The sequence below is a fragment of the Berghia stephanieae genome, chromosome 7, assembly GCF_034508935.2.
Source record: "Berghia stephanieae isolate SIO BIC M18660-M18661 chromosome 7, UCSD_Bste_1.3, whole genome shotgun sequence".
Classification (NCBI taxonomy): Eukaryota; Metazoa; Mollusca; class Gastropoda; order Nudibranchia; family Aeolidiidae; genus Berghia; species Berghia stephanieae.
The window spans coordinates 52631262-52703350 of record NC_088366.1 but is presented as its reverse complement, the minus strand read 5'-3'; the positions used below and the strand labels follow the sequence as shown (position 1 = coordinate 52703350).

The 72089-nt window shown below is 36.8% G+C and overlaps 2 protein-coding genes across 4 annotated transcripts in view; both read left to right on the top strand.

The window, feature by feature from the left end:
* Window positions 1-6305, top strand: part of LOC144976259 (b(0,+)-type amino acid transporter 1-like) — a 36898-nt gene extending 30593 nt beyond the window's left edge. The window contains exons 11-13 of the mRNA XM_078920445.1: window positions 147-296; window positions 2818-2986; window positions 5664-6305. Coding sequence (XP_078776571.1) covers window positions 147-296; window positions 2818-2986; window positions 5664-5752 — 408 coding nt within the window. The 3' untranslated portion in view covers window positions 5753-6305. The remainder of the gene's footprint in view (window positions 1-146; window positions 297-2817; window positions 2987-5663) is intronic.
* An 8333-nt stretch (window positions 6306-14638) lies between these two features.
* LOC144977474 (uncharacterized) lies at window positions 14639-37471 on the top strand. 3 transcript variants are annotated; one of them, XM_078922725.1, is made up of 6 exons: window positions 14639-14702; window positions 25003-25099; window positions 26920-27000; window positions 28331-28468; window positions 31944-33098; window positions 35290-37471. In XM_078922725.1, the coding sequence occupies exons 1-6, from the start codon at window positions 14700-14702 to the stop codon at window positions 37323-37325; spliced, it is 3510 nt and encodes a 1169-aa protein (XP_078778851.1). In that variant the 5' UTR covers window positions 14639-14699; the 3' UTR covers window positions 37326-37471. The 3 variants fall into 3 exon arrangements, with proteins under 3 accessions (XP_078778851.1, XP_078778852.1, XP_078778853.1); XM_078922726.1 differs by having other exon boundaries at window positions 14672-14757; XM_078922727.1 differs by lacking the exons at window positions 14639-14702; window positions 25003-25099 and adding an exon at window positions 26066-26146.
* The last annotated feature ends 34618 nt before the right edge of the window (window positions 37472-72089 follow it).

Below are 72089 nucleotides of genomic sequence, written 5' to 3'. Positions count from 1 at the left end.
ATATATATATATATATATATATATATATTGAGTGGAATGATAAATACAGTTTCAAAAAATGCAACTATGTGGTATTGTGCCACTAGACCCATAGCCGCACTAGTTCCAAACTGGTTTTTTTCCATTTTCCATGTTCTCCTCCTCAGATGGTATTCGGTATTATCTTCATATGGCTTGGAAACGTCTCGAGTCTGATAGACTTTGTCAGCTTCGTCTCCTGGGTGTTTTACGGAATGACTTTCGGAAGCATCATCATATTCCGATTCAAATACAAGGATGCTCCAAGACCCTACAAGGTATGTGCGTCGGCTATGTGGTCCAGTGATGCCAGTGTATGGCATTCGCTTTTGGATCGGAAGGTCATGGATTCGAGCCTCGCTCTTCGCATGGTTGGAAATGATTCTTCACTCACGTATCCCATTCTTTCATCCCTACTCAGGTGTAAATTGAGTGCCTGGCCTTTAACAGCCTTATCTCTGTAGGCAAAAAAATTATATGCAATATTGCCTAATATGTCATTGTCATGTCCCAAGTGTTAAGTGTTGTTGTTGGCTAGGGACCCCTTGAAAAGCTCTTTGAGCACGTTTAGTGGATGTTTCGCTATATGAAAGTCCAAACCCATGTATTTTATGTTGGACGTTTTAAATCCCCTCCTTACCCACTGTAGGAAAATTGCGCATTCGTTAAGATACAAACAGCATTTTTCTTGTTCAGATTTTTTAAATAACAAAATTTTAAGAAAGGTCTTTGTTAGATTTACAAGAACTTAATGCTGTTTTCAAAAGCTTGTTTTGTTCATCAAAATTAGATAAAGCGTGTAGTTCAAAATCTCAATTCTAAGTCACACAAAATGTTTCAATCATCCCTCCTTTTCTTTCCTTCTCAAACTAACACACTCTCATTCAACTTCAAGCCATTCGACCACACGCCATTTTGAACAGAAAATACTAAATACTAAGAGACGGGAGAGCGCTTTTACTACTGCGAATAGCGATTCCGCCACGAAAGCACTTTTCGCAGGGCTACTGCGAAAAAGCACTTCGTTTAGTTTTTGCCACTTGTAAAAATGTTATTAGTTATTTTAGAGAGAAAGAGTGTTTGTTTGTGTGTATGTGTTTGTGTGTGTGTGTGTGTGTTATTTTAGAGAGAAAGAGTGTTTGTTTGTGTGTATGTGTTTGTGTGTGTGAGTGTGTGTTATTTTAGAGAGAAAGAATGTTTGTGTTTGTGTTATTTTAGAGAGAAAGAGTGTTTGTTTGTGTGTATGTGTTTGTGTGTGTGAGTGTGTGTGTTATTTAAGAGAGAAAGAGTGTTTGTTTGTGTGTATGTGTTTGTGTGTGTGAGTGTGTGTGTGTGTTATTTTAGAGAGAAAGGGTGTTTTTTTATGTGTTTGTGTTATTTTAGAGAGAAAGAATGTTTGTTTGTATGTGTGTGTGTGTGTGTTATTTTAAAGAGAAAGAATATTTGTTTGTGTGTGTTTGCGTGAGTGTGTGTGTTAAGGGAGATAGTTTGTGTGTGTGTGTGTGTGTGTGTGTGTGTGTGTGTTAAGGAGAGAATTTGTGTGCGTGTGTGTTTAGGGGAGAAAATTTGAGTGTTTATGTTCGTGTTTTGGGGAGAGAATCTGTGTGTAAGTGTATGTGTGTGACTGTATACAAGTAACGCAGTAAGAGAGAGAGAGAGAGAGAGAGAGAGAGAGAGAGAGAGAGAGAGAGAAAGAGAGAGAAAGAGAGAGGGAGACAGATGAGAGAAGGAGAGATAGATAAGTTGAAAAGGGAAAAATAAAGATGATAGATGCAGAGAGAAAAGGAGTGCGAACGTAACAAAAGAAACAAAAATAAAAAATATAAAGAGAGAGAGAGAGAGAGAGAGAGAGAGAGAGAGAGAGAGAGAGAGAGAATGTGTGTGTGTGTGTATGTGAGGGGGTGTGTGATCTATATATGTGTGTGTGGGAGAGAGTGAGAGAAAGAAAGAGAGAGAGAGAGAGAGAGAGAGAGAGAGAGAGAGAGTAGAGAAAGAGAAAAGATAGAAATAAAGAAAGAGGGAGAGAGAGAATGAGAAAGAAAGTTTGTTTATTGTTTTGTTTTTAAGGGTTTTACGGTGCTTGCAACATATTAAGGTCATATCAGCGCCATTAAAAAGGAAGAAAATGGGATTGTAAAAAGTTCTAGAATTACAATTAAAGTACCCAAGAAAAGGGACGACAAAAGGGGAATTTGTTCAAACAGGAAACAGATGTAGATTCCAAGAGCACATTGTCAAAGAACTTAGTTTGAGATCACCTAAAAGTCTCATCCATACACAAGCTCAGGTCCCCACCAAAAGGAATACACTCAAATGTTTACAAATCATATATAATAAGTAAAGAAAACATAATACAGTGCATAACAGAGAGATGATTTACAAAGAAAAAAAAATATCATCTCCCAAAACTAACTATTCATTTGACTGTTTCCCCCTCAGCAAGGGTATCTGGCCAGGACCAGGACAAAACCAAGAAATCTCATTCCAAGACGATAACAGAAAGCATGTTGGAAAACAGATATAGGAGGATAGAAGACACTGTATGTACCTCCCTGACCACTATGGAAGGTCAGGAACCCCACCCAGAGAAAGAAAGAGAGAGAGGGAGAGAGAAAGAAAGAAAGAAAGAAAGAGAGAGAGAGCGAGAGAGAGAGAGAGAGAGAGAGAGAGAGAGAGAGAGAGAGAGAGAGAGAGAGAGAGGGGGGGGGGGAGACCTGTTTTAAATATTAGATACAGATTGTTACTTCCATTCTAATCACTCATAAGAAATAAAGTTACACAACTCTTTCTCCCATTCAGGTACCGATAATCATTCCAATCATCATGGTTCTGATTTCAATTTACTTGGTTATCGCCCCTATAGTCGATGCACCTGCCATTGAATACTTGTACGGACTGATATTTGCCTTGAGCGCATCGGTTCTTTATGTGCCTTTCGTTCACTTTAAAATCAAAGTCCCATTTGCTGGTAAGTGAATAAAATTATAGAAAAATAAAGAAATTGAGCTTTAAAAATTGAACTTTTATATAGCGCAATATCCACTAAACGTGCTCAAAGCGCTGTACAAGGAGTCCCTGGCCAACAGCAACATTTAACATTTAGGACGGGACATGACGCGTGTTAGGCGATATTGCCATTTTTTTTTTCGATCAGAGACAACGCTGTTAACGGCCAGGTACTAATTTTACCCTTGAGTACGGTGAGAGAATGTGAGTAAAGAGCCTTTTACAAGGACTCAACTATGCGCCGAGCGAGGCTCGAACCCAGGACGTTCCGGTCCGAAAGCGGGTGTCATACCACAAGATCACATAGCCGCAGCAAAGACAAATAAATAATGTGGAAATGAAAGCAGATATAGGCGAGAGAAAACACACAACAAAAGTTACCTCTCTTTACACCATAGCAATTTGATCTTTAGGCATGACACTCGCTTTCCGATCGGAGGGTCCAGGGTTCGAGCCTCGCTCGGCTCATAGTTGAGCCCTTGGAAAAGGCGCTTTACACTTTACTCACATTCTTTCACTGTACCCAGGTGTAAAATGAGTACCTGGCCGTTAACAGTGTTGTCTCAGTCGAAAACAAAGATATTGTAACATCGCCTAATTAATGCGTCATGTCTTATTCTACATTTAAAAAAAAAAAAATTAAATTGAGATTTTATAGAGCGCAATATCTACTAAATGTGCTCAAAGCGCTTTACAAGGGGGTCCATTTTCAACTGCAACATTTAGAATGTGTAACGGGACATGACGCCTGTTAGGCGATATTACAAGTCTTCGGACAAAGACAAAGCTGAGTACCGTGAGAGAATGTGAGTAGAGAGCCTTTTCCAAGGACTCAACTATGGGCCGATCCGAAAGCGAGTGTCGTACCACAAGACCGCATAGCCGCACATGTTTCGTGTTGCTGTTGGTCAGCGGCCCTTTGAAAAGCACTCTGAGCACATTTCGTGACATTGCGCTATATAAAAGCTCAAGTTAAAAGACCAATCCAGAAATAAATACTGAAGAACGCATCAGGCATTTCGATGCATTTAGATGCATATGGAAATGCAACCCACTCAGCAACAACATTTTCTTTACTTTGATTAATTTTGCGAACTTTCCATGTTTTAACTGATAACGCGATAATATATTGATGTATGACCTTAATCGATATAGAAGAGCTGAAAAATGTGATTTCAGTTTAAAGTATTGTAATGATAGAGAATATGTGACCCTCCGCCTCGAAATGATATTAAGTTGGATTCTTCAATTTTGGCTTTTTGGTACCCAATCATAGCTTATTTTATGCTTTAAAATTTGATACCAAATTGATAAAATTCTGATCATTCATTGCCGAGATATGACCGTTTGAAGTAGGGAATGTGTAAAAACCAAGTTTTGAGAAAATCGACTTTGAAGTGATCACCGTTTTCATACACAGTCAAATCAATGGGGAAAGATAATTGCTTAGATGCGAGCATTGGAAATTTGACGAGAATAGTAAAACTTGCAGAGACGCTAATTTTCAATTTGACTCACAGAAATTTCAGACACCACTTGGAGGAATTTCAATGCCAAAAGAGGAATTTCCGCACACACCAAAAAGGGAATTGGGATGGTATTTGGTATTGTGTTTAAACATTGTATAGATCTTAATAGATAACTGATTAGAACTATATTATGATATATAAACACATTGCCAAATACAACACCAAAGTTTCCTTATTTCAAATGAAGTAAATGCACAAACACACATATATGTAACAAATGCATGCTGACGTCATGACACATTGCCCGGGCATTTTAATGGCCAACAGGCGCATGTGATGAGCGTTGACCAATCAGAATCGTTCATTTGTAAGGTTGTCAGGGAAAAACTTAGACTTGTTTAAAGTTTTTAAAGTTCATTATTGGCTGAACCATGAAATTGTGGAAACAGTCATGCTTTCTCTGAGATAGATAAAGACACGCCCTTTGCTGTGGTATCTTACATGGTATTGGTGGAGGAAAATGCTTAATATTACTAAGTCTTGGGAATGGTGTCTCTCTGAGAGAAAGTCAACTCTCCTTTTGAATGTGTCACTGATAGTTGCATTTTTAAATTTTAGATTTATATAACTTATCCTCAATATTTATGTTGAATTATTATGTTTTCATGGAGAAAAGTGATTGTAGTTTCTGAAACAACCAAAAACTGAAATTTGATCATTTTGACCATTTCCACTTTAAAACTGGTGTTCTTCGTTTTCCAAATCCCGACTTAATACCGCTTCTTCAAGGCGTAGCGTCATATATTAGACATTATTGTAACGATAAAGAATATTAGACAGTATTGTAATGATAGAGAATATTAGACAGTATTGTAATAATAGAGAATATTAGACATTATTGTAATGATAGAGAATATTAGACGGTATTGTAATGATTGAGAATATTAGACAGTATTGTAATGATTGAGAATATTAGACATTATTGTAATGATTGGGAATATTAGACATTATTGTAATGATAGAGAATATTAAACATTATTGTAATGATTGAGAATATTAGACATTATTATAATGATTGAGAATATTAGACAGAGTTGAAATGATTGAGAATATTAAACTTTATTTCAATATAATTTTGAATAACATCATATTTCATATTCTTTTCAACAGATACAGTGACAACCTATCTCCAACTTTTCCTTGAGATTGCACCACCGACAAACACACACGAGATTTCATCACCGACAAAAACAGACTAAAGGATAAAAATCAGAATTATTTTCAAATTTTTGAAACTTCACCACCAGCAAAAGCAAGGAGATAAAATCCGACTTATCTCCAAATAGTATTCAATAGTCTGATGTCACGTCCGCCCAGTAACCAGCAGCTTGGTTATAAACAAAGAAAATCGCTACTTTCTATTCGTCATGCTGTCTAGAACTTTTTCATATTATGTCATGTGATCAGAATGTATAAAAGTAAAAACATGATCAGATTTATAACGTTTTTCTCCTCTGGATACACTTCTATGCTCGTTCATAAGGGCGTCCGCCATTCTGCCGATAGTTTAGAACCAGTTACTAAGTTACTATGCGTCATTACGAGGAAGTGATGTCACGACTGTTGAAGCCTATTATCCGTGAGATATCACACACTAACGAAAACCAACGACTGAGAGACGAAGAGTATAGACCAGTTTTTTTAAAAAAAGAGATTTAACCTTGTGAAGAAACAAAATCAAGTTTGGAATGAGAATGTGTTAGAGCAGCTACGTGCTTGTTTTGAAATCACTTCATAATAATAATAATAATAATAATAATAATAATAATAATAATAATAATAATAATAATAATAATAATAATAATATAATAATAATAATAATAATAATAATAATAATAATGATGATAATAATAATAATAATAACATAATAATAATAATAATAATAATAATAATAATAATAATAATCATAATAATAATAATCATAAATAATAATAATAATAATAATAATAATAATAATAATAATAATAATAATAATAATAATAATAATAATAATAATAATAATAATAATACCATATTTCAACAGCGCCTAAGCATCCACTTAGAAATGCTCTGCAGCGCTTTACAATTAACTCAAATGCACAATTACCCACTCACACACACACACACACACACACAAACACCCACACATGCGTGTCTGCATATATACTATATACATACACACACACACACACACACACACACAATATATATATATATATATATATATATATATATATATATATATATATATATATGTATATACACACACAGATACAACTTGCATAAATCGTCCTTCAGAAACATACAAAAACGACATTCTACTACACTAAGCGAACACCTTTGGAACCTCAAAGAAAAAAAACATACAACACAGTTTCACATGGAAAATCATCTCCAGAGCACAGTCGTTCTCCCCCTCTTCTAAGATTTGCAGGCTCTGCTTAGAAGAAAAATTATTCATCATCACAGAAACGAACTAATATCCTTTTGCAGACATAGAAACAAACACCTTTTATGTAATACGAACTTCCATAAACACGAATCTAGAAAAATACGAAAAACACAACAATCTACTTTCACTTCCACTTCCATATAATATATATATATATATATATATATATATATATATATATATATATATATATATATATATATATATATAATTTTGATATTTACCACAATGTTGGATTCAGTCTACATCGATGTTTCAGGCCTTTTCAGCCATCGTCAGGACTGTGTGTTACATGAGTTTGGTATATTGTCTGTTATTGCTTGTTGAAGTGGTTTCGTAGGTTTGAAGTTGATTAGTAAGTACTTCCGTCGATGTGGACAAGTATTGTACATCTCATTTTTCGTGTTGAGTGTGGCTTCATGAGGGTGTTTGATTATAGTATATTTCTCTTCCAGGCATAAGATTACATTGTTTTAATGTTGGTGTGTATCCTGTTGCTTTAGATATAATTTTTCATGAAATGTTGTGGTCTAGTTTGTTGTCTTTTAATTTCTAAATATGTTCGTTGAGTTTTGTGGTTGTTTTTTTTTTTGTTAGTGTTTCTAAATGTTGAGGCGTGGAGGTTGTATCTTGGTTTTAAATTATTTTCCGTTAGTCCTACATATTTTTCTTGCTTGTTTGTTTTAGTTTCGGTGACTGTGGCTTGGTAAATTAAACTTGATTCTAAACATTGTTTGTTTCGCGGGCAATGTTCCTAATTTCGGCAGTTACATTTTCTGGTGGGTGGGTTTTGCTCTTGTCGGTGGTTAATAAATATTTTTTTGTTGTGGCTTGAAATTATTTGTTCTTTGTTGCGCAGACACGAGTAGCTTATTTTTATGGTATTCCTGTTGGTAATTTTATGTAGCTTGTGGTTTTTTGGAAAGTGTGTATCAATTAACTTCAGGAACTGCTGTCCAATGTTTGTGCTGACGTTTTTGTCGAAATTCGCTCCATTGCTACATGTCGAGCACTTTCGTACCATATTTGTATCCAACACGATTCAATATATATATATATATATATATATATATATATATATATATATATATATATATATCCCTCTCTCTCTCTCTTAATCTCTTCAACACACACACACAGATACATATTTCTCCCCGCCCCCTCTCTTTCTTTCTCTCTCTCTCTCTCTCTCTCTCTCTCTCTCTCTCTCTCTCTCTCTCTATATATATATATATATATATATATATATATATATATATATCCCTCTCTAGCTCTCTATCTTCCTCTCTTAATCTCTTCAACACACACAAATACATACACTCTTTCTCCCCTCCCCCCCCCCTCTCTCTCTCTCTCTCTCTCTCTCTCTCTCTCTCTCACCCTCTCTTTGTATTTTAGCTTTATATTATATCATATCGCTTTCCCACATGATTGAATGACTGATTGATTTGGTTGATTAAAAGAGTCTAGGTTTTGGTTATTGTTAATGACATTAATACGTAAAAGAAAAACCGTGTAAGTAAAATTAAAACGAAAGGAAGTTACACCATGAAACTTGGAACAAACTTATAAGTAAAAAGGTAGAAGAAGATGGATTGGCAATGAAAGATGAAGAAGGGGAGGGGGTGGGGGGGGGGTGAGGAAAACATAGAAGACTAAGAGATAAATCCGTCCTTAAAAAATATAGCCTTATGGAGAATATTGTGCCATTTGAGTCAATAAAACAATTACACGGCGCACAACTACTGAAAGATTTGAAAATTAGAAATGTATTTTTTACAAATAGATAAACAGATAACTTGATTTCCTTTTATAATGTAAAGTCAGTTTAAAAGTTCGTTGAGTCAAACAGATATAAAAAATGTACCGACGGCACTAACACTCTCAAAAACAATCAATTTCGACACTATAAAAAGTTGTCAGTTTGGCGTTTTTATTCAAATCGTTGCATTCGAAATAATGTATTCCCTTAATTACTTTAAGGATTTCAGATCTACACTAAGTTTTCAACAGTTTTCATCTATTTATGACAACAAGTATTATTATTGCCCCTTTGATGCTTTCAATGTGATGGTTTTGGGTGGATAATACCCAGGTTTAACTTCTTTGGTAATAAATTTTTAAAAATAATAATAATCTATAAAATCGAAATTTTAAACCAGAAGACAGAAGCTGCATTGAAGGTAAAATGAGGTTTTAGAGAGACCTTATTAAATGTTATGAACAGTCAGGGGACTCCGTAGCTCCGTGGATAAGCTGTCAGACTCTAACCTTGAAAGTACTGGGTTCGATCCCATTGTGGGCATTTTAAAAAAAGTTTACTTTATTGAGAAAGAAATCATTTTTTGTTATAGTTACTGGACATATATTTAAAACCTTAAATTAATCTATTATTATTATTATTATTATTATTATTATTATTATTATCATCATTATTATTATATTATTATTATTATTATTAATTGTTATTGTATTATTATTATTATTATTATTATTATTATTATTATTATTATTATTATTATTATTATCATTATTATTATTATTGTTGTTATTATCATTATTATTATTATTATTTATCTATTAGTAGTAAAAGGCCCGCAATTTCGCGGGGAAAGAACTATTTTCATTCGATATTGCCTGAATCATTTTATTGATTAGCTTGATTACGATTAGATGCATATTTTAATCCATGTGCGTGTCGTCGTTGCCATGCATGATTCAGCATGATTTTAGTTTATCAGTCAGTAGATATCAATATCCATAAGTCGCAAGTCTTTACCACGCTTTACTTGGAAGGCCTTCCGAAAGCTCCTACAAAGGAAAACAACTTAAATAATATTCCCTCAACTAACCCCAAGAAAAAGTAAAACCTAGTGCCTGTATCTAACCCTAATAGGAAAATAAACACCCTAGCACCTTTACTAAGACTTATGACTAACCCTAATAGGAAAAAACCTCGGACTGCTTTGCACTTCCTTCAATACTTCACAAATTAAAATGGCGGCCGAGAATCAAAACAGTGGTCAAATTAGGAAATTTTAAACTTTCACAAATCTATCAAGGTTTGTTCTAGAGTTTCTTAAATGCTTCTATATGATGACAACTTGAATAAATAAATGCCTGACAAAAGATCAACGGTGAAAAAATACTGGGGATGTAGGAGCTTTCGGAATGTCTCCCCTTTACTTAACTTATGTGAGGTCAAATGAAAATCTGAAGCAGACGCGAAAAATATCATGTCCCTGAATCTGTCTACTTTTGGTTTGTTCGGGCTAGAAGCTAGATAGAACCAATTGACAGTTTGCCGACAACGTTTAGCTAAATCGGACTTCACCCAGAGTCGAATTTGCGTATGAAGCGAGTGCTCTACCAACTGAGCTATGGTGACCCCGAAATCAATCTTTGGGACCTGCCTAGAATTTCAAACTGCGGTCTACATACCAAATTGAACTAAAGATTTGGGTTAGTCTTTTTACAGCAAATGAAAGATACCCATCGGTTTTGAAAGGAACACTCGTAAACTACCAGCTAATAGGTTGATGTTTGAGTTCTAGGCTAAGTATGTATTGATAAACCTCTGGATACATTTAAAAAGAAATAACAACAAGGGGGGGGGGGGGTGAGCAGTAAGAGGAAGAAGGAAACGACTACGAGGAGGAAGATAAAGATGAGGTGGATAGGCGGTGGGAAAGGAGGGGAGTAGGAGGAGTAGGAAGATGGAGAGGAGGAGGAGGAGGAGGAGGAGGAGGAGGAGGAGGAGGAGGAGGAGGAGGAGGATGAGGGGGAGGAGGAGAAGAAGGAAGATGAATAGACGGATGAGGAAGAGAAGGAGGAGGGGGAGCAAGAGAAAGAAGAGTAGTAGGAGACAGAAGATGAAGAGGAGGAAGAGGAAAAGGAGGAAGAAGAGGAAGAGTATTATGAAGAGGAGAAGGAGGAGGAGGGGAAGAGGAGGAACAATGATCCTTCTTTTAAACTGGAGTTTATTTCGATTTTCTATAGCGTGAAATGGACAATAGCAATTTCTTGCTATCATTTGGATAGGACGGTGGTCTATCGCTAGGTACCTACTTTACGCCAGATCTTCACTGGTGTCCACTTGCCCGAATCCCCCACTGCTGTTCCCTTCAAATAAGTTTAGAGGGTTTCGGTAGGTTTCGGAAACACGAAGGTGCCCTTTTGGGTTCACTCCGCACTGTCGTCCAAATCCCATATTCCCGGCTGCACATTATACTGATATCCTCTCCTAGTCCCAGGTTAATTACCCAGTGGTGCCCCCTCCTATAGTCTCGGGTTCATTATCCTCTGGTACCCAGCTCTCATAGTCCGGCCTCAATTTGATTCAATAGTATGATGTCACGTCTCCAAGCAACGACGGCCATCGTGGTTCTAAACCAAGAAAATCGGTACTTTTTGTTCTTCACGCTGACTAGAACATTTCATATGTCTTGTGATCAGTATGTGTAAAAGTCAAAACATGATCTGATTTATAATGTTTTTCCCTCTGGATACGCTTTATGCTCGTCGGAGAAATTTTTCATAAGGGCGTCCGCCATTGTTCCGATATTTTAGAGCCAGTTACTAAGTTATCATGCGTCATTACGAGGGAAGTGACGTTACGACTGTTGAAGCGTATTCCCACTGACCATGGTCCCATGTTTAATTTCTATCTGATTACTGATACCCTCTTCCCATAGTCCCTGGTTCACTCCCCACTGCTGTTCACTTCCCATGACCACTATCGGTTTTGGCGGGTTTCAGCGGGTTTCGTAAAAAAGAAACACACTCCCCTCCCCTAGTCCCAGGATTACTCCCCTACACTTCCCTGAGTACCTGGTTTACTCCCCCCACTGCTGCCCACTTCGCAAAACTTTATCGGGTTTTGACGAGTTTTGTCGGGTTTCGTAAAATAAGAAATAGCCTCCTCCTTCCACAGTCCCAGGTTCACTCCCCACTGGTGTACACTTCCCATATCTTTTTTCGGTTTCGTAAAAAAGAAACACCAATAAATAGGCTTTGATATGTGGTGGAATTTCATATTTGCATCATACCAAGGCCAAGTTAACTCGTCCCGAACGATCACGTGATCAAATTCTCTTTTCCGTTCTCTCGTTACCGGAACGAAGATGGAGCTTGCCTTTCACGATAGAAGATGAAAACGGTGTAAGGCTTTGATTTTTATAAATTTGCTACAAAAAATAAAATATGTTGCAGAAATTGCGATTTGATCCTTATTTATTTGCGGGTGCAAATAGTTGACATTGCACTTTGCTAACTAGGCTAACAAAATTGAATAATTTATAACTCTATTTATTTGTGGCGCGATTTTGTCATTCGTGGTATTACTTTTATTGTAAGAGAGATAGGAATTTCCTAGATATTTTTGCTGATGTGAAATTATTACTTTGTTTTATTTAACACCAAGAAAAATTGTTGGTAAATAAAAATGGGGTTGGAACTGTGTTTGTCAGTCCTCCAGTGGACTGAATACACAGCTGTGTTTTCAGTCCACCGGAAGAGATTATAATTATACAGACTGAATTGTTGACTGAGCGCGAGAAGGCGAGGTGAACGGCTGATTTAGCACAGCGTAACTGTAACCGGGGTAGGGTGGGCTAGGTGTTCAAGATCCTTTCTAGGCATAATATTTTCTTTCTGTCTTTTTTTCATTTCTCTTTTTTTTTTTTGTACTCCCTTGGCAAACAGATTCTTAATTTTCACCTCAACACGTTGACACTATTCCTTGTGACTTGAGAAATTTGAACGATATTTTACATTTTTTATATTTTATATTTATTTACTTTTACTCACTTTTAATATTATTATTTTTATGTAGAACACAGTGAGACGTCAAAATTTATTGCCTTGTGCATTCCTTGTACGTAACAATACGAGTCGGGAGAAAAACGAAGCAAAAACAAACAATCAAAATAAAAGAAAAAGAAAAAAAAAGAAAAGAAAGAAAACAAAACCAAAAAAAAAAAATGTTAAGAGAACATTTTTATAGTTATAGGGTCTTGGCTATGTTTGAGGGATCATCAGAGAGAGAGAGAGAGAGAGAGAGAGAGAGAGAGAGAGAGAGAGAGAGAGAGAGAGAGAGAGAGAGAGAGAGAGAGAGAGAGTGGGGGATGGGTCCTAAAAATCTGATCTCCTTGGAAAACTCATCGGTTTTGATAATCACAAAAATTCTAACGGACTAGGGAAAACTAAAAATAGATATAAATGTTAAGGAAGATGACTCTACATTCTTTTAAGGACTCTTTTGTTTTTAAAGGTTTGATAGCGCTTGTAAAACATTGAGGTCATTTTAGGGCTAGTAGAATGGAAGAAATGGGATACCAGTAAAAAAAAATCTAATTTTACAAGACTTGATAGACAATGAACAATAGACTCGTCCTACAAGACGAAGGACCAGGGATGATTTTGAAAGAAAAGGATGTTGGAAGAATCAAAGTCAAGACTGTTCGATGCGGTGGCCAAATAGAACCTTACTTGGGCAAACAATACCAAAACTCTGATCTCCTTGGAAAAAATCATCGGTTTTGATAATCACAAAAATTCTAACGGACTAGGAAAAATAGATATATATGGTAATTTTAAATTAATTATAGAAATATTATTCGCTGTGTGGCCAATTTATGCCAAATCGGTCAGGCCAATGGTTATCTAGCAGCCACGGTAAGAATCTCGGGCTCCCGATTTCGAGCAACTCATCAAGACTTTCCGAGAGTAAATAAAACGCTGGAAATGATATTATTAAGCCGTCAAATTGCCATAAATTATATGCCTGTCCATTTCTGATTATGCCTAACCTATAATAGGCTTAGTATCAATGTGGCCAATATTGATTAAAGTAAGTATCGACGATATTTGGTCCTTTTAAAATATTTTTATTTCCGGTGGACTGAATAAACAGCTGTGTTTTCGGTCCACTGGTGGACTGAAAACACAGTTCCCTTTATTTTACTGGGGGGAGACAGGGTTGCCAGTTTGGCATTTTAAATGCCAGATTTAAAAAATCTGGCATTTTTGAAAACCGTTTGGCATTAGAAAAATCATTTGGCATTTGGCATTTTCATTTGGCATTTTCTTTTCTTGTATATTATACTTCAAATGACACCTTTTCTTAATTATTTCTAAACGCTTAAAAACAAATCTCTTCACATCGGAAAACTTTGCTATTAAAACTGCGATGGATATTGTTTCTATTTTTTTTTTTTTTTTTGGAATTTTCTCTATAACTTCTTTGGACTCTGCACTTGAACCAGATTCAACAAAAAACATCATAAGAAACACGAAACAGTAAGTTTTCTTAATTGTCAATAATTATTCAACTGTTTACGTATTCACCGTTCATGTTAATGTATTTCTTTTTCATTCTTAAAATCCAACCGTGGTGTAGTGGTTTAGCACTTCACTTAGTAGTCAGTAGGTAAAAAATTACCCCAGCAGGAAATTTAGTGTAATTCAAAAAAAAAAAAAAAAAGAAAAGAAAACACGCAAGCCACCAGGATATGATAGTAAATTAATTGTCTATCAAAAGTGAGTAGTTTTCTTAGTGGGGGTGGGAGTCATCAGACTTTGGCATTTTTTTGAGTGTTTTGGCATTTTTTGAGTCTTCCCCTGGCATTTTGTTGAAAAATAATCTGGCAACCCTGGGGGGAGAGTAAATTCAATAGCTACGTCACAAAGCAAAATGGCGGCGCAAAGCCAAAACAATGGTAATATTAGATAGTATTAGGAAAGTTTATTAAAACTTTCACTCATCTATCACGGGTTTGTTCTAGAGTTATTAAAATACTAGATAGATACTTTATGTTGACAAATTGAATAAATAAACGCATGACAATCACGGTCAAAATTGAAAGAAATAGAGAGGTGGGCCTTTGGCCTACCAACCTCCGCTGCACGTCCAACTCGCCTTGAGCATGCATTCACGTAAAATATAAAGATTTTTTTTAAAAACCTACCTCTGTTTCAAAAACTAGCATCTTTCACCTTTCTAAGAAACATTTTGATTTTTCAGAACTTTAGTTCGTTAAAAAATACCGGAAGGCCTCCCCATTGAAATTGAACCTAAGGATATCTAGATAGAAGTAGAAGATTGATAGAGAGCCTCGCCTTTGGCCGACCAACCTCCGCTGCACGTCCAACTCGCCTTGAGCATGCATTCACGTAAAATATAAAGATTTTTTTTAAAAACCTACCTCTGTTTCAAAAACTAGCATCTTTCACCTTTCTAAGAAACATTTTGATTTTTCAGAACTTTAGTTCGTTAAAAAATACCGGCCAATCTGACCCGTTGAGTCGAATGAAAACGAAATTTTGTTGTTTACACGGTTCAAAGGAAATTCCGTAAATAAGCTTTCATGGACTTCCTGTGTTGTTTTTACAGCGTCACGTGACCGTTTTGAGAAATTTGTCGTCTGCTACAAATAATTAGACCGGTAGGGGGTAGATATTTTCGTTGGAGCAGAGAAAAAGTATTATTTCTTGGACTTGTAGAGAGGCCTAGGGTCCACCAGCAGTCAAGTTTATTGAATAAAAGAAAAAAAGGCCTTTTTACTGCACTAATGCACCAAATTGCATACCTATCTATGGACACTTTGTTCCGTATCTTTTTCCCAATAAACTTTTTTAAAAACCTGGGGCCAGGGTTGCTAGTTTGGCCTCCTGGTGGCCAAATTTGAGAAATTTGGCCTTTTCCCAAGCCATTTGGCCTCCCAAAATTTGGTTTGGCCACTTGGCCTCCTGTAACCAACTTTTTGGCTTCCTCTGACTTTCCCTGTTATATCGTTTTACTCTGGTACCGGTAAAACTTATTTTATTTGGCAATCTAAATATCTAAATGCAACACGTGCTAACGCCACAGATTGCATTTGCTAATGCTTCTATATATACGAATTTTCCTTATCCTATCTAAATTGTTTAACAAATCTAAAGAGTTTTCGCGAGGCTAAGGTGGGTTTGGTGGTATTTGGGCTCCTGCCGAGGAATCTGGCTTCTTGCTATAGCTAGTTTGGTCTCTTACTCAAAAATGATCTGGCAACCCTGCCTGGCTAGGCGGAACCTTGATAACAGAAACGGGGCCCACACGATTTCGCGAGGAATTAATCATGAAAACAATTAGGATATAATTTCAACACAACTTTTGAAATTCATCAAGGATTGTCCATTACCGAATGTTTTTTGATAGAAAACAAATGCATCTTCAAATCTAAACTGCTTTTGACGGTAAGCGGTAAGTTTTTATTTATTTTTCTGTCCAAACGAATGATTTGTCCTGGTTATAGAAGCTAAGTATTGGTAACACCGGCTCAGCTCTCTAGTACTTCTATTAGGGTTAGTCATAAGTCCTTAAGGCCTAGCAAAGGCAAAGGTGCTAGGGTGTTTGTTTTTCCTATTACTATTATTAGGTTTAGTTAAAGGTTATTTATTTTTCTCGGGGGTTAGTTGAGGGAATATTATTTGAGTTGTTTCCCTTTGTATGAGCTTTCGGTAGGCCTTACCACAAGAATGCATCCACACAGACACTCTGGCTCTGGCAAATAACAAAACTAATAAATCTTGAGAACGTAAACCGTTCGGAGAAGTAGAGATCAAGTTTATTTTCCCGAGCATTCTCATTCAGAGAAATAGTCACTTTGTTTAGAAAACGGTCCTTTTGGTGTATGACATGACCACGTCATAGTAGACGATATCGTCTACTATGACGTGGTCATGTCATACACCAAAAGGACCGCGGAGAATCGAAACAATGGTCAAAATAGGAAACTTTAAACTTTCACAAATCTATCAAGGTTTGTTCTAGAGTTATTAAAATGCTTCTATTCTATATGAGGACAAATTGAATAAATAAACACATGAATAAAGATCAATGGTGAAAATACAAATTGAAAGAAGACTGGAGATGTAGGAGCCTTCGGTAGGCCTCCCCAGAGCAACTAAAATCTAAAAATAATTTACGATAATTTCAAACTCTAAGGATTATATAATTTTTAAAAATATCTTTGATTTGAAGGCCAGCATTCCCATATGGAGCCTTAAGTAGTCTAGTAAGCCTCGCAATCCGAATGACGCTTGCTGAGAACTGTGTGATTCAGTCATAGTCGATGAGTATAGCTTCTCTTTCCATCCATGTTGTTAATTGTTTCCATTGGTCAAGGTCCTGGGCCAGAGTTTTGAGGCTGTCAAGATCTTGTTGTGACTTTAGTACGGAGGGAACTGCAATGTTTCTTAGTTCTTCAGGGATTATTTCGGCCTCGTGTGAATCCAGACATTTCTGATGTAGAGAGATCCTCGTTCAGGGTAGTTACTATTGATGTTGGTGGTCTCCCTACATATTTGTTGCCATTAAGGAAATATTCTGTCATTGCAGTTTGGGCTGTGATGTTCTTGTTATCTTCTCGATGTAAGATGTGACCAAATAGCCTCCATCGCTGTTCTTTTATTTTTGTCTCAGGTGGTACCGGGTTCTTTCATATTCATAGAGATCAGTAGTTGTAATTGTCGATTTTACGCGATGTAATTGTTTGCAGTGGTATGAATTGAGACTTTCTAAGTTTAAGTTCTTTTTTGTGAGGCCCCAATTATAAGCCAATATCAGAATAATCAATTGCTCGTAAATCTGTATAAGACCACCAAAAGTCCAGCATTCCTAAATCTTGTTTTTGTGATTTTTAGAGTTTTTAAATATGGAAACTGAAGAAGACATATTTGTACTTCAATTATCTCAATGAACTTGACTTTGTCAGAAAAGGAGGGGTGGTATTTACATGTTAAAATTTTTTTCCACTTTGTATCCTTTATGCTTTCTCACAGAGGCAGCTTCTTCCTGGTGTCTCATTTTCATCACTAACCATGCTCTTTTGTTTTAAATTGCCTGGAGAGGACACATGTTCATGTGATGTTCCCGACATCAAGGGTCCACAGCCCACAGCGACTATAACTCGAACTTTTAGTTTGAGCCAGCGCTCCACCGGTGGGAGGGTAATTAATCAAGTTGTGACAGGTCGATGACTCATCATGCTACCAGCATCAGCATTTTCGCTACCTGTATTTTTTCTCTTCGATTCTGCATTTTATTGATATTTTCAAATAATCGTTGCTCAATAATCCATTGACGTAACTTTTTTTTATTCATATATTCTTGTTCTTCATAATGTAAAGAATATTGTCATACCATTTGTATGGCTATGAACCGAATGGTTTTACAACGCCACTCTCCATGAGTTGTACTATAATTCAATGCAAGATCATAACTATAATTGGTAAGAAACATGTGAATAAATAGCATAAGTCACCGTCATCATCATCATTGCCTTTTTCACCCTGGGTCAGGGTATAGGCCACAGACAAACAGTTTCCATCCTTCTCTATCCTGAGCCAACTTTTTTATCTCATTCCAGGTCTTACCACTTCTCTGTATATCAGCTTCTTTAATTCTTCTCCATGTTCCTCGTGGCCTTCCCCTTGATCTTCTGCCCTGAGGGTTCCAGTCCAATACTTTCTTTGTTATAGTTGAGTCATTCTTTCTAAGCGTGTGTCCAATCCATCTCCATCGTCTTCTTCCTATATCCTCTCCACTGGTTTCTGTTGTGTTCTTTTCCATACTTCTTCATTTTTTATTCTATCCATCCATTTTATTCTGAGTAGCTTACGCATGCACCTGTTTACGAAAATCTGTACCCTCCTTATACATGCCTGTGATGCGTTCCAAGTTTCACATCCATACAGTAGGACAGACTTCACGTTTGAGTTGAAAAGTCTTAGCTTTAGTTGAAGGGAGATATCTTTAGTTCTCCAAACTCTGTTCAAAGATGTGAATGCAGCCTGTGCCTTTCCTATTCGTGCTTTCACCTCTGCTTCCGTGCCTCCATCCTTGTCAATTATACTTCCGAGATAGCAGAAGTGTCTATATCTTCGAGTTCCTGATCTTTAACTTTGATCTGCTCCCTTTGACGCGTACCTATCCTCAAGACCTTTGACTTTGCAGGGTGAATTCTTAGACCAATTGATTCCGACAGGCTGTTTATAATTGTGGTTTTTTCTTGCATCTGGTCCTGGGTGTGGGACAAAAGAGCCAGATCATCTGCAAAATCCAGATCATCCAACTGTGTCCAGGGGGTCCACTGTATCCCATTTCTTCTCCCTTTGGAGGTTTCCTTCATTAGCCAATCAATGGCAAGGATGAACAGGAATGGAGAGAGCAAGCATCCCTGCTTGACACCAGTCTTAATTTCAAAGCTGTCAGTAAGCTGATCTTCATGTACAACCCTGCAACTTGATCCTTCATACATTTCCTTAATGAGGTTTACTATCTTTTCAGGGAGTCCATAATGTGCCAGAATTTTCCACAATGTTGCTCTGTCAATACTGTCGAAAGCCTTCTCGTAATCCAGAAAGTTGACAATAAGAGGAGAGTTCCATTCTATAGACTGTTCCACTATGACTCGCAGAGAGGCAATCTGGTCGGTGGTTGAACGGTTTTTTCGAAAACCTGCCTGTTCGTCCCGCAGTTTAGCATCTGTTGCATTCTTAATTCTCTCTAAAATAATACGGTTGAAAACCTTTCCTGGGATAGAAAGAAGAGTGATGCCTCGATAATTATTACAATTACTGAGGTCCCCTTTCTTTGGAAGCTTGATAAGATGTCCTTCCTTCCAATCCTTTGGGAATATCCCGTCATTCCAGATTCTCTCAAATAGTGGGTGCAGGGCCTCAGCATTTCTTTCCGCATCAACTTTTAGAGCCTCCGGTGGAATCTGGTCTGGTCCAGCAGCTTTCCCCCTTTTCATCTTGTTAATGGCACCCACAATCTCTGCTATCGATGGTGGATCACAGCTAATTGGTAGCTCATTCCTTGCAGGCAAAATTTCTGGCTGGTTGTCTGGTGGTGGTCTGTTCAGAAGGCAGTTGAAATGTTCCCTCCATCGTTCAGATTGAGCCTCTTTTCCAAAAATAGTTTTCCCATCTTTGTCTTTGACTGGTACCTCTGGTTTCCCATATTTTCCAGCAAGTGTCTTGGTAGTTTGATAAAGGATCCTCATGTGTCCTCCAGTCGCTGCTGCTTCTGCTTTCTCTGCAAGTCTGTTCATGAATGCTTCCTTGTCTTTCTTCACAGATCTTTTGACTTCCTTAGCTATGGCTCGATACTGCTCTTGTGCATCCAGTCTTGAAGCCCTTGTTCGGCTTGCATTCACTTGTTCCTTCCTTGTTCTCCTCTTTTCAATAAGGTCCAAGGTGGTTGGACTTATCCATTCTTTATGTTCTGATTTCTTTACCCCCAATACCTCGTGGCAAGTTGTTATGTAGACTTCCTTGATCTTTGCCCAATGTGACTCTACATCTATGTCCTCCTCGAGCTCAGTAAGAGGTTGGAATCTATTACTCAATTGTAGTTTGAATTCCTCATTCTTTTCCCCATCAAGTGCATTCAACTCGAATTTTCTTCTTGTATGTGATCTGGCCCCGTGTTTTCTGAGTCGGAGCTTAAGCTTTGCCAATAGCAGGTGGTGGTCTGATCCAACATCTGCCCCTCTCCGTACTGTCACATCTTCCAATGAACGTCTGAATCTACGAGAGATACAAAAATGATCAATCTGATTCTCTGTCATACCATCTGGTGAGACCCAAGTTGCTTTGTGGATCCTCTTATGGGGGAACACTGATCCTCCAATCACCAAACTGTTGAATGCACAGAAATTTGCAAATCTCTCACCATTATCATTCATTTCTCCCATGCCATGACGTCCCATGATACCTTCATAGCCTACGTTATCCTGTCCCACTTTTGCATTAGCATCTCCCATCAATATGTTGATGTCTTTCCTTGGCAACTTGTCAATGACTTGTTGTAGCAGACCATAAAATGTATCTTTGTCCTCATCTGTTGCATCATTTGTTGGGGCATAGATCTGTACAATGTTCATGCTGATCTTCTTACTCCGTGTTGTAAAGGACGCCATGATGATCCTTTCTCCGCATTGTTCCCATCCTCTCAGTGACTTCTGGGCAAACTTGCTTAGAATTATTCCTACTCCCTGTATATGAATCCCGTCCCCTCTCCCTGAATATAAAATCTTCTCCCCAGACTTGAGGTGTTTCTGTCCGGATTGTATCCAGTGGGTTTCGCTTACTCCAAGTATATGCAGCCTGTATCTTCTCATCTCAGTCACAACTTGAGAGCTTTTTCCTGCTTCATACATGGTGCGAACGTTCCACGACGCAATTCGAAGCTGCTTGTTTGGCGAAGACGTCATCGGGTCAGCAGAGTCCTTTCGGCTTTGTCTGTTGTCCTTCATAAATTCTGATATTCCAGAAACTCTTCGGTCGCCCAAGCTAAAAAAAGGATTTGGTTTGTCTGTCTGTGTTTCTGTAACGGTTAGAGTTTAACGGAAAGGGGTGTTAACCCTTTGCCAACCCCCAACCTGGAGGACCAGGTGACTCAAAGATGGAGGAATCACACACCATTAGTCGCCTTTTACGACACGCTGGCTTGGCGTTGGGCTATTCTTGACCCTCTCAGTTGAGGGACCCCGGACACCACACGGGGAATAAGTCACCGTACAGGCAAATAATTTTGGGATAATCAGAAGCAGAAGAGAATGAGGAAAAAGTGTATGTAAGTTTTATGGCCTGTTCAGACCTGGCAGTCCTGTGAGAGGTCTTTATATTGTGGTAACTCCTTATCAAATCCACCAGTATCCTGTCCACAAATTTGCCAGTCACAGTGATGACTGGAAGGTACGTGTTAGTGTGTGTCTTATAAAATTGATATCCAATCATTCCTTATGAATAAGATTCACTTGATGACATATTTCATTAATTAATGATATAAATTCTATGGTCTGTCACGTTCCCGATCACATTGTCAGTAATAAATTTACTAAGAAATATATATATATATCGCTTATATCGCTTCAACCAGTAAATGCAGTGCATTTCCAATATATGTAATTTGGGGGTAATTGAGTGAGGGAATGCTTCTCTGTAATTCTGCAAATACCTTGTGACGGCTTCCTCTGCTCTTTTAATTTCTTCTGATGACATGGGATTTGAATGGGATACTAATTTATGTACAACTCTGTAGCTGTCATTTAAAGTATTATATTTGATCTCAAGTTGAATTATTTTCGTGATTAGGGTGTCTCTTTGGGTGTTTGTACTAACTGCATGTATAGCTGTCTTTGTAAGGTGTCTGTAAATTACTTTCTTTATGTATTTGTGGCAGTGATTGGCAATGAAGTGGCCACCGTGAAATGCTTGTCTGACAATTTTATTCTGATCTAAAACATGTTGTATTGCTTTTCTAACTGGTCCGATGATACTTTCTTTACATTCTTTCATGTCATGCAATTTTTTCTTTATCTTTTTAAATTGCTTCTCCCACCTCCTCTTTTCAAACATCTTTTGCCACAAAGTCTACATAGATTATTTAGTTTTGTTATATGAGTTTCAAGAGAATGTTCCATTCTTGTCTGAAGTACAAAAAAAATTATTTCAGTACCACAAATAAAATTAATATAAAAAAATAAAATCACTCAACCAAAAATAATAATGTTATTTCACACAACGGATTGCCCAGATTTTAAATAATCATAACTTTTTTTATTTCGTGTGAATTAAGCGTACTTCTTGGACATACTAATTGCAAATTTATTAAATTATTTTAGGGTGTAAGAAAATATGACCCTCATGGTGACAAAACATGTTTTAAAAATATTTTAATCAATGATATACGGTGGACAGAACAATTTCACTCACTAATTTGAAATATTCTTATCTGCTTTATAATCCAATTGGCACTTCACAAAAATATATATAATTACGACAGAAATTTAAAATATTTAAAATAATAAGAAGAAATTGTGTGTGACACATAGGTTTCCAGTATTAAATGATGTAAGGAGTGCATTTCTTATGAATTTTTTGACAATATCACCCTTGTTTTCGGACCTCGCTTACCTCCCCTTGTTTCAACTGACAAAGGTGCAGGTAATTAATCACTTGTGACAGGTGAAGTTCCCTGTTATCAGTGATTTGCCTGTGATCAGGGGAGTGGAATGGGCGACAGGGGAAGATGCACAGTGGGTGGCACGGGGGATACAGCAAGATCAAAGCAAAAACTAAAGAGTCAAAAATTAAGTTAGTTTTATTCGCCGTGGGTCAAGGGTTGCAATAATTTAATTTTGAAAATGTTATAGGCAGACATTAAATAAATAAAATTTTAAAAAATAAAATTCCCTTTATTCATCCAATAGGGGAAATTTGTCTCTAGGGTCTATTCCAAGGGAAGACTGGAATAACCCGGGAGTTAGCAGCAGTTTATCATTGCAAATTAGGCTGGGGCGAGGTGACACGCTCAAGGTCACACAGTTCAGTGGCAGGTGATCGAACTTGGTACCTTCCATGTACGAAGCAAAGACCGCACTGCTGAGCCACGCTGCCCGTATGACAGATGGCAGGCGTCTTTCCTTATAAAATATGAAATTGAACTTATCTTTTTCATGTCTAGATTTATTTTCCTCCTATTGACAAGCTTGTCCATTCTTTGAAAGGTCTGAATCAAACAGGTCAAGCAAATTTAACACTGTTGCACCCCTAACTACTGATACATTTTGATAAATCAGAAGCAACATACAGGAGGGCTGTTTCGGTGCTATGCAGATTTCTATACATGCTCAGCACTGCTGATTGAATAGACTCGTCGAGTCTCTAATGTACTATAGTCAGTTCCACGATCCGTGCGCATGCGTTGACGTGTATATCTTCACAACCTATCGATGGATTTTAATGATGATTGGCTCGAACACAAGAATTGTTAGTGACATTAAGCAGAATTATTTGCATTGGTTACAAAACCATAATTTGTGATTTTTCCTCTTTACAGTATATAAAAAATGAAGGATTTGGTCTGAGTGAGCATTTGGATGTTTTACATTTGTCAAGATAAACACACTGAATTCTGTTGTTATTACGATCACTGAACTCACTCACAGGCATAGCCAGGGGTTTAATTTTACGAGATTCATGTGCACTACTCACTAACTTTACCACCCTAGGTTTGAAATGACACAGCAAATTGTACACTTTGGACTCACTTGATATAAACAATTGTTAAAATTAATAGGTGAAAGCCAGAGGCATAGCTTGCTGCTGGGATTTCTACATTCATAAAACTGATATGGATGGAACATGCAAAATTATCACAATGAGGAGTATATAAAAAGTTGAGATTCTGTGATATTTCATATTATTACATTCAAAGCGCCAGACAGTGAGCATAATTCAAGAGTTGCGAATGTGCGCCATACTCGATGGAAGACCATTATGTTGGATTTACATGAAATGTCTTGTGCGAACTTTATAAGTTTTTCTTTTGCTCAGCAGCTGGTTGGGCCCTGTTTTGTTGAAATAAGTTGTAATCTGGTCACTGCTACTGGGGTCTATTATTATGATGCAACTATACAATACTTCCATAGTGGGCAGGGAGGTACATACTGTGTCTTCTATCCCCTATATTTGTTTTCCAACATGTTGTCTGTCTTTGTCTTGGAATGAGATTACTTGGTTTTGTCCTGGCCCTGGCTGGGAGGGAAACAGTCAAGTGATATTTTTTTTCCTTGTAAATCATCTCTCTGTGTTATGCACTGTATTATTTTTTGCTATCACAAATGTATGATTTGTAAACATTTGAGTGTTCCTCTTGGTCGGGGACCTGTGCTTTTGTCTGAATGAGATATTTAGTGATCTCAAACTAAGTACACTGATAGTATGCTCTTGGAATCCACATCTGTTCCCTATTTGAACCAATTCACCTTTTCTGCCTTATTCTTGGATGCTTTAATTGTAATTCTAGAACCTTTTACTATACCTTCTTCCTTTTTACTGGTGCTGATATGACCTAAATGTGTTGCAAGCGCCGTAAAACCCTTAAAAACAAACAAACAATTATGCAATATGAAATAATGCTGCGTTGAACATTTAAATGAGATCTTCTCAAACTTATTTTTTTCCCAGGACAGGGAACAATCACTGTTGGATGAGAAAGAGATGTTTGAACATGATGTAAAAGTTACCTCTCCTTGCCAAGGAGATGGAAACACTCTCATTACCAGTAAGTGATCTTGCCTTATTCATCTTTTTAATTTTTTTTTCTAACGCTGTCCATATAATTATTGTTAAAGACAATAATAACAGCCATGGAATTGGATAATCTTAACTAAAATTTCTTTGCTGTCAAAATTTTGTCTTTTTTTGCACAATCCAAAATGGCTGTCATATTACTACAGTGTTTTTTTATATTGCGCTTAATATAATCAAAGCACCTCTACCGCACAAAATTCACCGCAGTTTTAAACAACTCTAAAACTGGCAAACACATGCACAATTAGCTTTGTATAATTGTAAAAATATAGCAGCATTCACAAAAACAAACTTTGTGCATATAGAGGTGAAATAGCAAATAAATTTGAATTAATGAATATAATTCCTATGCCAGTACATTTGAAATTCTAAACAATTTGGCTGATGAAAGGTGGAACCACCTTGTTTGCGTTGAGAAGTCTCATGTATAAGTATTATATCTTACAAATTATACATTCCAACTAGTCTGTTTGCCGAAAGATTATTTCTGTAAAAATATTCCCCCAAAAATGTGTGTGATTTACGAGCTTACATGAAAAAATTCACCCCAAAACAATTTTAACATTTGCTCTAGTTTATGGGAAATAACTTTGAGCAAACAAAAATTATGAAATAGTGATTAAGTAATCTGGATGTTATTAAGGACAAGGGAACTGTCCCGTAATTTTTCAAAACTCTTTTCACTTTTTCTAACTTTGAAAAAAAAAAAACAACAAATAAACAAATAAAATTTTGCAATATTTCTTCTCAAATTTTGGGGTTTAAAATTAAATAATAAAAAATGAAAAATAATATTCCCTTTATTCATTCCATAGGGGAAATGTTTCTTTATGGTCTATTACAGTGATGATAATCTTCCGGGGAATTCAGGGATTTTTGAATTTTCTCAGAAATTTTCCTCTGATTTTGCCCTATCAAACATTTTCCTCTGATAAAGGTCAAGTGGTGGATCTGTGAAATAATCACCACCATGTCTTGGGTCATATTTTGACACCTGTGCTCAGTTCCATCAATTTTGGTAACACTCCCATTTTTATGGCCTTATTCATATATCTCTCTCAGCCGTTCTTCTAACAATCGTCATGTTCTTTATAAATGTCATCTGGTTATAGAGAGATAACATTAATTTATTACAATTAAAAGGGGTGCTCAACTTAGTTGACTCTTTTTACCTTTGTTTTTACTGTTTGACAATTTTAATTTATTAAGTTAAGATACTTGAGTCTTTTTGTAAGATCTGTAATCACTGGGCTACAGTAACAAAGATAAAACAAGTAAAAACAAATACTTTCAGGCCTTTTAACCAAAAGTTAATTTTAAATCTTTTGAATATAAGGTATGTCTTTAAAATCGTTTTAAGGTAAGTGCAATTCATTAAAACTTTGCATACTTTGCACAAGTATTAGTAATATAATATATGAAACCATGATATTTGATGTTATGATTTTGTTTGAGTTTGACCACTGGACCGATAAATTTTCCTCTTTTTTGACAAATTGCCATTATCATTAATTCCAAGGGAAGACTGGAATAACCCAGGCGTTAGTTGCAGTGCAACACTGCAAACTGAGCTAATGTAAGGTGACTTCTCAAAGCCACACAATGCAACGGATACTCAAACTCGGTACCTTTCGGGTATGAAGCAAAGACTGTAGTGCTGAGCCATGCTGCCCCACTGCAGGGGACAGATAGATTATTGGTCACAGAGACTTTACTAGTACATATTTCATTATATTTTTCTGCAAGTAAATGATTCTATGAATCCTTATATATTAATTCTCTTCTCTCCAGAATCAGAAGCTGAAAATGGAACACAGGATGTAGAACAACAGTGTGACTTGAGAAATGGAGTTGTGGCATTGCTTGACCAATGTAATTATAATTGCTTGTTTCAAAACTCATAATCAGTAGTCTGCTCTCAATATTCGTAAATTCTTTCCTTTAGGAATCTCCTCAGTAAAATGCCTTGGTCTTTTTCCTATGTACTTTTTCTGTCACCAATTTCCAATTATGCAATAATCGCGGGTGGTTGGATGGGAGCATCACCCTTGAATCATATACCTATGATGTTCGCATGGGTGTACGATCCGATAGTGATGTCGTTTCTTCTTCTCTTTACTAGCCTATCCTGCTTCTTTGGTTTGTGATTGTATTTTTGACAGGGGATATATTTTTTTTTCTGTAAATCTTCTGCCTGTTTGTTCTTGGTTATTTATAATTTAGCTTATGATATCTTTAGGTTATGATTTTGATTTACATTTGTACTATTTTTGTTAGATTGCTTGTTTTCTTGTTTCAGCGGTCTCTCATATAACCTCAATTGTGTTGGAAGAGACCTAAAGCAACAAACAAACAAAAAAAAATGCAATAATCCGGTGGATTCAAGTCTGATGATTGGGGTGGTTATTGCTCTTTTAGATAAAATCATTTATTCGAGGTTAAAAACTACTGTAGGGGTCCCGATAGCTCAGTTGGTAGAGCACTCGCTTCACATGCAAAGGGACCGTGATCGATCCTGGGTGCAGTCGAGATTTTTTTTCTGAACCCCCCCCCCCCCTCTCCTGTCCACCCAGCAATGAATGGGTAGCTGAGTCTGTTAGATTTGGCGGAATGCACAATGTGATAGACTAGCATCCTATTCAAAGGATAGCAAGCAATTGCTACTGTCCGTTTCACACTACAGAAGCCTGTATAAACTCCGGCTCCATGGGCCCAATGGCTCTGAAGGACTACAAGAAAAACTACCGTGTTCATTTGCTGGTATGCGAGGTTGCTACATCCCGTTGTAATATGAAATTGTTTAATTTGCTTTGAGCACATTTAGTGGATATTGCGCTGTATAAAAAGCTCAATGAATGGGTATACAGTCCTGTAAGGTTTTGAAACTGGATTTTTGTAAAATGACATTTTCTCAATATTTCATTTTTGCTGTCGTTTATTGTTATAAACTTTTGTATGCACGGATATGATGTTAATATTCTATTGCTCAAAAAACAAAAATCATGAAAATACATGTATGATGTAGAAATTTTGTAATTTTCTGTTGCCATCAAGCAACTTTAAGTGTCTCATTTTTTTTTGTATAACCACCCGATATATATATATATATGGTGAAGTAATATGAATTCTACAGTAATTCAATCCACCCTTTTGAATTGGATTTTTTATCAATATTTTTTTTTATTTTGGTCTTTTTTTAAAGATGACCTGTCAAGTCAAGCCTCAGAGGAGTGTATACAACAAATTGTGAGCATGCTGGGAAAAGGCATATTGCCTACATTTGATGAATTGACTGCCTTACTTGGAGTGCCTTTGTCTTCTCCGTCTTCACCAACTTGCGGTACTTAATTTTTTTAAAAATATCATTTGAAAGCTGTTAAGAAATCTTAATTATATAGTTCCAAATTGACAGCTTAAAATTGAATGAGTCCCAATAGATGGAACATAGAATTATTATTATTATTATTATTATTATTATTATTATTATTATTATTATTATTATTATTACTATTATTATTATTATTATTATTATTATTATTATTATTATTATTATTATTATTATTATTATTATTATTATTATTATTATTAATATTATTATTATTATTAATATTATATTATTATTATTATTACTATATTTACTATCATTATTGTATTGTTGGGGTTATGATTATTGTATTTATTTCATAATAATGCCTAATAATAATTATTATAACAATAAAATTTAAAAAAATAATAATAGTAATAATTATAATATCATATCAGCCATAGGGCTTTAAAATGGACCAAGTGTTCGTTTAATAATCCCTGCATTGTTCTTCTTGGGGAAATGCAGATACCGGTGAAAGTGAAACTTCACATGTGCACAGTTTCATGCCTCGTCTTGTCTCCGCCACGTAACGGTTATCCCCATTGAAAAGAATTTCTAACAATTTTTAAATGAATTTTTATAACAGAAAGTTTTTTTTCAGGATCTGATAAAATTGATGCCAGGATTTTTAAAATCCCTTTTTCATTCTTTGACTTTATTCCATCATGAATTACTACGTAATAATTAGAGATGTCAACATGTGTAATATGACAAATCTTGATTCTTTTTGGATTTCATAACAAATACAGTCCACTCCGGATAATCGCAACTCGGTTAATCGCAACATTTCCCGAGAAACAGAATTAATTCTTTATAAAAGTCTCTGGTTAATTGCAACAAACTTCGGCTAATCGCAACAAATTTTCGACCTGAAAAAAAATGGCAAATTCAACAAATCAATCAAACAAAATCTCATGATTAAATTTCATTATGGGTGAAATCATAAAAGGTTGAAAAATTGAGAGTGGGAGGTTTTTAATGCAGAAAAGTGAGTGGAGCAGGCACTTATGTTGGTAACAACAAGATATGAAGTGAGTAGAAAAGTGCCAGAAGACGATAGAGAATAAAAAATTTTTTCGCGGCGGTGGTGGGGTTTGAACCTGCGACCTTATTGGTACGACAACTCCGCCTGGCAGGTGAGAGCGCGGCTCTACCGTGTGAGCTATCCACGAACACAAAAATATTCGTTTCAAACCCAAAGTCATTTCTAGATCCCTCTCTCACCCACTTCTTGAGACCGCCGATTCGTTCACCACCATCGCGAAGTAATTTTGACCAGCAGTTAAGCATAATAGCCAATATTCTCAACACAAACATATAACATAGAAACGATTGAGACATTGAGTATGCTCCGGTGTATGGGGTGAATTTTTAATTCAGAAAAGTGAGTGGAGCAGGCACTTATGTTGGTAACAACAAGATATGAAGTGAGTAGAAAAGTGCCAGAAGACGATAGAGAATAAAAATTTTTATTCTCTATCGTCTTCTGGCACTTTTCTACTCACTTCATATCTTGAGGTTTTTAATGCTGCAGTAGTGTGTCACCACTCTATTAGAGACAAAAGAGGATGGGATTTGTGGTATGGGTTTGTGCGGTAATCTGTGACCATGATAGGAGGCGAGGGGGGGCTGGGCGTAGTCTAGAAAACAAGTAGATAATGACAGTTGTATGGAGAGACTGAACGATATCCTTTGTTTTGGGATTGACAATTGTGCATTGTGATCAATGGGTTTGGTAGGAGCTTAATGTCTATCATCACTGCTAATCTCTTACACATGTTGAGAAGAAAAGAAAGAAAGTTAATCCAATCTGAATAAGATGTCGACTTGCATTAAAGTTACTTTTGCTTGTAAAAATCTATAAAGGGCTTGTCATATGGTTTTTGTTTTTATTTTTGTTTACAAAAACTGATTTGGGTTTACCATATATGTATAAATTGTTGCAATAGTAGACAAGACACTCGACTTCGGTTAATCTCAACATGTACGCTGACCCCAAGGTGTTGCGATTATCCGGAGTGGACTGTACTTCCAATTGTTAATGTCTCACTATGTGATTGATCAAGATTAATACATGGATCATTTTAAGTGCTAACATCCCCATTTAATGGATTTAGAATGAATGTCAGACTGCTTTTTAAGAGTATATAAAGTATTGTAAATGGTGAATAGGTTTGTGAGGAAAGATGGGATTTGTTAGGGTTGATTTTATTTATTTATTTATCTTATTTTCCGTACTGTTGGCCTCGGAAACGATCTCGACTTTTAAAGAGTATAAAAATAAACATATTTTTATTTGCGTAATGAGTTAGCAAGCTCTGCCTCTGATTTCTGTTGAATTTCCAAAATCAAATCTCAATTGTCACACGCAATCTTTATTTCCAACTGCAATTCAGTCCTGTTATAGACTGTCACAAAGTGTTGTAGAAGAGAATGACGATGAACGTTTTAAAGAGCAGATATAGTGAAATTGGATGAATGAATGTGAACATATGTTGAGCGAGTATTGTTTAAACCTTTATTGTCAAATCTGAGATTCCTACACCAAAGAATGGCTTGCAATTTAAAGGGAAAAGAAGAAGACCCCCACCTCCATTGTCTCCCTTTTTATTTTTAGTGCTTGTATGCTGATATCAATTTGTAGACTTCTCTATTTAGCAATGACTATGAAAAATGTTTTTTTCTCTTTTTGAGGAAAATTTTTGTCTAAAATCAAAGCCCTATCTCCATTGAGTAAAAATGTTTTTGAATTTTGAAAATCCATTCATAAATAAACAAGTTATCCAGTTTCAAAGGTGTCATTTATTTGGATGACCCGCAAAGAGGAAAAAAAGCGAAAATATGGGACGCTTTTTCGGCATTTTTTTCGACCTTTGGTTGTATCTTGCGTAATAAATGGATTAAAAGATTGAAACTTGAAGAGCAAATTAGGATGGTGTTTTGTAAAATACGGGAAAAGTACTCGTCATATTCATATGAAATTTTACAACCAAAAAGAAGAAATGTTCATGTATTACCTTGTCAGCGACAAAACCTCCACGCCCGGTAGTTTTAGAAATATTTTACTCCAAAGAGTAAAAATCTTTTTTTTAACGGTCTTCTGGTAATCGCACGAGTTTTGTCGCTTGACATAATCTAAAATGACCTTTTTTCTAACTGTGTGCCAACTTTCAGTCATATTCATCGATAAACAGCGTCGTAATTAATTTTTTAAAATAGCATGTACGAAACGGCTTCGTCCCATATTTTGACGCGAATTCTGGCACTTCGTGAGCGAAAAAGAGGCCCAAAGATTTGTGCGGGATAGTCATTGCTACTCTATTGCCTTCCTTTATACTCCCCTAAAATGACCTGATTGCTTTTCAAGTGATGTACAATACCTGGATAAACATAAACCTACACTGTCGTTATTACTAATATTTAAAAAAATGTTTGTTACTATTCACAGATGTTAGTGCCCAAACTTCAAAACAAGAAGATAATGCTGAAAATTATAGAAATGTGCCTGAAGACTCTAAATCAACAATATTCATGAGAAACGAGCCTGACCCTGCCAGGCTTACAAATTTTTCAAGTCCAGTTTCATTGCAAAATTGTGAATCTGAAACTGATGTGATATCTGGGGAATGCAAACCTTCTGATTTCTTTCAGACATCTACAATTCAGAATAGTGTTGCCGAAACTTTCATATATCAAGAAGTCATAAAGCCATCTTTAATACAGAGTATTGTGAATGAAGCCCCCAAATTTTCAGAAATCATCCTTTCATCTCCAGTACAAGATAATGTGCCTGAAAATCCCGAGATCCCATCTTCTTTACAGAAAACTGTGCCTGAAAACTCGACACTTTCAGATTTTGTTAATCCACCGTTACCACCTTTTGGGTCAATACTTCATTCCCCAGTTGGGCCTCCTGAGCCAACAACTAACATTGTTGACATTAAAAAAGAACATTTATTATCAAGCGTTTCCATTATTGATGCTGAAAGATCCTCTTGTCCAAGTTCAGAAATGACTCAGTCCTCTGACAATGGTAGTGGGGAATGCAGTGAAGAGTCAACAACTCCCCTCTACAGTGACAGACATTCAAAAGAAGAATGGAATGAAGATATTAAATGTCTCTTTCCCATCATCTCTGAAACTAACATTAAGCAGTTTGAGTGTTCCCCGCCATCAATTGAAAATGAAGTCAAAATGGAAATGAACCACCCAGCAAATGGTGATGTCGATGAAAGCTGTATGCAAACTACTACTAACAAATACAGTGAAAAAGGAGATTGTGAAAGACTTAAAACCCAAAACAATGACAGCGAAGACGAGGAAGTTGTCAATACAAACCCCCACCACTTTAACGAGTTTAAGAATTCAATTGAAGCAGACGGAGACGAGGACCTGGAAAAACAGTGGCAGTTGAAATATATGGCTATTGACAATAGTAAGCAGGCAGACCTGATGGATGACGACAACAGTCATGATGTGGATGATGCCAGTTTCGATATACCCATGGATGTCCAAGCAGAAAGTGACATTACAACTATAATACAGACCTCTACAACTCCCTCTCAGTCTGATAGGGACCAAAAAGATGTTCAAGAATATACTGGTAGGTATCCAATATTTGTTTTGCCTGTTTGCTTTTTAAAAAAATTAATTCAGTCCACAGTTTTTCATGAAATATACTTTTTAAATTGAAATTCATTAAATTAAATTAAATTACTTTATTCATCCCCAAGGGGAAATTTGTCTTTAGGGTCTATTCCAAGGGAAGACTGGAATAACCCAGGCGTCAGCCGCAACATGAGCTAGGGCTAGGTGACTTGCTCAAGGCCACACCAGCGCAGCAGCCGCTGATTGAACTCGGTACCTTTCAGGTACGAAGCAAAGACCGTACCACTGAGCCACGCTGCCCCCTAAGAGATAAAACATGAAGAATGAAATGAGAATATTGAATGTCTCTTTCCCATCATCTTAACTCACTCACTCAACCCTAATACCGACTATATCCGTAGCTTACCCAGGTTACTTTCACCCCATGCCTATTTATTACATTTTTATGAAACAAATTAAAGGCGTAGTATCAAAGCTAATGCTTTTAGTTTTTACATGTTTATGGTAGTTGAATAAAACTATTTATGTATATATGCTCATTTTAGTATATTTTTTTCAATTTTGAAAAGTAGCAAAAATACTCTAGGATTGAGTGAGTTAAGAGCTAAATTTATATATTAGGTTGGTATTTAGAAAAATAGGGTTATCTTGCATTATAAGTGGTACTAAGCTGCTAGAAGCTGTGGATTGTAAAAAAAAATTATGATTGGGTGCTATATAGGTATGTGGCATAATTATTAATTATTTTACAAATAAGAATTTTATTGATAAGATAATGAACCTATATACACATATATACAAAAAGTGCATAGGCTCTGAAACACATTTTCATCTCAAAGACACGGATGCTAAATTGCCAAATTGCCGGCATAACAGACCTGCCTATTATTACGGACCGTCCGTAATTGTTATCGAAGTGTAAGAACAATTACGGACTCATGGATTAGAAGAAATACAGTAGAACTCGGAAATAGCGAGTTCGACGGGTCCACTCCTGATTACTCGCTATTTCCGAGTTCTCGCTATTCCCGAGTTGCCAGGAAAGGTCACTCGGCCGTACAAAAATATGGAAAGACAATAAGTGTGTGTGTGTGTGTGTTTGTAGGCCAAAAATATTTAAATCGCCCTTGTCTGGTGTTTTGCTTTACTTCGTTCGAAGTCCTAGGCTGGGGCAGGAAATGCTCGTTATTTCCGAGTTGACCTCTTGTTCATACTCGCTACTTGCATGCGAATTTTATTGACTCAAATAAGAGAAAAAAACGGGGATTTAGATTTTACTCGCTATTTCCGAGTTCTCGCTATTTCCGAGTACGTTACTTTCATGTTCTACTGTATTACTGATACAAATGGTCGCAACATTAAATAAAAAAATAATACTTTTTTTTTCATTATTAACCGCATTCTACAATAAAAAAATCCCAATGCCTGGCCTCGTTGGCTGGCGACGAGTGATGTCATCGATTCGACACGGCAACTTTACCCTAACTTTACCCTCATCGGTAGACACAGTGCAGTGTCGAAAGTAGGTCATATTAGGTCATCAATAAGCATATTATTATCGCGGGGGTCATTGGCAATAGTAGGCCTAAATAAGATGGTAAGTTTATTTTACATATATAAAAGGGTGTATCTATCATTATTATTGTTTGCTTTAGTATTACTGAAATTTGATCATTAATTACTGATGAATTTTGTATTTCTTACTGAATTTGAAATTTTCAAGTGGGCAGGTATGGCATAAGCTGCTAGAAGCCATGGACTGTAAAAAATGATTGGGTGCTATACATGTGTGCTATAATTATTAAGCATTTTACAAATAAAAACTTTAAAGATGAGAAGACAAAAATATATACACGCATACAAGGCATTGAAACACACATATTCATCACAAAGATTTTTTTGGTTTAATTTATAACATCTGAAATAATCAATGTTTCTTATATCTTGGGACGGCCTACATTTAATGCAAAAGGGTCTATGACAATCTTTCTGTTTATTTTTGGTTTAGATATGTCTACTCCCCTGGCTTGAAAGTGTGTAAGAATTTAACAATCCATTTCTGTACATGGGACTGCTGTCATAAAACGCTTAAAAAATAATGTTAGATATTATATTATTAATTTTTTTATTGTGTATATCAAGGTCTTTATTTTTAAACAATTTTTTATATCCTCTTTTTCCACCAGATATCAGTGATAAAGAAATGCGGTGTCTTAACACTAGAGGAACTGAAACTACCACTTTCACTGGCTTGGACAATGATGATGATGATGACTGTTTAATGAAAGATGCGTCTCTTCCTCCTGTGACATTCAAATTTAATGAACAGCGGGTCGATCATTCCAGCAATCCTGCCACTATTAATGAAAACTGTTTGAAAAGCGAGTTTAATTTAATTGAAGTCACAACCAGAGTTCTTATTGGAGATAATTTAGAATGTAATAGAGATTTATTGGAAAAGACCGCTGTGATTGATAAAAAAGATATCGATATAAACGTAAAGGTTGATAAAAAAGTTATAGATATGAACATAATGGCTGGCCGATCAAATATTGAAGTTAAAGGTAGCAATGGGGTCGGGGTAATTGAAAAGAGATCTCTAAGGACAAGGCATCAAACAATTAATTATGATGAAACTGATGAATATAACAGCAATAAATGTGAAGGAAAGGTAATGAAATGTAACACATGTCATAAAACCTTCCGCAGTTTCTTTTCTTTAAAGTCTCACTGTAGGAGAGTTCATTCAAATCATCCAGAAGTACAAGGAAATCACGGTCAGATTTATCATCTAGAGTCTTCTTATCTCAATCGATGCAATGAGACCATTCACAATAATAATGATGATGATAATGAGACAAAGAAGAAGAAAAAGAAGAATGGTAATAATAATAATAATAATAATAATAATAATAATAATAATAATAATGATAATAGAAAAATTGGAATTCTTGAAAAACTGAAAACAAATAGAGAGATTTGTCACAAGGAGTTTACAAAACCTATCACCATTAATAGTAATGAGACGAATAAGAAAAAGAAGAAGACTAATAATAGTTGTAGTGGTAATAATAATAATAATAATGACAATAGCAATAATAAAAATAAAAGTGATAATGATGATAATAGAAAAAATAGAAGTCTTGAAAAACTAAAAACAAAAAAATATATAAAGAAATATAAAGTCAGATTTCACAAAGTTGGCTGCATAGTGTGTGAAGAAAAATTTGCCAGGCACGGTGATTTCGTAGAGCATTTTGGCATTTTCCATTCAGAGTTCCTTACTTTCAAGTGTAATTTGTGTGATGTGTCATGTAAGACGATAGATGACATAGAATCTCACATGAATGTCCACAAGGTTCCTACATCCTTAGGCATAGATCCAGTCATCGCTGACTGGCGGATGTTGATTGATGACAAAATAAGGGGTAAAGTTAAAAACCTTAGAACTTACAAATGTATTTTCTGTTTAAAGCAGTTTCTTTCTATTTCCCAAAGGCGAATACATGAGAAAACTCATGCCAATGAAGATAGACCATTCAAGATTGAATGTCCTGTTTGCAATAGAACATTTAAAAATCGAAAGAAACTCATAGATCATTTAAATACTCATAAGGCTAGCAAGGTTTATCATTGTAGCATATGTGATATAGGCTATAGCAGCGCACATTTTTATAGGATGCATTACAAAGAAGTCCATTATAATGGGTGTAAAGTTATATGTACCATTTGCAATAAAAAATTCAGTAATCCAGCAAATCTGAAAAAGCACAACAGAGAACATACAGAGGGAAAAACTTACAAATGTTCAGATTGTGACAGATTATTTGCATATACATTTGCTCTGGCTCGGCACTATAAAAGTGCTCACGTAAAAATAAGAACTCCTAATTTATGTTCGTATTGTGGGAAGGAATTCAATTCCCCAAGCAAACTGAAGATTCACATCAGACAACAGCATACTGGGGAAAGACCTTATAAATGTACCCTTTGTGACAAAACTTATGCTGGTGCTGATTTGCGTAGAGCACACGAGAAGACTCATACTGAAAAGAGAGATTTTATATGTCAAACATGTGGAAAAATATTTAAAAGTTATTTTGTTTATCATAGGCATATGAAAATTCATACAGGGAAAAAACCCCATAAATGTAACATTTGTGGATTTGAATTTATCCAAGGATGTTCACTTAAACGCCACATGAAAACACAACATATGTAGTTGAGACAATGAAAATTTTGGCTCCTTCACTATGTTGCCATTATGATCAGTCAAAATGCTCTCAACCATCTGAAGTCCTGGTTTTTTTTTTATTACTTATATATATATATATGACATATAAAATATATTGTTATTTTGTCAAGCAACAAAGTGCAACGTACAGCCATGAAGACAAAAATGGATATCATGATAATCCCCATTGACTCTTTGACACTCTTGTATAAACTTTACAAGTTACCATGGCACAGTTTCCATAACCAAATATATAACATAAAGGTGTCAGGTAATCTCGACAATAATCTGATATAAATAGCAATGTGAAATTGAATGTAAGCTTCAATTTAATATGCGAAAACACAGATAAAATGGACGTTTCAGGTTTCCCCTTTATCAAGAAAAGAGGATGAATGAAAGAATACAGAAGAATGAGATAATAGGGGTAGTGGCGTTGTTAAGATAAATAAACAAAAACGTTGATGGGCGATGGGCAGGAAATAGTACGCTACTTTGTGAGGAAGCATGAATTAAAGTAGAGCAATTGAAATATATGAAAGATGCACATTAAGTCAAAAGAGGGGAGGCTGGAAGGAACTGTCTAATGCAGCTTAGAAAGTGAAATAAAGTAAAGTGTAGAGTATTGTTGGAAGATAAATACTATGGAATTGGAAATGAGTACAAAATATAAGGGATGTAGGTATTAGTATAATCATCAGTGGCAGTAGCAGAAGCAGAAGCAACAATAGTAGTAGTCTTAATCATCCACACAAGGAAGTCATCAAAATTTTAAAAACTAACTTCCGTCAGATTCTTCAGGAGTGTGTAGAAACGAGGGATGTATTCAACAAACCGCTTTTAATTGCCTACAGACATGCTCGTTAGGAGCCGCTTGACGATGGATATGGATGGTAAGCAACGTAAGACGGAGTAGTCTTGTGGACGTTGCAGATGCAGGACATGACCACACTTTTATTCATGGAAAATTCCATCAAATTCCAGAATAAGATGTGGGACATCTGACATGCCTTTACCTGTACGGATCGTAATATAATTTACACTGTAATCTGCAAACGTTGCCACAAGACATACATGGCGTGGGGGGGGGGGGATAAACGGGCAAGAGATTGAGTGACAGGTTTGGACAAAATCTGCAGTCTATTGAAAACGATGAGGACAAACCTGTCACACACCACTTCAATTGGTCCAGTCACTGAGGATTGCACGACATCCAAATCTGTCACACCACTAAACAACATAGGAAATACAGGAAGGCAGAAATGATAATTAAAATGAACACCCTGTCACCTCACGTCATGAACTCGAGACTGGACCTCACTTAAATATTATACTACTTTTATCTCTTGCAGCCCCCCCCCCCCCCCCCCACCCGGACCATCCATTGAAAATTACATACCAGTATCTACTACGACTACTACTACTACTACTACTACTACTACTACTACTAATATCGACTACAATTACTACTACTACTACTAAAAGTACTACTGTTGCTTCTGCTACTACTACTGCCACTGATGATTATACTAATACCTACGTCCCTTATAATATTTTGTATTTATTTCCAATTCCATTGTATTAATTTTCCAACAATAGACTACACTTTATTTTATTATACTTTCTATACTGCATTACACAGTTCCTCCCTGCCTCCTCTCTTTTGACTTAGTTAATTGCGCACCTTTTATAAATGTCTATTGCTCTATTTTAATTAGCATACTATGTATTTCCTATACGACTACCCCATTCATTATCTCATTCATCTGTAGTGTTTCATTCATCCTGTTTTGTTGGTAAAGGGGAAACCCAAAACATCCATTGGGTGGGGTTCCTGGCCTCCCATAGTGGGCAGGGTGGCACTTACTGTGTCTTCTATCCCCCTATATCTGTTTTCCAATTTGCTTTGTCTTTGTCTTGGAATGGGATTACTTGGTTTTTTCCTGGCCCTTGTCGGAGTCCTGGCTGGGAGGGAAACAGTTGAATGCATAGTTATTGTTTTGGGAGATGATATTTTTTTCCTTGTAAATCATCTCTCTGTTATGCACTGTATTATGCTTTCTTTATATTATATATGATTTGTAAAACATTCGAGTGTGTTCCTCTTAGCAGAGACCTGTGCTTGTGTCTGGATGAGACTTTTAGTGATCTCAAACTAAGTACTTTGATAGAGTGCTTTTGGAATCTACACCTGTTTCTTATTTGAACCAATTCCCCTTTGTCTTCCCTTTTCTTGGGTGCTTTATTGTAATTCTAGAACTTTTTACTATCCCATTTTCTTCCTTTTTACTGGCGCTGATATGACCTTAATGTGTTGCAAGCGCCGTAAAACCCTTAAAAACAAAAAACAAAACAAACAAAACATCCACATCATCTGTTTTCGTATATTAAATCGAAGTTTAACATTCAATCTCACATTGTTATTTATTTCTTCGAGCTTTGAGCAGCAACATTTATATTACATGACAATAATCTGATAAAAGTGATGATAGTACTTTAGTCATTGCTCACCCTTTCCGTTTTGCATTCTCTATCTGATTTTCAGAATTGTGAGACAATAATTTTTAATTTTTTTTTATAGTAGGGTTTTTTAAAAAAAAACTGGATGGCTGTAACTGTAGGAAATTTTATTATGATGACTGTTTTCAGCTGTTTACCATTGGACTTCATTTAGAAGTTCCCCCCATAGTGGGCAGGGAGGTGCTGTGTCTTCTATCCCCCCATACCCGTTTTCCAATTGTTTCCTGTCATTGTCTTGGAATGAGATTACTTAGTTTTGTCCTGATCTTTGCCGGAGTTCCTTGGCTGGGAGGGAAACAGTCGAATGTCTAGGTATAGTTTTGGGAGATGATATTTTTTTCCTTGTAAATCATCTCTCTGTTATGCATTGTTTTATGTTTAGTTTATTATATGATTGGTAAACATTTGAGTGAATTCCTCTTAGTTGGGACCTGTGCTTGTGTCTGGATGAGACTTTTAGGTGATCTCAAACTAAGTACTTTGACGGTGTGCTCTTGGAATCTACATCTGTTCCCTATTTCAACCAATTCCCCTTTGTCTTACCTTTTCTTTTGTGCTTTAATTGTCATTCTAGAACTTTTTACTATCCCATTTTCTTCCTTTTTACTGGCGCTGATATGACCTTAATGTTTTGCAAGTGCCGTAAAACCCTTAAAAACAAACAAAACAAATAGAAGTTCCCCATGAGCCATGATCGTAGAAGAGGACTGCTTTCACAAGCGATATTAAATAGAAGGAAGGAGTTCGATGACAGATTTATTTTGCTCATTTAGTCTACAATGAAGAGCCTTTCCAATTATCAAGATTCTCTATATATAATATTTCATTTCTCCCGATCACCCAATTAATGACAATTCTCAGGCTTTATTATTTCTATTAATTTATTTAATTCTTGTTTTTTTTTTTTTTACATTCTTTAAATTTTTATATCATTTATTTTTATTTGTTGCTGTTGTCCTCGTTTCAAAAGAATCACAGAAACATGCATTTTCTATGTCTTCTTTAGATTCACAGATATTATGTGTGTATTGGACATCAATGTTTCATTACCTGATCTTAAAATTTATTCATTTGTTTTTTGAATTTTATTTTTATCATTGTTATTATTATTAATATCATTTTATTTTATTTTTAAAAAATCTTTTGATTAGTAATGTTGACAGGAAAAACATGGTGCAGAGAAAAGGGGAGAGAGAGAGAGAGAGAGAGAGAGAGAGAGAGAGAGAGAGAGAGAGAGAGAGAGAGAGAGAGAGAGAGAGAGAGATGTTAGCAGATGGAAAAAGAGAGAGAGAAGCGTGTTCTTTTATTAATTATAATTTAGTGAATGGTTTTAACTTCGTACTTCAACTGGGAAAAATTTGGTCCCCCTCAGCAAGGATGTCGTTTCCACGGAACTGGGAGAGAAGCTGTCAGGCTTCTGTAATAGAGTTTTTACTGGGTGGCATCCAACAGACCAAAGCACAGAACCTGTACCCTCTTGCACTCGTTGTTGTAGTGGCATGGAGACTGCATAGCATCCAGTTGGAACACAAGAGTGCGGTCATTTTGCTGATGATATTTTTTTCCTTGTAAATCATCTCTGTGTTATATATTATTATATTTTGTTATTTTTAATGTATAATGTAAGCATTTGAGTGTATTCCTCTTTGTTGGATTTTGTGCTTGTGTCCGGATGAGATTTATAGGTGATCTCAAACTAAGTACATTGGTAGTATGCTCTTGGAATCTACATCTGATCCCTATTTGTTCCCAGTTCCCCTTTGTCTTACTTTCTCTTGGGTGCTTTACTTGTAATTCAAGAACTTTTTACTATCCCATTTTCTTCCTTTTTACTGGCGCTGATATAACCTAAATGTGTTGGAAGCGCCGTAAAACCCTTAAAAACCAAACCAAAAACCGTAACTGCCTCTTTCTGATGGTATTGATCAATATTCTTCCCTTTCTCACCTTCTCCAACACTGGCTATAATAGATAAAATTTGTAGTCTTCAAAAAGATGCCTGACAATGGACAAAGAGCGCGTGAGGATTCAGCGTACAGTGTCCACTCTATTTTGAGTCCGTATGATGTATCTTCTGAGTGGGTTTGCAATAGCACAAGATTTCTGTAGATCCCTCTATATTTTGTTCATGAATCTCCAGTCATCAATGTTTTAAGTTTTATTTTAATGGGGTTGGCAAGTCTGAATGAGTACAATTGATACATAATTTTTTTGAGTTTTACTGCATGTCCTCACAATTTCATTAACTTAAAGGAAATTACTTTCTTTCTGGAAGTGTACAGTTTGTGTTTGCCGATGTATAATAAAGTAAGATTTAGAACTTTAAAATTTAAATTTCTCTGAAAATAAACGATTTGCATTTCTTTGTTTCTGTGTTTTTGTTTTTGTTGTTTTTTTGTTGTTGTTTCCACCAGACTTCCATGGTACGGAAATACTTCAAGGCATTAATTAAAATCCCAAATTTTGCAAGAAGATAAAAACAGTAAAATTTGTCGGCATCAAACGACCTGCTTGAAATTGAAATACCCAGGACCAAATTAAGGGCTGGAGAAAGATCTTTCTCCCACTTGGCCGCTCTTACTTGGAATGAACTCCCTGCTCCTGCTCCATTAAGAGGATCCCCATCACTGAACATTTTTTAAAAATCGGTTAAAAACATACTACCTTCCCATAGCGAGCAGGGAGGTACATACTGTGTCTCCTATCCCGTTATATCGGTTTTCCAACATGCTTTCTGTCTTTGTCTTGGAATGGGATTACTTGGTTTTGTCCTGGCCCTGGCCGGAGTCCTAGCTGGGTGGGAAACAGTCAAATGCATAGTTATTGTTTTGGGAGATGATATTTTTTTTCCTTTTAAATCATCTCTCTGTTATGTATTATTATATTTGTTATTTTGAATTTATATAGTAAGCATTTGAGTGTATTCCTCTTTGTTGGATTTTGTGCTTGTGTCTGGGTGAGACTTGTAGGTGATTTCAAACTGAGTACAATGGTGGTGTGCTCTTGGAATCTACATCTGATCCCTATTTGTTATCAGTTCCCCTATGTCTCACTTTTTCTTGAGTGCTTTAATTGTAATTCTAGAACTTTTGACTATCCAATTTTCTTCCTTTTTACTGGCGCTGATATGACCTAGTTGCAAGCGCCGTAAAACCCTTAAAAACAAAACAAAACAGACTTATAGGTGGTCTCAAACTAAGTACTTTGGTAGTGTGCTCTTGGAATCTACATCTGATCCCTATTTATTCCCAGTTCCTCTATGTCTTACTTTTTCTTGGGTGCTTTATTTGTAATTCTAGAACTTTTTCTATCCCATTTTATTCCTTTTTACTGGCGCTGATATAACCTAAATGTGTTGCAAGCGCCGTAAAACCCTTAAAAACAAACAACAACATACTACCTTCAAAACGCCTATGCTTTGTGATCAGCTGTAAATGCTTCTTGGGTACCTGTCACGAATGTGTTGTGTTGCAAGTGTGTTTATGTGGTACGTGTGGATGTGGATGAGTGTGTGTGATATTGGCGTGTTTGATCGTAGCCCTCGTTAAGTTATATAGCGTGACACTGAAACCCAAAAAGACTGGCATTTTGACGTCATTTTTTGTTGTTGTTTTTTGCACCGCCTAGTGAGTTATTAGTATTAGTAGTGCTCATTAAAACAAGTCCCATTGGTTGAACTATTGAATACAACTCACGATTCGTTTTCTTTTTTGGCCAAAGACTGGCATTTTGACGTCATTTTTTAGTCAGTGTCAGACAAAAAGTTAACGATGGCTACGGTTTGAGGCAGTAGGTGGTGGGAGAGGGTGGCTGTTACTGTCTATTTTTCTCTTTCGATATGGCAATTTTATTTGTAATGCGCCCAGAGCCTCCAACCAGGGTGATAGGTTGCGCAACATTATTATTATTATTATTATTATTATTATTATTATTATTATTATTATTATTATTATTAAAGTCATTTTAAAAATTTGTTGATTATAATATTTCCTTCTTTTGAGAAGTTGTAAAAATTATATCACAAGATTCACTGAAACATGCCCCGCCCATAGAGTGGAATAACAATTCAATGCAGAAATAAATGTTAAATGGTTTAAAATCACAAAAACAGCAAAAGCACAGTTAAACACGTCTGCCTGCTAGGGGCACTACACGTGTGTATCAGTTTGAGAAAGTGGCAAACAAATGACCAGGATTATATTAACTACGTTGAAACTTGAAACATGGAAAAGTCTTAACGAAAATTTCCTCACCATACATGAGTTTCATATCAGTATCAGTAACACCAATGTTGTTGTCGAATAAATTCAAAAGCACCAAGCAGAAGTTATAATTTGCTCTATACGCCAAGTGTCGCTGAAGCTAGGGCTTGCCTACCCCTTGTAATGCGATTAACTTGGTGGGGTTCCTGACCTCCCATAGTGGGCAGGGGGGTACATACCGTGTCTTCTATCCCCTTATATTTATATCTGCTCTCCAACATGCTTTCTGTCTTTGTCTTGGAATGAGATTGCTTGGTTTTGTCCTGGTCCTGGCCAGATGCCCTGGCTGAGAGGGAAGCAGTCGAATGTATAGTTAGTTTTGGGAGATGATATTTTTTTCATTGTAAATCATCTCTCTGTTATGCACTGTATTATGCTTTCTTTATATAATATATGATTTGTAAAACATTTGAGTGTGTTCCTCTTAGCGGGGACCTGTGCTTGTGTCTGGATGAGACTGTTAGTGATCTCAAACTAAGTACTTTGATAGAGTGCTTTTGGAATCTACACCTGTTTCTTATTTGAACCAATTCCCCTTTGTCTTCCCTTTTCTTGGATGCTTTATTGTAATTCTAGAACTTTTTACTATCCCATTTTCTTCCTTTTTACTGGCGCTGATATGACCTTAATGTGTTGCAAGCGCCGTAAAACCCTTAAAAACAAAAACAAATAATGCGATTAATGCAGTGTGTAAATATTGCGCTGTATGTAAGATCATATTTAAAATCCATTGCTGGTTTTGAATAGAGTAATCTGTACTCAAAGACACAACGAAAAGAGCCCAATTTAAATTATGGCAGGAGGTGGGGTGACTGTATTGCTTATATAACATAACATGACGATAATCAGTTATAATAATATAGACAGTATGCAGGTGACGTCACTCAGGCCTTTGTTATTGTTTTTTTCATCCGCGTTTGTGAGTTGTTCTCACTAAACTGTATTAACCTGACTATTAACGTTCACGGTTACACAGAGTTTGTGTGTTGGTCCGTTATACTTCCGGATGGCAATGTTGTGAACTCCTTGGCCAAGCGCATTCTATCTATAGCGCCCACTTTCAAATGGGCACGATCTATAGATAGTATGCAGATGACGTCACTCAGGCCTTTGTTATTGTTTTTGCCATCCGCGTTTGTGAGTTGTTCTCACTAAACTGTATTAACCAGACTTTTAAGTTCATGGTTACACAGAGTTTGTGTGTTGGTCCGTTATACTTCCGGATGGCAATGTTGTGAACTCCTTGGCCAAGCGCATTCTATCTATACTCCCTTTCCATGTGCTCGAGGCATTGTCTACTATAGATAGAATGCGCTTGGCCAAGGAGTTCACAACATTGCCATCCGGAAGTATAACGGACCAACACACAAACTCTGTGTAACCATGAACTTTTATAGTCTGGTTAATACAGTTTAGTGAGAACAACTCACAAATGCGGATGGCAAAAACAATAACAAAGGCCTGAGTGACGTCATCTGCATTCTATCTACATCAGAAGTCACTGGCTCGAGGTCATTGGTCATATTGAAAATGTGCTCAAAGTGACCTACATAGTGAAAAGTGTTCACAGCTTTTTAATTTTATCTAACATCACGATTGGTCATTTTGCTCAGCTTGACACATGTGTATGTTTGCAACTTTGATAAACAAAGCAGCGTGTTTACATTTTTTAAAGAAATCAGTGCTGATGGTGCCAAAAACTGAAAAGGGAGGAAAATTTTGAATGATTGCCTTTAAGCCCCATTATTTTTAAAGCATTCACCCCCTCCCCCCCCCCCCCTCCACACACACACACACACACAGACATACACACACATTTTTAGAGCAATTGAGATGATAAACTATCATCGATACTCTAGGTAACTTCTAGAGAGTGGGAAACAGCACCTGTTTGTTCCACTACACATCAAATCTCTCACTGCCAATACATTTGATTGAGGGAAATATAACTTTTAAAAAAAGAGGAAATTCCTCCTCTGACTCAAAAATCGCGGATTTCCGCGAATCCGAGGAAAACCATCAGCATTGAGAAATATCCAATCTTTGGACATCAACAAATCATGTGATTGATGACTCGGTTGGACGAAAACATGAATATAGATCGCTCCCATTGATAGAATGCTCGTCGGCACTTAGAATTACAGATGGAGCAGGCGCTCCACATAATCATGAACACACACACACACAAACATTCACATATACATACAAATATACAAACATACACACATTCAAATACACACACACACACACACACACACACACACACACATCCACCGCGCACTTAATCGTTTTAATATAACATTCTAGATATCATAATATGAGCAACTGTGAACATTGATGTTTAATATCGAATACACATCAAATTGTCATTTATGAATATTAAATCAGCTGATCTGATTGTATAGATAGTATGCAGATGACGTCACTCAGGCCTTTGTTATTGTTTTTGCCATCCGCGTTTGTGAGTTGTTCTCACTAAACTGTATTAACCAGACTATAAAAGTTCATGGTTACACAGAGTTTGTGTGTTGGTCCGTTATACTTCCGGATGGCAATGTTGTGAACTCCTTGGCCAAGCGCATTCTATCTATACTTCATTAAAACTTCTTTGTCAGATGAAATACGTGGATAAAACAGGTCATGGTTTGTTTTAGAAAGCTGACCGATTTCAGTATGATCACATTTATGCGATCAATACGATAAAAACAACACACGTCTATACAAATTGGAATGTGTAGTGTGTGCGAAGATTCACCAGAGAAAGATCATACATAGGTGTGTAAGTCCTCTGGATTCACTGCAATAGGATTCAGTAGTCTGAGGTCACGCCGCCTTGCAACGGCGGCTATCTTGGTTCTAAACAAAGAAAATCATTACTTTTTATTCTTCATGCTGGCTAGAACTTTTCATTCCCTTTTCATATGCCTTGTGATCAGAATGTGTAAAATTCAAAACATGATCAAATTTATGTGTTTTTTTTCCCCTCTGGAAACGCTTTAATGCTCGCCGGAGAAATATTTCATACGGGCGTCCGCCATTGGTCCGATAGTTTAGAGTAGTGCCGCGCTGAAGACCGGTCTGGACCGCGGTCCGACGGTCTTTTAGCTGTGAACCGAAGACCGTCCCAGAGGGGAAGACCGGCGGCGGTCCTCACTTCTTATCACCTTTCAACTAGTGCGGGGCGGTCCTTGCAAGGACCACGGTCCTACGGTCTCGCGCCATAGCCTACTACTTCCCCAGCGATTCGTTGCTTCGGTTGCCTATCTTCCACCAATCACCACCCATCCCACTTAATTAATCGCACCCAACCCCCTTTGCCATACACTAAACGACACAGACGACCATACAGGCAGACGACCACCAACCTCCACTCCGCAAACCGCCCTTTCGTGTGTGAGATGGGGGGAACAGGAGGCGCACGCCTTGGACGATTCCATTATACGGGGTAAATTTCAAAATTTACTACACCATAATGACCGCAATGACAATGATCTATGGTGAAGGCATGACCCCTCTTCTCTAATGGGTTATTGTTTGAAATGTATGTGACTACAAAAGATGTGTGTGTTTGTGTGTGTGTGTGTGTCGAACCTAGCAAGTAGCAAATCCGATTTTTTGTTTTCTTTTGTCCATCTTATAATAGATTGACAATCAACATATAGTTTGAGCACAGATAGCCATAACTCTTTCTTAACAATAACACAAAAGGATAACAATGGGCGCTAATCGTAATAGTAATATCAGATAGAGCAGTAAAGTTAGGTGCCCCTAACGTAAACAATAACAAGTTGCTAGTGATTTCCGTTAGGGACCGGAACAATTTACGCACAATATAGGTCTCCCAATTTTGTAGTTTGAGTTGTAGGCAATACACTTTCAGTATTGAAAATATGTTTACATAAAATCTAACAGTTGCAGAAATAATAATATAAGGCTAAATTATTATGAAAATCAGGCTCCGAATAATTCTCGTTTTGTTCACACCAGCGCAATAATTTGCTTTGGTCTAAAAATAGATAGACTGTAACTTTTGATAAATTTTAGAAAATTTTACCTTTTGTTCCATAAAATATCCATATCTAGACATTATTTGATGCATGATCGAGTATTTATGAATATGTGTTTCTTTTGCCACCTAACAGCCAAATTTTAAAGGTTATTTTTTTCTATTATTTACATTGGAACGTGAGCTGCCAAGACAGGAACATGTGGTTTGCCACGTGCTTCTCGACCTTTGTTTACGTTTTGGGCACCTAACTTTACTGCTCTATACCCAAACATTGTATCGATATCGGTATCGATGATACTTTATTACATCCCTTCACCCTTAGTAAGGCATAATGACATTAAAATAATAAGAGAAATAAGGAACCGTTAATTATGGCAAATTATAGATTAATAATTATTTACAAATCCAACCTCTTCGGTGGAATAATTATTCTCTGTGACCTTCGAGGCACAATTTGACCTTGATTGAAAGAGCTTCCCAATTGCTCTGAGTTCCTAGTTTGGCTGTTAGTGTTAGCATTAGTTGGCGCACAAGTAGGTCCAACATTAAGAGGATCACCAGTGCCTTCAGTGGTTAAACCAACTGATTGTGCAGGTGGCTTGCCTGATGTGAAGCGCTGATCTCTCGGTGGACTGTCAGTACACTGAAACTCATTGTGTGGGTTTATGTCAGATGGTACAACCCTAATTTGATCTTGGTGTCTTCTCTCAATGACACCATTATCTGTTTGGACTCGAAATGAAACAGGACCTGTTGCTTTGATGATTGTACCAGGTACCCATTTCTCTTTACTAGAGTAATTTCTAACAAATACTGTATCATCAACATCTATCTCCCTATCGCGAGAAGTTTCATCATGATAATACTTTTGGGCATTTTGTTTTTGCATAACTGACTGCTGAACTGATGGGTGCAGGAGGTCCAGGTGTGTCTTTAGCTTTCTACCCATTAGTAACTCAGATGGTGTCACTCCTGTGGTGACATGAGGTGTGGTTCGATATTTAGTTAGGAATCTGCTAACTTTCTCTCTTACAGTGGTAGCACCTTTTGCACTCATTTTGACCATTGCTGTTTTGAATGTACCCACCGCACGTTCAGCTAATCCATTACTAGCCGGGTGATATGGAGAGCAAGTTATATGTTTGATACCATTAGCATTACAAAACATTTGGAATTCATAACTAGTGAAGGTAGGACCATTGTCCGAGACCAAGGTATTCGGCAAACCATGTGTTGAAAAGATTTCTCGTAGCTCTGCAATAGTGTCACGAGCTGTGATAGTGCTCATAAGCTTTACTTCGAGCCACTTAGAGTGGGCATCCACTAAGATTAGAAACATTTTGTTAAGAAAAGGACCTGCAAAGTCAATGTGTAATCTAGACCAGGGTTCATTTGGCCAATCCCAATTATACAAGGGTGCTTTGGCTGGATTACGAGCATTCTTTTGACAGTCATAACACTCTTTGACAAAGGTTTCAATGTTCGAATCCAGATGTGGCCACCAGAACCATGAGCGAGCCAACGCTTTCATTTTAGACGCACCAAGATGAGTGTCGTGTAACATGATTAACACCTGATTTCGCAAAGCAAGGGGAATGATTACTCTTGTACCCCACAAAATACAATTATGCTCTAGACTCAATTCATTTTCCCTCAATTTGTAAGGCTTTAACTGTTCATTAGTTACAGTTTCTGGCCATCCATCCCTACAATATTGATAGACAGTATTCAAAATAGTATCATTCACAATAGCATTGGCAATATCATGATAACTAATAGGGGAATTGTCAATCACGTTGAACAACATATCAATGTCTTCAGGTACAAAAAGTTCAGTCTTGTCAGCAAGTGGTAGTCGAGAAAGGCCATCGGCACAATTCTTTGGACCAGGTATATACTCCAGCTTATAATCATAGGCGGCAAGTGTGATCGCCCATCTTTGAAGGCGAGCTGATGCATGTTCAGGCAAAGGTTTCGCTTCTCCTAGTAATCCCAAAAGTGGCTTATGATCCGTACGAATAACTACACGATTACCAAAAATAAACTTATGGAACTTCTTGACACCAAATAACACCGATAGTGCCTCCCTATCCAATTGTGAATATTTAGCTTCAGCCTGATTGAGTGAACGACTAGCATAAGCAATTGGCCTTTCATTATTTTCACTATCTAAATGAGCTAATATTGCTCCAACCCCGTGGGAGGAAGCATCACACGTGAGAATAAGCTTTTTTGTAGGATCAAAATGACATAGGATTTGATCAGATGATAACATTAATTTCACTTTTTGAAAAGAATCTTCCTGTTGACTGCTCCAATGCCATTTGGCATTTTTACGAAGAAGCATGTAGAGGGAGCGAGGGTATGAGACAAATTTTTCATGAATTTTGAATAGTAATTCACGAATCCTAGAAATGCCTGCAGTTGCTGAACGTTGTTAGGACGGGGTGCTTCGTATATTGCTCGTACCTTTTCAGGCTGAGGACGTAAACCATGCGATGATAGGCGATATCCTAAGAAGTTGATTTCTGGCTTCAGAAATTGACATTTTTCTCGTCGAATACGTAATCCTTTCTCGTTGATGAGTCGTAGAACTTTATCCAAGGTAGCGAGATGCTCTTGGTCATTTTGACCAGTAATGTAGACATTGTCGAAGTAGACACACACGCCTGGTATGTCTTGAAACAGGGTTTCCATGACAGATTGGAAGATTCCTGGACTGGCAGAAATACCGAAACAGAGTCGTTCATATTGGAAGAGTCCTTTGTGGGTATTGATTGTAGTGAGTTGTCGAGAACTTGGATCTAGATTGAGTTGCGTATAGGCATGTGTAAAATCTAGCTCAGTGAATTTGTCACCATGTGATAATTTTATAGCGAGGTCTTCGATTCTTGGTATTGGGTGATGGTTTTCGTGAATGGCTTTATTTATTGTGACCTTGTAGTCACCACAGATTCTGACAGTATTGTCTTTCTTTAAGACTGGAACAATGGGCGTTGCCCATTCCGACGTTGAAACCTTTTTTATAATGTTCTCGTGTTGTAAGCGTTCGAGCTCGTTTTCTATCTTTTGCCGCATGGCAAATGGTGGTTGTCTACATTTGATGAATTTTGGAGTTGCATTGTCTTTTAAATAGATTTTGACTTCACGATCATTCAATAATCCAGTGCCTTGAAAAACGTTGTTGTTTCGATCTAACACCTCGTCAAGAGTTTGTTGGTTCTCAATTGAGAATAAAGATGACCAATTGAGCTTAAAATGATGAAGCCAGTCCCTTCCCATTAAGGGAGGACCGTTACCCTCAACTATAAGGAGTAGCAGGTTCGCAGTTTGCTTATCATACTGCACATTAACAATTGTTTCTCCAACAATTTTGACATCTTGGCCTGTGTAGGTGGTTAGTGATTTCGATGACCTATCAAGTTTAGAGTTAACTAGATTTTCAAAGTTATTCTTGGTCATTACACTACATGACGCACCAGTATCAATGTGGAACACAATGTTTTTATTGTTAATGAGGAGGGGAACCGAAATAGGGGGCCTTTTGTTTTGGGAATTCACAATAAAAAGTTCAAAATTATGCTCTGGGGGGCTTTCTTCATGCTGGGTGGTCAAATTATCTTCATTCAACAGGTGATTTTGATGGCGGTATTTTGTTGTAGGCGCTGGTTTTTTTGTCGATTGTGTTTGCGATCTGCACATTTTTGCAATGTGACCCACTTTTTGACATTTATGGCAGGTTGATGATTTGAATTTACACTGGAATTGGGTATGAGGGCCGCCGCACCGATGACACGATTTAGAAGTCGCTGATGAAGCATGTGATTTGCTCATGGTACTGAACGATCTTGAAGGTTGCTGATAAGAATTTCTGGACGTGGAAAAATGGACAGTTTCGCCCTTCTGAAGTTGATGTGCACTATCTCTTGTTTGATGAATAGAGAGGGCAATGTCCATGGCTTTGTCGATAGTAAGATCATGCTCAACAAGAAGTTTTCGTTGAATCTGAGCATCGTTAATACCGGTCACAAACTTTTCGCAAAGACGTTCATTTAGAGTTTCTCGAAACTGGCAGTGCTCCGCAATGCTCCGCAGGGCAGCACAATACTGTTGGATTGATTCGTTCGGTTGACGATTTCTTCCTTCAAACTTAGCTCGCTGCAGGAATTTAGGTGGAGGTGGGGAGTGGAAGTTCTTTAGCAGCATGCAAAGTTCTTCAAATGATTTATCTGCAGGCGAGTTTGGTTGGCACAGATCTTTCAATATTCTAAATTGTTTGGGGCCTACTACTGTTAGTAGCACAGCAGCTCTTTTATTGATCTATGTCATTTGCCATGAAATAGAACTTGAGACGTTCCAAGTAGTCCACAATGGATGTCCCTTCCACAAATTCTGAGATGGTCCCAATGGTAGCCATTATTTTGGTTTAATTTACGTAATCAATAAGAATATTTGAATAATTACTTATCTGGCTCTTTTAAAAATTAATATGTAGCACTTCGGCTCTAGATGACTTTATCTCGTCGCCATTTATAATAGATTGACAATCAACATATAGTTTGAGCACAGATAGCCATAAGCTCTTTATTAAAACGGAAGTCACCAACTGAAAAGTAAACAGGAACTCTTTCTTAACAATAACACAAAAGGATAACAATGGGCGCTAATCGCAATAGTAATATCAGATACCCAAACATTGTATCGATATCGGTATCGATGATACTTTATTACACATCTCTTGTCACCACTCCTTTCTATCGCAGTGTTGTCATTTAAAATAATACAATAATATTAAAATTTCGTTTGGTGTTTTTACTAATCAAATAATATGAGTTTCATTAGTTTCTTCCTTCCAAAAAACCCAGTTATAACGTCTGAATTTTAAAAAGTCCAATAGAATATTTGGGGACCCCGATAGCTCAGTTGATAGAGCACTCTCTTTATACGCAAAGGGCCAGAGATCGATCCCGGGTGCAGTCGATTTTTTTCTGAATCCCTGTCTACTCAGCAATGAATGGGTAGCTGAGTTTGTTAGATCTGGCGAAAAGTCACCATCGACCCCTCTTATCACCTCATCCACCCCCTCTTATTATAACTTCACGTCTCTCTCTTACTCTTCAATGCTCGCTGCCCTCTAATGTGTGTGTGTGTGGGGGGGGGGGGGGGAGGGGGGTAGGAGTTGCGTGTGTGTATCAACGCCACGAACAACTCGATCAACGCCTTGGGCGATGCCATTATCTCCGTTAATGGGGATAAATTTCAAATTTTATTAAATTATCGAAGTAACAATGAAGTACGGTGAGCAAATAAAGAAGGCATCACCCCTCTTCTCTAATTAGGTTACAATTTGAAATGAGTGTGACTACTCCGTGTGTTTTACTCCTGTAGGCCACGGTTTTCATCGTGTAGCGGTCTTTAACGGTTCAAGAATGAACGATCCCACGCTCTAAAAGGTCAAACCGGTTCGAATTTCCAACAGTCTCTCAGGAATGTTCAAAGTCGAAAAGGACCGGTCCTAGGACCGGTCCTTGCGGTCTTCATTTCCCAAGGACCGTAGGACCGTGGTCCTTAAGCTTGCCAAGGACCGCCCCGCACTAGTTTAGAGCCAGTGTTACTGAGTTACCATGCGTCATTAGGAAGGAACTGACGTTACGACTGTTGAAGAATATTAGAAGCTGTCACCACACGATCACATGTCAGTTCCGATGACGTCCCATCAACATAACACAATACAGTAAACTAGAGCACGTGCATAGCTCGGTGTCTTTCACAGGGAGTGGAAAATTTTGTTGAAATGATGGCTACAAACGGTATTTACTTAAATAGAGGTCCAGATGACGTCCAATCAATGACGTCCCATTGACTTCAAACAATAAAGTAAACTAGAGCACGTGCATAGCTCGGTGTCTTTCACAGGGATGGAAAATGTTGTTGAAATGATGGCTGCAAACGGTATTCACCTAAATAGAGGTCTAGATTACAAGATACCATCGTTATGCCACGTAATGAATACGGCGACCATTGCCGATAACGAACGAATAAAAACGAATACACTGCTCTCCGCTTAAGGATAAAATAAATGTGTTAAGATGAACGACTGGGGTAAGATAGACAAGGTGTCTCTCATCTGGTTATATACTTCATTAAAACTTCTTTGTCAGATGAAATACGTGGATAAAACAGGTCATGGTTTGTTTTAGAAAGCTGACCGATTTCAGTATGATCACAGAATTTATGCGATCAATACGCTAAAACAGCACACGTCTATACAAATTGGAATGTGTAGTGTCTGCGAAGATTCACCAGAGAAAGTACATACATAGGAGTGTAAGTCCTCTGGATTCAATGAAATAGGATTCAGTAGTCTGAGGTCACGCCGCCCGGCAACGGCGGCCATCTTGGTTCTAAACAAAGAAAATCATTACTTTTTATTCTTCATGCTGGCTAGAACTTTTCATTCCCTTTTCATATGCCTTGTGATCAGAATGTGTAAAATTCAAAACATGATCAAATTTATGTGTTATTTTTTCCTCTGGAAACGCTTTTATGCTCGCCGGAGAAATATTTCATACGGGCGTCCGCCATTGTTCCGATATTTTAGAGCCAGTGTTACTAAGTTACCATGCGTCATTAGGAAGGAAGTGACGTTACGACTGCTGAAGAGTATTAGAAGCTGTCACCACTTGACCACATGTCAGTTCCGATGACGTCCCATCAACATAACACAATACAGTAAACTAGAGCACGTGCATAGCTCGGTGTCTTTCACACGGATGGAAAATTTTGTTGAAATGATGGCTGCAAACGGTATTTACCTAAATAGAGGTCTAGATTACAGGATACCATCGTTATGCCACTTAATGAATACGGCGACCATTGCCGATAACGAACGAGTAATGAAATTTTTTTGGGGGGCGTTCGGGACTGCATGTGGTTTTGTGTATTGGTGCGTTGTGTCCTGCTGGCGGGTGTTTTGAGCATTTTGGACAAACTCACAGCATCGATAGTTATTCCTCATATTCAGAGAAGATAGATAAGAATGAAGGGCGATAGGGAGAGAGAGAGAGAGAGAGAGAGAGAGAGAGAGAGAGAGAGAGAGAGGGGGGGGGGAGGAAGGGGGCGGGATGAGAAAGGGTAAGATTCTTACCCATTAGAAAGGAAGAGGGAGGATATTTGGTGTGCAAATCTCATTATCTCATTTTATGTAACTTTACTATAACAAAATTGCATGTTATGTTTATAATATGAAGATATTACTATTTCTGACATAGGCGTGAAAGAACAGAGAGAGATAGATAGATAGATAGATAGATAGATAGATAGAGAGAGAGAGAGAGGAAGGAGAGAGAGAGAGAGAGAGAGAGAGAGAGAGAGAGAGAGAGAGGAGAGAGAGAAAGGATAGAGAGAGGAAGGAGAGAGGAAGAGAGAGAGAGAGAGAGAGAGAGAGAGAGAGAGAGAGAGAGAGAGAGAGAGAGAGAGAGAGAGGAGGACCACAGGCTTTCCCTCTCATAGCTTATTACAGGAATAATATAATATGGAGTATGATGAAGATGGTGAATGGTGTCATAGGGGAATGGTGAAAGTGAAGGATTGTAATGAAAATATTAGGGAGGTTGTTGTGATGATGACGATGATGATGATGATGGTGTTGTTGTTGATGCCGGATTTTTTTTGTTGTCTTTTTTTTAACGATAACTACTATGTTACTAGTTTGCATCTTGTGTGAGTGTGTCTATGTCAATATTGTATTGTTATAAATGTGTAACCAAATGACAAATTGCCACTTTTTTGGGAAAATAAAGATAAATTATTATTATTATTATTATTATTATTATTATTATTATTATTATTATTATTATTATTATTATTATTATTATATTATTATTATTATTATTATTATTACTTATTATTATTATTATTATTATTATTATTATTATTATTATTATTATTATTATTATTATTATTATTATTATTATTATTATTATTATTATTTGTCAGATAATAAATACGTGGATAAAACAGGTCATGGTTTGTTTTAGAAAGCTGACCGATTTAAGTATGATCACATTTATGCGATCAATACGATAAAAACAACACAAGTCTATACAAATTGGAATGTGTAGTGTATGCGAAGATTCACCAGAGAAAGATCATACATAGGTGTGTAAGTCCTCTGGATTCACTGAAATTAGAAGCTGTGACCACAAGACCACATGTCAGTTCCGATGACGTCCCATCAACAAAACAATACAGTAAACTAGAGCACGTGCATAGCTCCGTGTCTTTCACAGGGATGGAAAATTTTGTTGAAATGATGGCTGCAAACGGTATTTACCTAAATAGAGGTCTAGATTACAAGATACCATCGTTATGCCACGTAATGAATACGGCGACCATCGCCGATAACGAACGAATACAAACGAATACACTGCTCTCCGCTTAAGGATAAAATAAATGTGTTAAGATGAAGGACTGGGGTAAGATGGACAGGAAGTCTCTCATCTGATTGTATACTGATTGGTGTTTCATTCATCCTGTTTTTGTTGATAAAGGAGAAACCTGAAAAGTTCATTTGATATGTTTTGTAATTAAATTGAAACTTACATTCAATTTCACATTATTATCTAATTCAGCCTTGCAGAACTTTTAGATCATCGTATTTATCTTGCCCTGAGAAAGATAACTGTTAACACAAAATATTTAAAAAGTCAATTTTAGTTTAGCCAAGTTTAACAGGAAACTGGGCGTCTCTCTGGAGATATGTATTCATTATAGGAGGACAACAAATATTTAAACATACATTTGTGTCGCTGAAAAGTTGTTCATCTCGAGTTTTGGGATAAAATAAACCTCGGATTATATCAACGTCCAATCTGGTCCTCGGGAGTTTAGCATAAGCGGACTGCGGTGTATCTTTTATGTTCAAGCCTGGAAAATACAAGCCGATTCTATCCATTTCTTTATGGTGCACACACTTACAAAATCTCGTAAATTTTCAACAACAAAAAATTGCAAATGGCAGCAGATTTTGCGACCGCAGGAAGTTTTTCCAGTTTTTTGCGTCCATGTTAGAGAGAGAGAGAGAGAGAGAGAGAGAGAGAGAGAGAGAGAGAGAGAGAGAGAGAGAGAGAGAGAGAGAGAGAGAGAGAGAGAGAGAGAGAGAGAGAGAGCGAGAGAGAGAACTGCTTTGTAGCTACTTATCAGGACTGAGAATCTTCCGCCTAAAGGCGTATTTCCGCCTAAATGGTGGTTTATCTACGCCCATCACCATCACTATTCCGCCATCACATCATCATTCCTATCACCACCGCCACCACATCATCATCCCCCTTGACCACTACTACTACCTACAACCACCACCACATCATCATCCCTACCACCACCACCACTACAGCTACAACCACTACTACTACAACTACCATCATATCATCATCCCTACCACCACTACTAAAACAACCACCACCACATCATCATTCCTAATACCAATACAAATACATCCTCCACCACCACATCATCCCTACCGCAACTATTACAACCACCACCACACCATCATTCCCAACACCTCTACAGCTACAACCACCATATCATCATCCCTATCACTACCCTACTACAACCACCATCACATCACCATCCCTACCGCCATCTTTTCTTACTACAACTACAATATGTTGTAATTACACTCTCAACTTTTGAAATTCCTCCAAGTGGTGTCAGAAATTATTGCGAGACACATTTTTGATTGCATCTCAGTACATTTTAAATGAAATTCAAATTTATACGTTATCGTCGCATAGATAGGTCTTGAACTCCATTTTTGTGACCAGTCATTCTCACCCCTGATCCAGTATGACATCATCACCATCTCTACCACCACTACGACAACAACTATCACATCATATTCAGGGTTGCCAGATTATTTTTCAACAAAATGCAAGGGGAAGACTCAAAAAATGCCAAAACACTCAAAAAAATGCCAAAGTCTGATGACTCCCACCCCCACTAAGAAAACTACTCACTTTTGATAGACAATTAATTTACTATCATATCCTGGTGGCTTGCGTGTTTTCTTTTCTTTTTTTTTTTTTTTTGAATTACACTAAATTTCCTGCTGGGGTAATTTTTTACCTACTGACTACTAAGTGAAGTGCTAAACCACTACACCACGGTTGGATTTTAAGAATGAAAAAGAAATACATTAACATGAACGGTGAATACGTAAACAGTTGAATAATTATTGACAATTAAGAAAACTTACTGTTTCGTGTTTCTTATGATGTTTTTTGTTGAATCTGGTTCAAGTGCAGAGTCCAAAGAAGTTATAGAGAAAATTCCAAAAAAAAAAAAAAAAATAGAAACAATATCCATCGCAGTTTTAATAGCAAAGTTTTCCGATGTGAAGAGATTTGTTTTTACGCGTTTAGAAATAATTAAGAAAAGGTGTCATTTGAAGTATAATATACAAGAAAAGAAAATGCCAAATGAAAATGCCAAATGCCAAATGATTTTTCTAATGCCAAACGGTTTTCAAAAATGCCAGATTTTTTAAATCTGGCATTTAAAATGCCAAACTGGCAACCCTGATCATATTCAGTAACACCATCTCCATAACCACATCATCACTGCCCTGACTTGTATGGATCAGAGTTGCTTTCTGTCTTTGTCTTGGCTTGATCCTTTTCCTGGCCGGATTCATTGGCACGGAGGGAAACAATTAAATGTATTGTCGTTTTTGGGAGATTATATATTTGTCCTCGTATATCATCTCTCTTTTGTGTGACTTTAGATTTGTTGTTCTAAATTTTGTATTTCTCTCACAAGGATTCTGTGCTTGTGTCTTGGTGAAACTTTTAGGTGACCTCAAACTAACTACATTGATAGTTTGATCTTGGAGTCCGTTTGTGAGCCCTATTTGAACCAGTCACTTTTTCTCCGGTGCTTTTGATCTTACTTAAATCTATATTTTTTTACAGCCCCATATATATTTTAAGTGCCGCTGAAATGACCTCTAAACATATACACGTGCTCACACAAATCAATAAAGTTCACTCAGTTCTGAAGTCTCGTTAATTTTTCACTTTCATTTATCTGTACTCATCACTACATTCACTTTGAGCTCTCTCTCTCTCTCTCTCTCTCTCTCTCTCTCTCTCTCTCTCTCTCTCTCTCTCTCTTCTAATAATAATAATAATAATAATAATAATAATAATAATAATAATAATAATAATAATAATAATAATAATAATAATAATAATAAATGGCATTTATATAGCGCTTTATCCCGTTGTCACAGGCTCTAAGCGCTTTACAGTGATATAAAACAAAACATATTACAGTGAGACAAGTGTGAAGGAAACGTGATACGAATTCAATTTAACAACAACAAAATATGAAAATAATATTGCAACATTATGACGTAAAAAGATAAAACTTTAAGCGAGATTTGAACGTTGTCAACGAATCCGAGCATCTCACGTGTGACGGGAGAGAGTTCCAAAAATGGGGGGCCGAAAATTGAAAAGACTGTTCACCTATTATACGCAATGGCTTAGGTTTGACAAGGATTGATTGGTCATTGCTTGACCTCAAGTTTCTATTGGTGACATATATGTTTAGAAGGTCTTTAATATAGGAGGGACTGTTCGTGCTCAGGGATTTGTAGACAACAGTACAAATCTTATAGGCAACTCTTTTTTCAACAGGAAGCCAATGTAACTCACGGAGAAGAAGAGTTGCTGACGGGTATTTTTTGTTATTGCGTACAATGAGCCTGGCTGCGTTATTTTGAGCAACCTGAAGTTTGCTAATTTTGTCTTCAGCTAAATTCGCCCAAAGGGAGTTACAATAGTCCAATTTAGATAAAACCAGGGAATTAATTAAACGTTCTGTTATATGCTTCGGTATTAAATTACGAATTTTGCTTATTTTTTTCATTTCTATGTACATAGATTGTATGGTGTTATTCACGTGGCTTGTCATGGAAAGATCTCTTTCTCCCTTTTCTCTCTCTCTCTCTCTCTCTCTCTCTCTCTCTCTTTCTCTCTCTCTCTCTTTCTCTCTGTGTCTCTTTCTCTCTCTCTCTCTCTCTCTCTCTCTCTCTCTCTCTCTCTCTCTCTCTTTCTCTCTCTCTCTCTCTCACACACACACACACACAAATCAGTAAAGTGCACCCAGTTCTTTAGCTCGATACGTTTTCACTTTTAATCGTCATGTACTTAACAATGATACACACACACACGCACGCACACACACACACACACACACACACACACACACACAGACATATCAGTAAAGTGCACACAGTTCTTTAGCCTCGATAAGTTTTCACGTTTCATCTTCATCTACTTAACAATGATACACACACACACACACACACACACACTCTCTCTCTCTCACACACAAATCAGTAAAGTGCACCCAGTTCTTTAGCCTCAATAAGTTTTCAGTTTTCATCTTCATGTACTTTTAACAATGCTACACACACACACACACACACACACACACACACACACACACAGAGAGAGAGAGAGAGAGAGAGAGAGAGAGAGAGAGAGAGAGAGAGAGGATTCAATTAAAATGTCAATTTCCTGGCAATTGCCAATATGAAACAAACGTGAAATTAATATTTCCGATTAGCAAATACAACACATACACATCTGTACATTGCACAGGTGTAGGACAATCCGTCTATGTGGATGAAGGAAACTACATTGTTAATCCTGTTAACACTTAATAAACTCAAAAATGTATGGCCTCGCTGATTTTGTGGAGCAAATTAATCACGAGTGAGAAATAGCAGATAGGCGTTAACACCTCAAAATGTAAAATTTTGCAGACAGGCAAAACAAACGGAAAACAAACCAAAAAAAAAAAAAAAAACAAACAAAAAACAACAACCCAATACCCCAAAACAAACAGCACCAACAAAAGCATTTATTATACAGACGCCTCCAAAAATGATGAGTTATCAGTAACGGTCAGTTAAGGGGATATAGGTATAACATCTCTTTGATTTTTGTATCATGTATAAATCAATGGTTATGCTTTTTTTGGATTTTGGAAATGGATATTCCTTCATTCTAAGGCAATTTGTTTTTTTAGAAAATGGCCAAAGACGTAAGAGAAAAATTGTGTCGACTCTTCGTGATATATGCTAGGGAAAAAAGATGATAACATTATCTGGACCATGACACCATGTTGGTTCTGCCTTTGTAGACTTTGATCAGTATCAGCCATTTCCATCGATCAGTAACATCAGTCATATCACAACACGGTATCATTTGCATTCACAGTCAGTGTCCAACCAAATGTTCCATAATCACACATTATAGATACAATCAACGTGCCAACATCACTATGGCGGTATGTAACAGCTTCTTCTAACGCCTTGCACTGTAGTTTTCTGAACAGCATAATATAGTTTCCATTGCTTGACAGTAATTCAAATAGGTTTAAAAAAAACACTGCTAACCATAAATTCTACATTGAATTCATTTGTTACTGTGTGCTGATCTGATGCTCACGATTAATAACATTTACACATCTATTATTTATAGTCAACAAACACCAAATGATAAGGACCAAATTTCAAACGAATAAACATCGGATTTTATGTTCGATTTGGAGTTATTACACAGCAAGTAACAGCTCGACACTTAAAGGCATCCAAAAGTAAGAAGGCCAAAAATAGAAAGAACAACAAAATAAATTAAACACCGATTAAAACAGGGACCAAATTATTGTCTAGGCAAGAGCAAAGAGGGGAGGGGAGGGGGGGCATATGCAGGTGGCTGAAAATGTACATTAATATCGATTAAATAGATAAATTCCCAAACAATAAAGAAAAAACACACACCCCCACCCCCTATCCAAATAAAAAATCATTCTGGCTGTCGTCCTCTTATCAAAAGACTCCAGAAAGGACCGATTCAAAACCGTGAAGTCTCATAACAAAACAAAGACACGGAGCCACATGAAAAACAAAATTGATATAAAATAAGGGGATGAAGAGAGAGAGAGAGAGAGAGAGAGAGAGAGAGAGAGAGAGAGAGAGAGAGAGAGAGAGAGAGAGAGCAAAATATGGACTAGTTTAGAAACAACTGGCCTGGGCAGCCAGTGCTCCTCTGTTCTAAGGGAAATTCCACCCATAAATCGATAGAACAAAGAATGGCAAGGATATTCATAATTTACCCAAATTTGCCTTTCTTAAAGATAATCCGTATTTTCATCTTTTAAATATTGTTGATAATATGATAAATGTTGCATGCCATGTTTATTGTGCTCCTAGATCTAATTGTATGTGGCAGGCGTTATATACACTGTAGATAAACTACATTATCATTAATAACAATAATATTTAAATATACAACAGGTTTAAATCCTTTTACTTAAAACAAATCGAGAGAATACATAGCGGATGTGGACAACACGAGTTGAAACAAAGAAACAGGGATTTAATCACTGACTACACAGTGCCTAATTACGCATTCAATTTTATCCGCCCTCGAGACGCATGTGCCAACGCTTTTTTCGTCGTTGTAAGAGACAAGAATTGGTAATTACCATTATAAAACTCTCTCTCTCTCTCTTAGCTGTAACACTCAGTTCTTTTCAACAATCAATGAGGATGATGAAACTTCAACTTTTCTTCAACATTCTGATCATATAACATATGAAAAGTTCTGGCAAGCATGAAGAATAAAAAGTACCAGTTTTCTTTGTGTAGAACCACGCTTCTCGGAGTTTCTGGACGTGACATCAGACTGTGAATCCAATTACGTATTCATTTTTTGCCGCCCTGTGTAAATAATACTCGATAATGACGCACGTGCCAAGGCCTATTTCGTCATTGTAAGAGACAATAATTGGCAATGACCATTATAAAACTCCCCGTCTCTCTCTCTCTCTTAGCTGTAACACTCAGTTCATTTCAACAATCAACGAGGATGAAGCTTCAACTTTTCTACGTAATTGTGAGTACATATTATCTTTTCATTTTACTTCGCATAATTTTAAGACAATAGATTTATACGAGTGAAACCAAGTGCCATATGTGTTTATTGTTTATAGCCATCGTGAAATTCTAACAGCTGGAATAATCAAACATTATAGTGAAAAGAAATATGTATTTTATTGTGTTTATTGGTTGTATAAGTTTAAATCTAAATAAATACTCACCAGTTCGCCCGCCCGATCGTACGTACCAACGCAAAATACTTTGTGTAACCTTAAACTCAGACCACCTGTTTGACGATTCGTTCTCACTAAAAAAGTATCAATCAGACTATAACAAATAGTTTTGTGAATTTGTGCGTTTCATCTGACGAGCAGGTGTGAGTATTTTATTTAAACTCATTGCATAAATAGTCTTATTGATATAGTTTAGTGAGAAACAATCACCCAAGAAGTGGTCTAAAACAATAACAAAGAGCCGAGGACTTCGACGAATTCATCTTATAGCAGCGGCCTCTTATGGTTTTCACACTACTATGTTATGACGATCGACCCAATAAGCAAAGTCTGGTCCGCATTCGTGCACCGTCGCAAACCCGCCGGGTACCATCGTCACAACACACCGTTCGACTAGATGCTCTGCCGTCTCAGGTTCTTGCCCACAGCGGGTACATGTTGGACAGGTAGAAAGCGATCGTGTGCTGGGAGGCCCCACACACGTGGCGTTTTCTACCGGGGGACAGGCACCTCTGAAGTAGACCGTAGTGAAATCGCAATATGTATGGCGAAATAACTGGACGACAAGCCGAAGGACGTGGGTCGCTCACAAATTCCGCCTTGCTTAATATTTTTCGAGCACAATTTTTTTTTCGAATCTTCGCAGTTTTGACGCCAGTTTCGTGATCAGCGTCAAATTTACAATAGCAAGAACTATGTGTTTACTCCAACAATTGTTGAAATTAGAAATACATTTTAATTACTAATGAGGCTACGTGGTCGCCAGAACAGTGCCCCTCCCTGCTCTGCGATGGGGCCTAGTGGTATGACTCTCGCTTTCAGATCGGACGGTCCAAGTTTCGAGACCCGCTCTGAGCGGTGCAGAGTTGAGTCCTTGGAAAAGGCTCTTTACTCACATTCTCTCACCGTACTCAGGTGTAAAATAAGTACATGACCGTTGTTGTCTCTCTAGGAAAAAAAAATTAATATCGCCTGACAGGCGTCATGTCTCCTCCTTGCTGTTGACTTTGAACCCCGTGTAAAGCGCTTTGAGCATGTCTAGTGGATATTGAGCTATATAAATGTTGTTTTCTTATTTAAAATAATATATGTATAAATTTTGATTCAGGGAGAAGTAGATAAACAAAGGTTTCATTTTTCTTCATGTTGTTGATCACCGTCAAATGTATAATGGGTTTCATACAATATAAAAAATGTCTGATAAATCAGTAAAAGAAGAATTAGTTTTCTATCTTTGTAATTTCCATTGTAGTTAATTGGGGGGGGGGGGGGGGGGGGGGGGGATATGCCGGAAGTCACCGAGGACTGTCCGCAACCTGCAACGGAAGCGCTGTCGGTCTGTTTTATAAATTATTAATATATTCTTCTTCTTCTTCTTCTTCTTCTTCTTCTTCTTCTTCTTCTTCTTCTTCTTCTTCTTCTTCTTCTTCTTCTTTTTTTTTTATTATTATTATTATTATTATTATTATTATTATTATTATTATTATTATTATTATTATTATTATTATTATTATTATATTATCATTATTATTATTATCATTATTATCATTATCAATATTATTATTATTATCATCATCATCATCATCATCATCATCATCATCATCATCATCATCATTATCATCATCATCGTCATTATCATCATAATCATCATTATCATCATAATCATCTTTATCATCATCATCATCATCATCATCATCATCATCATCATCATCATCATCATCCTCATCACCATCGTCATCATCATCATCGTCATAATCATCGTCATCATCATCATCATCATCATCATCATCATCATCTTTACTTTTATCATATAACAAGTGTATCAACGAATTCTAATCCATAAAATACTTCTATATCCTTTGTCCGGCCGAGGCATTGGAAACATTCCTCCTTGATTTAGCCGCAACGTAAAAAGTGTAATTTTCCTCCTAATTCCGGTTATTACCTGTAACGATGGTCTCGATCCGGCTGGCTAATTTTTCGTTTTTACCCATTTTTCGAGAGCAATAACATTTAAATGAGATTCTCCTATCAAAAAATGATTCCATCTATAACCTTAGAGCACTTTAGACAGTTTGGGTACAGAAACTTTTATAGAAACAATTCTTTTCAAATATTTTACATTTTGTTGAAAAGTGCTTTTCGCATTAATTTTCATGAAAACATGCATTCGCCATGGGAGGTCGGGTTTGAAAAATATTTGTGGCTTTGTCATACTTGAACGAACACTTTTGGCTGAATCGCATTATAAGGTAGCCATGGGTGTGTCTTTTTTACGAAACCCGACGAAACCCGACAAAGTAATAGGGAGAAGGTAGCAGTGGGGAGTGAACCTGGGCCTTGGGGAAGTGTACACCATTGGGGAGTGAACCTGGGACTGGGTTTCGGCGGGTTTCGTAAAAAAGAATTAGTGCTTTTTTTTACGAAACCCGCCGAAACCCGACAATATACGGCAAAGTTGTGGGAAGTAGACAACTGTGGGGAGTGAACCATTTTTGTTCTTAGATGTTATCATTTTCTATCTTGCACTTTTCAACTGAATCATCACTAATGATCATCGCTGAATGTGTGTCGTTATAACGAGAACAATCCATTTGTAAATGTTTCCATGAATATATTACTTCTCAAACGTTGAAAAGGAAACGACTTTGTTGGTGTGATACAACCATGGTGGCCAGACTGTACTGTAATAAATCTCAATTTGCTGACCACTCGTAGTCCAGCCGTATCGTAATAAATTGTAAGGAGTACATGCTGCAGTGCATCCAGACCGTAACAATACATACATTTATAGAGGAAAAAACGAAAAAAAGACGCTTAAATACGGTACGGCCAAACAGAGTTGGCCAGATACATTCTGTTTTTTTTTTTGTAAGGTGTCGGCCTTAAGACGACCAATACGCTTTTTTAGGTTACGGTTGGATAAAGGATATAATATAATGACACATTGATTGATTTGTTTCCATCTTACGTTTTTCTTCCATGACTACAGATGCTGATCTCCCTGCTGTCCATTTCTGTCAAATCACAGGGCAAGAATAAAGTAAGAATCCATAACACTTAATATGTTTCCAGCTGCCTCGACAAGATGATTTTTATCATGGGGCAGTGTGGCTGACCGGTATGGTCTTTGCTTCTTACCCAAAAGGTACTTAGTTCGACTATCCCCCTCGATAGCTGTGTGGCCTTGATGAGCAAGTCACCTCGCCCCAGCTCACTTGGCGGCGCTGCACCGCGGATGACGCATGTGTTATTCCAGTCTTCACTTGGAATAGACCCTAAAGAAAAATTCCCCCGTGGTCATGATTAAAGGGAATTTTAAAAACATTATTTGTATTAATTTCCAGGGTGAATCAAATGCTAAGAGTGGATTTCAAAGTAAAAACACTCTGACGTTTTGTCATTTCAAGAAACTATAATAATATTCATTGTTTTTTGATAAGACCAAGAACGACAGAATAAAACATAAAAACCTATTTATTTATTTATTTATTTTATTTTTTTATTTTTTTTTGGGGGGGGGGGTATGATAGCTCAATTGGCATTTCATCTTGGGTTTGAGCCCTGCTTCTCGCACGAGCTTGTTGTTCACACCCAATGAGCTCACTTCGGACAACATGAGTGATTCCTCTTGACTTCAGACGTTTATTTGATGGTTTGTCTATATATTCCCTCATGGAATGCCTAGGCGATAGCATCTCCCGATGCAGTCCAGAAGAGGGTAATCATTAATATTATCTTTAATCATCTCTTTACCAACCAAGGGAAGATATTCCATTCATTACGTTAAATAATATATAAATAAGTAAATAAAGTTCCCTTTATTCATCCCATAGGAGAGATTTGTCTTTAGAGTTTATTCCAAAGGCGTCAGCCGCAGTGCTGCGCTGCAAATTGAGCTAGGGCGAGGTGACTTGCACAAGGCCATACAGTGCAGCGGTGGGTGATCGAACTCGGTACCTTTCAAGTACGAAGCAAAGACCGTGCCACTGAGCCACGCTGCAATGAACAATTATCTCATTCTGATTTATTTTGTAAATTACACAATTTAAATGATTTTGGTATTGTTGTACAACTATAAAAATGTAATTCTGTGTTTTAGATCTCATTTTGTTGAAATAAATATTAGACTCTATGCATGGAATTTACCTGTTGCTTTTCTGACTGTGCGGCCATGTGGTCTTGTGGTATTACACTCGCTTTCGGATCGGAAGGTCCTGGGTTCGAGCCTCGCTTGGCGCACAGTTGAGTCATTGGAAAACGCTCTTTACTCACATTCTCTCACCGTTGTCAGCGTTGTCTCTGTCCGAAAAATTCTAAAATCGCCTAAAAGGCGTCATGTCTCGTATCCTGCATGTTACGTGTTGCTGTTGGCCAGGGACCTTTTGTAAAGCGCTTTGAGCAAGTTTAGTGGATATTGCTCTATATATAAAAAAAAAAACCAAAAAAAAAACAAAAAAAACAATGTAATTTTGTGTTGGGTGGGTGTTAAGTTTGATGGAAAGATATAAAGTTGGTTGGCAGGCATAACAACGCCATTGTCACATATCACATCTCACATCAGTCTTTAGTACTTTATTCATCTACCTACCCTGTTTTGTTCACAAAGGGGAAACCCAAAACGTCTTCATTCTACAGTGAAGCTTCTGCATATTCTGTTTTAGTTCAATGTTATTTAATTTTTATATCTACCTGCAATATATGTTTTATTTAAAAATGTACTACAAATAAACTCAAGTGGTGAGTATTTAGCATTGATATGGAAATGGAAATCAAGTCCAACTATAAATAGGCTTATCTGCTAATTTTTAAAAATCTATTTTTATCTGTTTAGGTTGCAGAGAAGAAAAGGAATGGCACAAAAGTAGGTGGCTTTGAACTATTGTTTCAGATTATCATCATCATATTCATCATATTCATCATCATCATCATCATCATCATCATCATCATTAAAATCGCCATCATTATCATTTTCATCAGATCAATATTGTTAATAATGTCCCCATTGATATCATGTTAAATGCTTTAGTCATAAATTATTACGAAGTTTTCATTTTTAAAATGCGTATCAAAATCACATTGTATTTATGTCATTACCTCCTTGAAAACTGATAACACATTATACTTATATTTAATGATGGCATAGTTTTTCATCGAATTTCAACATTTCAATATTCTCGAGCTTTTTTTTTAAAATATAAAATTTAGGTGTTAAAATACAAATTTCGTTTTGAATTAGGGAAGTAACTATCAAGACCTGGTTAATTACATCAAAATTGTAGCATTGTGAAGCGTATTGAGTATGATAAATTCGTGAAAATGCTCCATAACAATGTTCTAAAGAATGATGAATATAACAACTGAAAAGAAGAACTAAATATCAAACAGATAGGGTTTCGGGCTTAAAACACTTCTTTAGTCAAACAACAAAAAAAAGCAACGAACACATATGTGACCCACCGTCTCAAAGCGGTATTATGTCGGGATACATTCGGTTAGAGAAATTGAATTCGTATCCACAAATATCAAACTTGGGTTTACTTTCTCTACGTCATGATGAAATATAAATACTATTTATTGCTTTGCAAAAACTTCTAAGGTCCGATTTCTCATCATTCTATCTCTAAATTTACATTTTTGAGTTATGAATCATCCCGACATAATACCGTTTTGAGACGGAGGGTCACATATTATAAAGATTACTTTTAAAAACCCAGGTAGACGGCAAAAGACAAATAAACACGTTCTTTATGTATCGAGATCTTTGAATGTAATACGTATTATTTTTTCTCTATTGATCATGACTTGGTGCTGTCACTATTTATTCTTCTGGCAGATTATTCCATTCCTCAGTGGTTAGTGGGAAAAGCTCTGTTGTCGAGTGGTGGGCATATCGTATGGAAACATAGATATATCGATATGAATGGCACTATCGAATTATATCGATTTCAAAATACTAGATCGATATCGAAATATACTATGCTCGCAGTTTACCAGGGCTGCCAGATGGCCACGTGCGTGGGGGAAAATCGGACACACAGAGAATCATTTCTTCATTCCTTGTTATTATCGATTTATAATAATAATGGAGTCAAAAGCAATACAAATCAGTTTACTATGAAAAACAATGAAGAAACGAAGAACTTTTTTCGTGAATAGAGGTGTTGGGGGTAGGGATGGGGGGGGGGGGGGGGCAAGAACGTTTATCGAATTATTTTATCGATTTTCGAAATATCAATGTAAAATTCCTTTGCATCGATAAATATTGATATATCGATATTTCAAGATACGAAATATCACATCGTATCGATATCGACATTTTGTGATATATCGCCCAACACTAATGTAGTCTGAACCATGTTGTGTTTGATCTGATGATTGTGGTGGAACACATGTCCTTACAGTGAACGTCAACATAGCATTGCGCATGCGTCTTTCTTATCAACTGAGGAAATCCATCGTTTGGTTAATGAGATATTACTAATTATATTTGAGAAATCACTTTTCAAAATGTTATAAAATACATACTTTTATAAAATAAAAATATAACCAATAACCTTATTTTGATGAAATGTTCACAGTGATGTGTTGCAAAGAATGTAAAATAATAAGGAATGCACCCAAGATTAAGATTACCCGCCGTGAAATCACTGACTTCACGGTTTGGTAACTCAGACTAAAAGATGGATGAGAAACGATTTAACTGGTGCACTGTGAACTTTTCATCAAAATAACTATATTGGTTATATTTTTATTTCATAAAAGTAAAATTATTTTTTTAAAATTGAGCTTTATATAGCGCAGTATCCACTAAATGTGCTCAAAGCGCTTTACAGGTATGTATATCATAATATTTTAATGCTCTCTGTAAGAGCATGTGGGTGGTAAGAGTGCTATGTCTGCGTCATACACAAACACACACACACACATACAAACACACATAAAACACGCAAACCCCCCCCCCCCCACACACACACACACAAACACACAAACACGCACACACACACACACATACACACACACACACACACACGGCGCCTGGTACCACCAAATTAATTTTTCAAACATTATTTCTCTACTGACTATCTGGGTTTTGAAGTATTGTGATTATGTTTTAATTGTCTGGGGGTTTTTTTTGTTGTTGTTCGCTGAAGTAGGGTTTTGAGCCGGAACAGTTCTGTAATTATTTTGTTTTTTTTATTCTTTTTATAAAGGTGTTATTGTCATTTTTGATTATTACTGTTTACTGTCAACAATTTTAGCAGCTTAGCATCACTGTAACAATGTTGATATTTTAAAAGGAACATTACTTAACAATCTCTTCCAATGTACTAGACACCATGGAAATATCTTAAATCTCAGGGAATAGTTTTAGATACCAAGAGAAATAGTCCTCCCTTGTAACTCAATAGAGTTATGACAAAAATGAAACATTTTCTCTCAATAATAAAATTAATCATATTAAGTTCTCTTTGAAAGTATATAAAAATAGTAGTCCATCTCAATTTGGCTCTAGAAGCTGGAGCTAATCCCGGTTTCTATAGCGGTAAACGGACAAAAGCAATTAATTGCTGCCCTTTGGATAGGAAGCAAGTCTAATGCAAAGTACTTTCCGCCAGATCTAATAGACTCAGCTACCCAATTACTGCTGGATAGACAGGAGAGGAGAAAAGTCAGGAAAATTCACTTTCTCAAATATTTTCATTTTGATATCAGCAAGTTAAAAAATTGAGCTTTTATATAGCACAATTTCCACTAAACCTGTTCAAAACCCTTTACAAAGGGTCCCTGGCCAACAGCAACATTTAACATTTAGGACGGGACTTGACACCTTTTAGGCGACATTACAATTTGTCGGACAGAGACAACGCTGTTAACGGCCAGGTACTCATTTTACACCTTAGTACGGTGAGAGAATGTGAGTAAAGAGCCTTTTCCAAGGACTCATCTATGCACCAAGCGAGGCCCGAACCCAAGATATCTTCCGATCCGAAAGCGAGTGTCATACCATTAGACCACATAGCCGCACTGTAAACGTAAACGTTGTTTTAAGAGATTATGCAATTTTGAGACTATAAGTGGCACAACTATTTTTTTAAAAAAAACACGAATACTATGTGATTTTCTTCTATTTCTTTTACTTACAGTGGGGTTCCACGTTGGGCAAATAGCCATGCAGACTGTACTTAACCCTCTTCCCAAATCTGTAACATATAGAATTTAGAGAAATCTTCCGCACCTATTGGGACGGGACAAAACAGTCCCGTTGTGTCCCAAGCCGATGCTACAAAATCAACGGGACAGGACTGTCCCAGTCCCGTGTTCATATCGTTTGTGATAGTAGAAAAATATAGCAGACTTCCGCACTAGGACAAAAAAGTCCCAGACTTGGCGGCGCCGTGTCAAAATTGAAATGCCTGTCTTTATTTTCTGCATCCTACTACTACTACTACTACTACTACTACTACTACTACTACTACTACTATACTACTACTACTACTACTACTACTCTACTACTACTACTGTTGCTTCTGCTGCTGCTAATGCCACTAATATATTAATACCTACATTCCTTACATTTTGTATTTATTTCCAATTCCATTGTATTTATTTTCCAACAATAGTCCACACTTTATTTTAGTTCACTGTCTTCTATACTGCATTACACAGTTCCTACCCGCCTCCCCTCTTTTGACATAATTAAGTACGCTCCATTTATAAATTTCTATTGCTCTATTTTAATTCGCGCTTCCTCACAAAGTAGCATACAATTTC

Excerpts from the sequence above, each read along its gene's own strand:
- LOC144977474 (XM_078922725.1), top strand. Across the intron at positions 27,001-28,330 it reads TGTGGCATTGCTTGACCAAT|ATGACCTGTCAAGTCAAGCC; the intron begins GTAATTATAATT and ends CTTTTTTTAAAG. Across the intron at positions 33,099-35,289 it reads AGATGTTCAAGAATATACTG|ATATCAGTGATAAAGAAATG; the intron begins GTAGGTATCCAA and ends TTTTTCCACCAG.